Below are 72,089 nucleotides of genomic sequence, written 5' to 3' on the forward strand. Positions count from 1 at the left end.
AATGACAATACTCTAAATTATAGGGTACTTCTTAAACTATTCCAAATTTTATTTTAACTACGAATATAACTAATTTTCACATCTATACCCTTTAATTAAAACAGGTAGAATGGCTACATGTTGAACCAATTTCTTTTTATCCTATCCCTTCTCTTTCTTGGCCTATTTTAATTATTTTATGAAGACGCCATTAATCTTTTTTTTTTTGTCTCCAGAACACACAAACCCCATTAATCTCCACCAATTCATCCCCTTTGCCATCTTTATTCACATGACCATCATCTACCTCAACCTTTGTTCGCTCCTCATCATCATCTGCCTTCATGTTCGGCCCCACTTCCAAATCATAATCTCTAAATTTTACGGTTTCATACCATGCATGGGCATTTAAATTTACATTATCAGGCTCTCAGGCAGGAGTATCAATTTCATGAGCCTGGCATGGAGCTCCATATATATCATACAGTTTTAGTTTCGGTTTTAGAGTTGATATGGGGTTCTCAAACCCCAAGTGTTTTCTGAATTTGAGGTGGTTATTGTTTTACATTTGATGATTGTGAAGAAGTGGTGTTTGTATCGAAGGTGGAATTTGGAAGTGCAACACTCACATCAAGTAGCCGACTCTGCGCGTATCCGTTGCGCACCATTATCAAACAAAGCTCAAAGCACATTCATCATCACCAATCCGATGACACCGTCTTCTACTATCATGAACCATTCAGGCCTTGGACCGCCTTATTCTCTAAACCCTGAGCCTTTAACCTTGAAACGCCATTTCAATTTCAATTTTTGAAATCCTAGATCCCCATTAAAATTTGGAGATAAATTCGAATCTGATATAATAACACTAAAGTTTGCAGAAAGGTTGAAACCCTAGATCCTTGTTTCAATTTGGGGTTTGTACTGTCATATATTCAATTGGGTTAATTAGTGTTTTTTTTGTGTGTGTGTGTGTGTATGTTTTGATTGATTTTTTGGTAATTTAAATCGGTTTTTCTGGGTTTTTTAAGATTTTTTAGAACATGGAAGGGGAAGGTGATGAATATCATATATGATAGGAATTTTTACTTGTTACTACAGATTAATAAGGGGCTAATTAGGAGTGTAATAGTTGGTTATATTGGTAGTTATATTACAGTTTGAAGTATTTTGAGAAGCACCTACATAGTTTGGAGTAGTACCATTAAATAACCCAATTATTAATGGTGAAAGTGGATAATGAAGGTGAGAATGGGGGCTAATTGTGATGGTAGTATAAAAAAGCAAATTGGTCACAAATGTGGCAAAACAAATAATAAAACCCTTTAAAAGATGGTTATTTTTTCTAAAAAAAGATCAGCAATAGTAGTAGTTTTTAAAAAGAAATATATAATACTCTGTAGTTTTTAACGATTGTAGCTTTTAATTTAAATACATCTCATCTCTATTCTCTTCATTAATTATAATGAAAGTTAAATTTAAACCACCTTTCAACACTATGTATTTGTCATAATCGTATTACGGTATTGATTAGATTATTTTAAGACTTAACATTTTAGAAAACAAAAATAAGAGCTAAAATCTAAAATATTCAAACAATATGTATGTCAAATTCTCATTTGGAGTAAGTCACAAACCACTCTTAAGATTAACCAAATGAGTTGGGCGTGGTGGTTGCTCACCTTATCCCTTAATCACGAGGTCAGAGGTTCGATCTTTATCCATGGTGATGGGGCATATTCTGCACCCGCTGACCGAGTCAACATATTGAGCAAGGTCAAGGATCAAAAGACAGCAAGTCAACATGTTAGACCGCCTAACCGACGCAGCCTGTCGGCCGATCACTTGGGTCTCGGCTAGGCAACTAGCCAGCCGGGAGACAAATCCGCGTACTCATATCCAAGACCCCTCGGCACGGAGTCAACAGGGCCCGCCGGCCTGCCATGGGTCCCTCGGCCGAGGGTAGAACAGACTTTCCACCTGCTACGCCACTTGGCCCACTTGGCCACTACGTGACAAAAGGTGAAAGTCTATAAATACTACACTTCTCTCATTGAGAAGGGGATCCACAATCTAACCTAAAACTCACTATTCATCTGGTATAAACTCCCTTATCTCTCTACAATATACTTGGTCAAGTAACACACAACTTAATCCCTTTAAGTTTACTGACTTGAGCGTCGGAGTGAGTACGCTCGGTGCAAAGCCGAGCCCTCAGTTTGTTCATCGTTTCAGGAGAGACCGAAAGGAAGAGTCGAGACAAGGAAAGACATCATTTCACCAAGCTTACGTGGTAAACAAATCTGCTCTGGAATTACACCCGGAACAATTGGCGCCGTCTGTGGGGAAATCAGATACTAGAAGCTAGTCAAATCCCTTACAAAAAAAAAAACACAAAACAAAACCCACCCAACAAGCTAAGAAAATGTCAAAACAGCCAGAGCTAATAAGCGTAGAAACTGAATTCTACCAGGATGACACAGTCCCTAATTCTGGGATCAGGCAGTCCCCAACCAACCGAGTAATCCAACCGGCGTACGGGATGCCGATACAACCAGAAACACCGCTGCCTGCCGGCCACATCACTGTCATGGGACATGTGGTCGATGCAGCAAAATTGAAGCTACTCCTGGACCTGATGGGTAATACGCCAATCACCCCCGCCGCAACGACGGTGACGGCAGCACACCCGCAGGTGACCAGAGCCCATAAAGTGACCCCGAACAACTTGTCCGGGGCAATGCAAGGAGTGGAGCATACTAGGACGCCGGCGGTGCCCGTGGTGTCAGTGGCCGACCAAAGTCCTTCCCCCACGCGAGGGAGGATAGCGTCGCCGCGGCATCAAAGAGGCCACCCCCGAAGAAATGAAGACAGAAGTCCGACTCTCCAAAGTCGGACAACAAGAAGCCCTTCCCGTCACGGGGAGAGAAGTCGGACTAGGGCCACGAGGAGCCGATCGCCACGTGCTACTCGGCACGTGGTCAGACAGCCCCTCAGCACCTATCTCCTCGAGGTCCCGGTGCCGACTAAACTAAAGCTGCCACCCCTATCCTACAAAGGGGATAGCGACCCGACCGACCACGCCGAGGCTTTCGAGTCTTACATGTCGGTGTGGGAGCAACCTGATGAGGTTTGGTGCCGAATCTTCCCAACAACCCTTCATGGGATGGCCCAAAGTTGGTACAAGGGGCTACCCAATGGCTCGGTATATTACTACGCCGACCTAAGAGACAACTTCATAGCCCAGTACTCTTGCAACAAGAGAAGGGCCGTGGAGACATCCGATCTCCTCACTATCCGACAGGGGGAGGACGAGTCCCTCCGGAGCTACGTGAAGAGGTTCGACGCGAAAGCTCAGCAGATCCGTGAGCTGAATGCCGAACTGGCGGCCTTCGCACTGATGAAGGGCCTCCCGAAAGGCGAGCTCAAAGATGAGCTGATCAAGTGCGGGGACCTCAACCTGGACTCCGCCAGAAGGATGGCCGACCAAGCCATAAAGGTGGAGGACTACCACAAGACCTGGGTAAGCCACAGTGAATCTGGGCACTCAGGAAGGAGGAGCCGCCGAGACAACGAGGATGAAGGACGCCGTGACAGCAATAGGCCACGGCCGGAAAGATCCAACAGGAAGCAAAACTCGGCGGGCGCCGGGGGGAGTTCGGGACCATACACCCATAAGCGGTACAGCGGTCCCACCCCTCTGGTCAAATCACCGGCAGAGGTCTTCGCCCTGGGCAAGAGCGAAGGGCAGAAGTGGACAAGACCCCCCCAAGATGAAGAGGGAAGGCGACGCAAGCCAATTTTGCGATTACCACGGCCCGGCCACCGCCATGCCATAAGACCGACGATCGTTCAAATCGAAGAATGCCATTGAGGAGCTGATCCAAAAGGGGGCCCTCAGCAAGTACGTAGCTGGGAACCCAGAATCCAGCTCCGGCGGGGAGAAGAGAAAATCAGTATTCCACAGGATGGGAGTGATCCAAGTTGTCATCGGAGGGAACGAGAACGGTGGGTCGGCTAATGGGCACAAACGGCACCTAAATGAGCTTTACCAAGCCATCAACTTTGTGCCCACCACAGCGAACCCCGCTCACACCGTCCCCGATATAACCATCGAAGGAAAGACTACGAAGGAGTCGCAGCCCCCACACAAATGACCCGCCGGTGGTCCACCCGGACATCGCCAACCACTTGGTCAAGAGGTGCCTAATTGATACAGCGCCTATACAAACATCATGTTCGGGAATGCTTTCTCAATCTCGGTCAAGATTGAGGACCCGAGCCCCCGCACCAACCCACCGTCATGCTTCTCCGGCCGCCTGGTACCCCAGGGGCTATCGGGATCGCCGGTGATGTTTGGCCAAGCCGATGCGGCCAAGAATGTTTTATCGAGTTCGTGGTCATTGATGGTTCGTCGCCTACAACGTCCTCATAGGCCGAGTCACCTTGAGCGGCCGATCTTTGTGATGTCCATCCGGCCCCGACATTGATGTATGTCTCGGACCGGGGGAGGCGCAAAAGCTCGTCTCAAAGGACGAAAGGGACGAGATTGTCAATGTCCAAGTATCTGCCAGAGGGTGCAACATGCAGTCCCTCAAAGTGGCGAAAAAGTCAGAGAAGGGGAAGAGCCCATCCTTACGACAGGAGGGTGATCCGATGAGCACCAACCACGTCGGCATGGTCGAAGGTGCTGAGACCGAGCAGATAGAGATTGACCCGGGGCGCACCGTAACTATCGGTGTCGGCCTGGAGCCAAAGTTCAGAGCCAATCTCCTAGACCTGCTGAGGAAGAACAAAGACGTCTTCGCGTACTCAGCCGCCGAGATGCCAGGCGTGAGCCGAGAGGTTATCGTTCACAAGCTGAACGTACTCCCAGCCGCCGCCCGTGAAGCGAAGATGAGGAACTCCTCGGCCGATAAAGATGATGCCATCAAGGCCGAGGTAGATAAATTATTAGAGGCGGGCTTTATCATGCTTTGTACTTACCCTGAGTGGCTAGCAAATGTTGTAATGGTGAAGAAGTCATCAGGGGGGTGGAGGATGTGTGTTGATTTTACAAATCTTAATAAAGCATGCCGCAAAGATTGCTATCCCTTGCCTCGAATATATAGCTTAATAGACGCAACGGCAGGCTACACTATGCTGAGCCTGCTCGACGCCTTTTCAGGGTACCATCAGGTATTCGTGGCCGAAGAAGACATGCCTAAGTGCACATTCATCACCATACACGGCACGTACATGTACAAAATGATGCCGTTCGGTTTGAAAAACGCTGGCGCAACTTACACTAGGCTGGTGGACAAAGTGTTTCAAGACTAAAAAGGGCGAAATATCGAGGCTTACGTCGACGATGCTATTGTAAAAAGCAAGTCTGACGGCGAGCACTTGGCCGACTTGAGTGAAACATTTTGTTCGCTAAGGAAATACAAGATGAAGCTTAACCCAATGAAGTGCAACTTCGGTGTCCGGGCCGGCAAGTTCCTCGGCGTACTTGTCAGCGCCAGGGGAATTGATGCCAATCCGGAGAAAATCAAAGCAATTCTAGACCTGCCGGAGCCGAGGAATCGGAAAGAGGTTATGATGCTGACCGGGAGGATGGCGGCTCTCGCCCGCTTTATTTCTCGGTCAGCCGACAATAGCACCCCATTCTTCAAAGTGTTGAAGGGGAATAAAGACTTTTGCTAGGGGGAGGAACAGAGCACAGCTTTCAGGCAAATGAAAGCTCATCTACAAACTCTCCCGACCCTGTCCAGACCAACGTTGGGGGAAACTCTGTATCTATACTTAGCAGTTACCTCGGCCACGGTCAGTGCCGTAATCGTCAGAGAAGAAAACAAGCAGCAACACCCAATCTACTTTGTCAGCCATACACTGTTGCCCGCCAAAAGAAACTACCCACTGATTGAAAAATCAGCCTTTGCTGTCGTCGTTGCCGCAAGGAAACTAAAACCTTACTTCGACGCGCATCCCGTAACGGTCTTAACCGACCAGCCATTGGAGAAAGCATTGGAAAAATTTGAACAATCCGACAGGCTCATCAAATGGGCAGTAGAGCTATCCGGCTTCGGCATTCAATACAAGCCGAGGCCCTCGATAAAGGGGCAGGCACTTGCAGACTTCCTTGCCGAGTGCACTTACCAAGAAGAATCACACCCCGGTGTATGAGAAGTATACACCGACGGGTCCTCCACGACGAACAGCTCAGGAGCCGGCATCCTTATCATCAGCCCAAGCGGGGACGAATTTGAGTACGCCTTGAAGTTTACCTTCTCGACCTCAAACAACGAATCCGAATACGAGGCGGTGATAACCGGAGTCGAGTTAGCTAGAGCCGCCGGGGCAGAATACATTGTGTTGAAGACAGACTCACTATTGGTTACTAACCAAATCAGAGGAGAGTTTGAGGCTCGAGACGACGGGATGGTAAGATACCTGGAAAAGGTAAAAGCTGACACAGCAAAATTGAAATCTTTCCAAATCCAATGCATCCCCAGGTCCGAGAACAACCGAGCCGACGCTCTCTCAAAACTTGCCAGTTCAACCATCAAGAATGTCAGTCGAACCGTGCTGGTGGATATCAGGAATGCTAAAAGCATCACTGAGACCGTTGGCATGGTGGGCGACATAGAAGCCGAGACGACGTGGATGACTCCGATAAAGAAATATAAACTTACAAAAGAGCTGCAGGAGAACCGCAGTCTCTCCCAGAAGATAAAAAGGATCGTCGCAAGGTACCTGGTGTTCGAAGGAGAACTATACAGAAGGTCTGTGATGAGACCACTTTTGAAATGTGTCGGCCCAGCCGACGCGGAGCTCATTCTGACAGAGATCCACGAAGGCATCTGCGGACACCACATGGGGGCAAGAACGCTAGCCCACAAAGCTCTCCGAGCCGGCTACTTCTGGCCCACCATGCTGGAAGATTCTAGAACTAAGACCAAAAAGTGCAAGAACTGTCAGATGCATGCTCCGGTGATACATGCACCTTCCCGAGACCTGCAACCAGTACTCAGTCCGTTACCATTTGCATAATGGGGGATGGATTTACTGGGGCCATTTCCGACGGCCTCCGGAGGAAGAAAGTACCTAATTGTCGCCGTTGACTACTTCACCAAATGGGTCGAAGCTGTCGCAGTACCTGCCAAGACCACGGCGGCCGTAAGAAAAGTAATCTGGGAGAACATCATAACTCGTTTTGGGTTACCCCAAGTCATGGTATTTGACCACGGTTGAGAGTTTTGGAGTGACTTGGTAATGAACTGGCTAGAAGAGCTCGGTATCAAGTTCGCATACTCCTCCGTCTGCCACCCTCAGAGTAACGGGCAGGCGGAGGCAGCTAACAAGACAATTTTGAACGGTTTGAAAAAGAAGGTGGAAGATCTAAAGGGAAGATGGGCTGATGAACTACCCGACGTCCTATGATCACTACGAACCACGGAGAAAGAAGCAACGGGGTACAGTCCATTCCACCTTGTCTATGGGTCTGAGGCCGTCCTGCCAATTGAAGCAATGGTGCCGACATTCAGAACTCAAACCTTTAACCCAGTCCAAAATGAGGAAGGCCTGAAAGCCTCCCTAGACCTGGTTGAAGAAAGTCGAGATACGACACGGCTCAACTTGGCCGTTTACCAAAACAGAATGAGAAGAGCATACAACCGAAGGGTCCACAAAAGGGACTTAAAAGTAGGATATCTAGTCCTAAGAAAGTCGGCCGCCACCAACAAAGGAAACATCCATGGCAAAATGACGGCCAACTGGGAAGGACCCTACAAGGTGGTTGAAGAAATGAGGCCGGGTACATACCGGCTAACCGACATGGAGGGAGTGCCTCTAATGAGCCACTGGAACACAGACAACCTCAGAAAGTATTTCATATAGCGGTGGAGGTGTCCGAGACCGATGTGGGCACCCCAACGTATGATTATATCTAATGAAGAGTGTTCCAAGTTTTCCATATAATGCAGAGTGGTCCAAAATAAAATATTTACGACAGCAGACAGAGCCAAAACCTCGATCACCTCGACTAATTAAGACCGAGAGTGACGGGGGAACGAGCCGATATGCCCCGATATTTGCAACAGCGGTCAGAACGTGAACTCAATTGCCTCGGCAAACGCCGGCAGTGATGAGGGAACCACGACTTGCCCTCGGCTAATTAAGACCGAGCTTAAGAACGTATAAGTACAATTGAGATGCAAATCTGACACCTCGTCTAATTAAGACCAAGCGTGAACGACGAAGCGATCAATATAGTCTATAGATACGAACGCTGTCGCGCCGTAACCCCGATTCCCTCGGCCAAGGCCGGGAAGCAGCGGGGACACAACGACCGATACGCTAACATGTTCACAGCGGCGGTTGGGAAACGCAAATCTGACCGCCTCGGACGGTGGAGGAAGCAACCGACAAGCCAACATGTTTAAAAACGTTAAGTACAGTTGAGATACGCATTCTAACTGCCCCGGCAAAGCCGAAGGTAGAAACAGAAAAGAAGCGCTCAATTAATAACGTAAGAAGACAACTCAAACAAAAATGAGAAAAAGACCTCGGCCAAGCCAGAGGCAAAGTAAACAAACTATTATTAAAAATGTTTACAGATTGCAAGGAAGAAATCGAAGGCCGTCCCCGTAGGGATAGCCTAAACACTACCTACCAAAGTTTACAAAAAAGAAGGAACAGCAAAAGGGTACAGACATAAGACATGAAGTGCCAAAAGATGGCAGGGAGGAAAAGCTTAATAATTGGCCCCCGAACAGCTGAAGCTATCCGAGATGCCGGGTGAACCTGGTGACGACCGCCCGTCTCCCTATGCTCGTTCTTTGCTCACCATCGGCGACGTCGCAAGAGATCATCTTTGGTGGGCGACCCGTGTCGTCTAGGCGGCTTGACCTCACCGCCCTTGCCCTCTCGCTTCCTCCTCCCCGCCGCCGCCTTTTCAAAGATGGGCCGCCTTCTCCGCGGCCTCCTCTTCCCCCTTCTTCACCCTTGCCTCCTCCGCAGCCTTCTCCTCCGCGGCCTTCGCCTTAGCATCAAGCTTGTCATCAAACAGCTCGTCAAATCTCTGCCACGGGAAGGAGCCTTCAGGAAAGAGCTCTCCGATCACTTCCCTGGCGGCTTCTTCGGCCAGGTCCCGGTATTGGGCGCACATGTTAGGGAGGAGGACGCTTTGGAGCGTCTCAATGTCCAACTCCCTCTGGGTGATGATAGCCCTCGTGTTCCGAAGCACCTTCGCCTGGGCCCTAAACAGGGACTTCCATTCGTCCCTCTTCTTAGCAGTGAAGTCAAATGCTTTCTGAAGCTGGTCACGCTCCTCCAGCATCTTAGCGGCATCAGCCTCCGCAGCCTCAACCTTGGCTCTCTCAGCAAGGACTGCCTTTTCAGCGTCCTCCCTAAGTTTTCGCTCGCAAGGGACCGCCTTTTCGGCCTCAACCTTGGCCCTCTCGGCTTCCTTCTTCGCAGCGCCTAGCTCAAGCTCGAGCCGCTCAAGCCGTGGGGCGCTTGCCATGACCTTTTCCCGCTCCATAATATGAGCACCGCCCATATCGACCACTTCGCCAAAGATCTTCTTAATCTGGGGCGGGGAAGGCTTCGGGGAGGAGGAGACGACGGCGGCATCTTTAGCACCCGTCTGCGCAGGTCGCTTCTCAATACGCTGTTCAGTAGGACCGGTAAACGGCGGCGGTTTATCTACAAAAAATTCGGACAAAGCATCCATGTCAACGTTCATTGACATGCCAGAGAGCCTGTCATCAGGAACGCCTAATGAACCAGCTAAATCTGAACCACAGGTTAGATCTGTACCAGGCTTGGCCTTCTTGGCCGGAGGACCCATTTCTTTGCCGGCCTCGGTAGCAGTAGCAGCGACAGCAGCAGTCTCTTTTCTCTTGCGTAAGAGAGGAGATTCCTCTGCCAAGGTGACCTCCTCATCGGTAATATCGACGATCACCACCGTCTCCTTTTGGATTGAAGGGATTGAAGGTTGAACTGAAGTTGATGCCGTCGCCGCTGAAGACGTTGCTTTTCGCTTTCGGCGCGGCACGTTACCGGCAACCTTCGCCTGGGCCGCCGTCACATCTAGGACCTTCAACTGCTGGTTCATGAGGTCGTTTGGCGCCGGTCTGCGATCACGTGTATCGGCCTTCGGATGCATCTCAACAACGTTCTTGTCCTTGTCAAGTCCCATCTTCTTGAGGATTTCCTCAGACAGATCCGGGCCAAAACGGTCTGTAAAAGAAACGAAGCAAGAGTTAAATAAAAGAAATAAATCAAGGTTCAAAAACAGAAACATTAAAAGCGAGAGATGGGCCTCACACCGACCCCACTCACCCCGTGCTAGGGCCGGTATGAGGCCGACGTGGCAGAGCGGCTCATCTTGAAGAATGATCTCGCGTCTGGGGCATCCATCCCTTCGGCGACCCATCCTTCTCAGTCTCAAACAGCTTCATTGCCCGCCGTTCGTCCGCATTAAGATGGACCTTCAAGGCATCCATCTTAAGCTTATGCCGGGAGACATATTTCTCACGCTCCCCTTTGCTCTCGCACCGCAAATTGACGCGGTGCTGGAAGGACCGAGGCAGTGGATAATCCCCTGGGACCTCAACATATACCCACCGTGCCTTCCAGTCCTTGCAGGAAGTAAGCTTGGGGACGGTGATATAACCTGGCTCGGTCTGTATGCTATACCACCCCTTGCCACCTTGAACATTCAGTCGAAGGTGATGAAGCCGGCGGAATAAGTTCACCGTTGGGGCCTCCCCCCTAAACTGGCATAGCCACACAAAGCCAACAATCGTCCTGATGGCCAACGGATGCAGCTGTGCCACAGCGACGTTCATTGCTTTAATTTTGGCAGCAACGTATGCATTGAGAGAAAACCGGAGCCCATACTCCAGGTGTCTCATGTATACGCCGATACAACCCGGGGGAGGGCAACAGACGGCCTGCCCCTCTTTAGGAATAACAATCCTATACTCCCTGCCGAAGGAGAAATGATGTTCGAAAAAGTCAGGACCAGAGCAACTGGCGAACTTGTTGGTCCAAGCACGATCAGGGCCGATCTTACAGGCGTCGCCAAGATCCAAGAGATGCGGCCTCTCCTCATCAGTATGAGTCTTTTCCTCATCATCACCGTCATCATCACCATCACCATCATCCGAGAAATCCTCCAAATACTGATCATCAACCTCAGGAGAAGGAGACCTAGGGCCCCCAGACCTTATCGGGATGGCGGCCAGTGCCTCCTCCTCATCAAGGCGCGACGGGGAACCCCCGCGCAGATTACTAGGTCCGGCATCAGCAGAAGACATGTTCACAACAAAAACTTAACAATTAAAAGTTGGAAAATTTGTTTGTTTACCTTGGGAAGAGTGTTACGCCGAGTAACGCTTCAAAGACTAGAGAGAAGTTTCGACAAAGAAAACTAAGCGAAAAGAAGAAAATTTTTTGAGAGAATGAATTTGGAAGGCCAAATTCAGGGGCTAACTGCCCTATTAATAGGGCAAAGCCCACTCAATCCGACCAATCAGGGCAAAGCCCATGAAGCGTCAACCAACCAACACCGAGACACGTGTCAAGCATGCAGCCACGGAATGTCAATCGTCACAACAGTTACCAATCTTCTTTGACACGCTACTTGGCGGAATGCCAATCGACGTATCTTCTTCAACACGCTCCTTGTTATCTACTTGCCAAACGGCCAGCTGATCAACCAAGCTTGGCAAAGACCGGGCGGGGCAATCAAAGCATCCGGCACTCTCAACCTTGGACCCGCCGGCCAGCGACACCTTCTTTTCCACATTTGATGTCCATTACACATCCATGTGGAGGGGGGATATGGTACGGCCTGAACAGAAGCAAGCCGGGGAAGAGGAAGCCGGGGAAGAAAATGCAACTTGCGCAGAATACGCTCAACACTCATCGAAGGTCCATACCACGGCATAGACTACGCTGGGGGCAAATTGATGGGGCATATTCTGCACCCGCTGACCGAGTCAACATATTGAGCAAGGTCAAGGATCAAAAGACAGCAAGTCAACATGTTAGACCGCCTAACCGACGCAGCCTGTCGGCCGATCACTTGGGTCTCGACTAGGCAACTAGCCAACCGAGAGACAAATCCGCGTACTCATATCCAAGACCCCTCGGCACGGAGTCAACAGGGCCCGCCGGCCTGCCATGGGTCCCTCGGCCGAGGGTAGAACAGACTTTCCACCTGCTACGCCACTTGGCCCACTTAGCCACTACGTGACAAAAGGTGAAAGTCTATAAATACTCCACTTCTCTCATTGAGAAGGGGATCCACAATCTAACCTAAAACTCACTATTCATCTGGTATAAACTCCCTTATCTCTCTACAATATACTTGGTCAAGTAACACACAACTTAATCCCTTTAAGTTTACTGACTTGAGCGTCGGAGTGAGTACGCTCGGTGCAAAGCCGAGCCCTCAGTTTGTTCATCGTTTCAGGAGAGACCGAAAGGAAGAGTCGAGACAAGGAAAGACATCATTTCACCAAGCTTACGTGGTAAACAAATCTGCTCTGGAATTACACCCGGAACACATGGGAATGGAAAAAACTCTTTGATCAGCTGTTTATCTCTTCGTGAGAGCACCCGGGGCGAGAGAATTATACACTATTGTCGACGGTGGACACCCCAGTTTACACCCAAAAAAAACCACTCTCAAAATTAAACAAAATAAATATAAAATAACACGAAAAATACCTTAATGTTATCATTATCAAGCTTCCCCGCCAAAGCGAGCAGTAATGTTGTTTTTCCCGAATTTGGAGGTCCAAGAAGTAATGTCATCCTGAAATTAAAGCATGAAAAGACGACATCAATAACATAAAAAATTACAGTTTTCGTCATACACTAATATAACAAAAAAAAAACTGTCTATTTTTTTGGTCCAATACATTAACATGTAGGCAAGTTTGTTTACCACTACACAACTCATTTTCCATAAAAGAAAAATCAATTTCACTTTGACATGGAATAAGTCTCTTATAAAACAAAATTACATAAAACATTGTAAAATCATTAACAAAGTACTTAGATGTCCTTATCATTAAGTAATGTAACTGACGGTTTTAAAATAACCTTTTGTGTAGAACAAATGTATACAAGAATTATTGTAAGATGTGTATGAGTGAGCATGTTTTATGTCCAATAAATGAGAATACAACTCCTATATATATAATCCCTACAAACTAAGAGAATAAACAATCTCAAATACTGTTTGCCCTTTAAAATGATCTACCTTAAATAAGAAAACAAATGAGATTAAGATTTTTTTTAACTAAACTATCATTTTTTCATTAAAATATAATCTTTTTGACAAACTATAATCTTTCATTAAACTCTAAACTATAACATTTTAATTAAAATAAAATAAAATTAGTATAAACCTATAAACTACAAATTGCCAAATCCTTCATTTGATGCTGTTATTAACGATTTGACGCACACTTACTCAGTTACCCGTACTATTATAAAATAAAACTATAAACTGTTATTATTAGTTTCGTGAAAAAAAAAAATCATGAAAAAAAATTAAGAAAATTTATAAGATGAAATCGTTATCTTTAAGTTTATTAAAAAAATAATTATTTAAAATACACCTTCATAATATTATGGGTGCTGATTTTCGCAGTACGCATTTTACTCTTCGCAGTACGCTTTTGACCATTCTACCCTTCTCATTTTCAATCTCATTTTTCTCTCCTCCCTCTCTCCTTTACTTTCACTGTCTTCGACAACTCGGTCTCCGACGTCAAAATTTCCGTTAACCCATCTTCTATGATTCCGTGTTCGTTGTTTATGACATCAATACTTCAAGTTTATTACGTGAGTACTCTCGTATGGCAAGTTTCTTGACGTTAATTGTAGAAGAGTATTGATTTTACTGCAAGTTTGTTGCGTTTTGTTCATGCTCTTTTACTTGGGTATGAAAAATGCAATTGATTCGTGATTTCAATGCTTACTCCAAGTTTGTCGCTTCCTTGATTAATTGTTATGGTGAAACAATTGGATATGTAGCATTTCATTCAATTATTTTAAGGATGTTGTAATGTTGATTCATGATTTCAATGTTACACAAACCCTAAATTAAAAATAAAGTCATAAAGAGTCTGTTTTGCATATTGCCAAAAAGAAAAGATTTTCATCTGATTCATCTGTGGTTAGTATGGTATCCACAGTTCAGTTTCAATTTGTTGCAGTCAAGGAGAAATCAAGGAGGAAGTGTTGTCGCAAGGTGGAGCATTCCATTCATCGGGGTCGAATGGTTAAGTATGCTTCCAATTAAAGGAAGAGATCGTCGGGTTCTGTCAACAAATTACCTTTGTTTTTTTGCAGGTACACAGAAAAAGTCGCGGCTGTTGAATATGCTAAAAGAAAGGAAGTTGACTTGCTCCCGTTCGAGGACTATTATCATCCACCGTTTAAGAAATATTGTGTTTCTTTTCCAGTTAGTTTCACTTGTAATTTTAGCCCCGTTACTTCCGTTTCTACTAATTTAGGGGTATCTAATTCCCCTATGTTTGTATGGTAATTAGTTTTGTTTCTCTTTGTTGTAATCGTATAATATGTAATCTCCTCTTTGCTAGTTTATATATAAAATAGTACACGTTTGTCTAAAAAAAACAAAGTCATAAAATTTGAAAGAAAACATTCATAATAACGCTATTAACAAATTAAATACGTGTTTTATACTTATATTATCATTCGTGATTGAAGACATATGTTCATTTTGAGAGAAGGCAGGGTTGACAATAGAGAGATAATCAGGGGTAGTCAAATGGAAAGAATTAGACAAAAAGTACTAAAATGAGTAAAAACTGTACTGCGAAAATAAATTACGAATATTAATCAATTTTCTTGATTAGTTTGCATATCGATTCTTTTCTCAAATTAAAATGCATTGAGGTGAAATATGAAAAATAATGAGGTGTCGAGTCAACATGCAAGGAATAGAGTAAAAGATAAATACTCTGTTTGCATGAGACCTATACTAGTTCTATTTAAACAAAAAGAAGTATGTAATCTTTGATATCCAACATACCGCGAGGATTTTATTATTCCGCTGATATTTTGGAGTATTTTGAGCGTCTTCTTTTTTGAAGATATAAGGTTTAGTAACTCTGTAGCTTTCTGTAATTGAAAATATTTCAAAATTAGAATAAAACATAATTATTTAAAGTATATTATAATTTAATTGAAGGCTTCATTTGGTCTTCATTGAGACGGTAATATGCGTCTTTAGTCTAAAACCGTCAAATACTAACTTATATTGTTAGATAAGACAAGCATTTTGTCATTCCCAAAACATTTTATCTAACTATTTAACCCGTTTTATGTTTAAGGTGGATATACCCGTCTTAAACAAAAAATTGTGAAGATTATTTAGGCTTTTTTTTTCAAAATTTCTTTGAAAAATAGGTAATGTGTCTGATAAGTGTTGAGTAAAAGAAAGTTTAATTGAAATATTTTGTTGGAAAAGTGGTTGTATTAGTCCATCCGTCCCAGTAAATAGTTTACATTTATTTTATTTCCCGTTCACAAAATAAAACAAATGTAAACTATTAACCGAAAATGAACAGAGAGAGTAAAAGTTAATGGATATAAGCTATATGCAGGCAGTTTTACAAGTTTCTCCTTAGCCAATGTTTTTTATGTCGTCAACCACACAAAAATGTAATTTTAACGAAAAATGATACGGAGTAATAATATGAATTCAAAGAAAAATGATTAAAGTATCACTTAAGAAAACGCGAAAAGTCAAAAGGGAACATCTTACAATTACGGAGGAAGTAGCTTTGTATGTAAAAATCATGTACCTCTATTACGTTCATGGTAGCGTTGAGCAAGGTTGGACGTGCCCTTCCTCCGATATGCACGTCTCCTTCAACTGATAAGTCCTCATATCTAACTTCAATTTTTGGTGTCTCAATTCCTACCCTATATGCATGATTAAAAGCACGTACTCTTATTAAGTTTAAATCCTAACTCACCGTAAGGTTTATGTAAAATTGTCTTATATTATAATACTATTGTTGCTCTTATGACGAAGAAACATATAAATAAGCAACTCACCGATCAAAACGATCCCTAAGTTTGGTGAGGAACTTCTCATGATCATCACCTATGAGCATTGCCTCAATTAATGCTTTCCTTTCTTCCCTTCCCAATTTTTGAACTTAACTATGATGAAATTAAAGATGATGGAATTTTCATATATATAAATGGACATTTGCTTAAATGGGTATATAATAATTGTGATATTACACGTATGAGAACGTTGTTACCTATGCATTACATCCAACTCGAATTCAGTCTAAACAGATGGTATAATCGAAACAACTTTTTTTTTTTGCCCATTGCATAAATAATCTCATAACCTTATATGCATAAAATTTGAGTAAGGATCCTCTTCATTTCTCAAAAAGAAATGAAGGTCTATTACTTCTCAACTGTCCGGATTAAAACTGGGCTTGATCGAATGATTGTAGATTTATTTGGAAATAAAAAGGTAAATGAATGAGATTGGAATATATAATATAGTAATGTTTTGTGAGAGGAAATGGAGAGAAAAGTAATGGAGATGATCCATTTTGATAAAATTTATGATGTATAGTCGTATAGACATTCTAATAATACAATTACCGTTAATGTTGAAAATGATACGAGTAATATTATTACTCTCTCCGTCCCAGTCAATAATTATCTGTTCTCATTTTGGGCCGTATCATTGAATAATTATCTATTTTTATTTTCAGTATCCTTTTGTAGGTCACTTCTCTGTGCATGTGAAGTGATTTGTGTTGTTCAAAATCCTCCATATTTATTTCTTAATATTTGTGATACAAGCAATAGATAACTATTGATCGAGATGGATAGGTACTATTGTAGTTGAAACAAAGTGTCTTTCAAATTGACTTAATTGCTTGTAGTTATGGTGTAAGATAATCTTTTCCCTTTAATACACATGTATATCTATCGAGAAAAAGGAACATACATCGGATGTAGTACCTCCAACTTTTTTGTTTTTTGAGCATATATGTATTTTTCTTGAGCTTATTATCTCAAAATTTATCTGTTTTTGAGCATATGTGTATTTTTTTGAGCATATTAAAGTTAATAAGTTAGATTTTAATATTTTCCCGTCAAAACTCAAATTTAACTAAACTTATAATAATATTTTTGAGTTTTATTGTAATTTTTTAGAGTTTAATGTTTAAGTGAATAAACCCAAAAACTTCATAGAAAAACTCAGAAACTTTAAAATAAAACTCAAAAAATTTACTAGAATGCTCATAAACTATAAATTTGGAGGTAATACATCAGATGTATAATCCTCTTACTGATATCTATCAATGCTAAGTTAAAGTTTAGCTTAGTTTGCTACGTATTACTTTCTTAGTACAATAGTTATTGTGTTCGTGGCATAGTGTAAGTGTAACAGACAAAAATGACAACTTTATTCTAATAAATAATTATTTTATAATAAAAATTGGTCATTTTATTATATAATAAAAGGTGATGAATATTTTAATATAAAAACGTCATTTGTTTTATCATAAAATAGTAATTTTTAATTGATCGTATCATATAAGGATCTTATAATATAATTGACGTTGCTTCTATTACTATGATATTTCTTGGCTCGTCAAGCAATAAAGTTTTGTTTAATAAGTATGTTTACTTTTACGTGCAACATAGAATCATAGATATGTAATTTAGAGTACTAATTTGGTAATCGATTATCTGGGAAATTATTGCTAAGACTAATCAACCTAAGATTTCGATGTTTCAACACCCACATCAACTCCTAGAAGCTAAGTACTTACTGTCCCAATAGTTCATGCTACCACTATTATGACATCTAACGGAGTAAAATTTCGGGTTGTAATTTCTAATTAGAAGTGTTATTATGACTGTAAATTTCAAAAACAAATTATAAGGTTATAATTTTCAAAAAGTGATTTTTATAAGGCTGTAATTAACAATTTTCTCTAAATTTTATACCATTTTATGTGTTGATATTGTTCAATAAATTGTACTCCCTCCATCTAGGTCAATTGTTGTCATTTGGTTTTGGTACAATGACCAACGAAAGAGGAGAGGGTCAATTACTAAATGACATATGGACCAAATTTAGTGTGAATGATTAAATTGTGTTTGGTAAATTATGCATTTCGATGTCATATTGAAGCTAATCTATTGTTTCCAATATGCTACTAAGAGAAGTATATTGTAATCTAGGCACCACAGACACTCCTCTTAACCAGTTATCTGAATCCGACACCATGCTGGACACCGACACTCGTGGGACACACGCCAAAATGTGTTGGACACTTATAAAGCCGTATCTAAGTTTTTTTATTTATTGGGGCACATATCCGACACATGTTCATGGTATTTGGACACTTCTCAGACATGTGTGATGTGTCCGTCGTATTTGGACACACCTTCAAACATAATCAAAATGATTTTAAGGGGAATAGTTTGTTTTACACGATTTCGCATTTAAGACGGCAATATGCCTCTTAAGCTTATGACGGATCAAATATAAACCAAATCACATGGCAAGTTGCTTAGAAAATGCCAAATATTTTGTCTTTATTAGCAACATTTGGTAGTATTTGACCCGTTTTAAGATTTAAGACGGATATTATAAAAGAGGTACCAATAAAAATGTTTACAATATATGGTATAATAGATACGATTTTTATGAAAACATGTATCAAATAAAAAAGAGACAATCAATAATAAAAGAGCTAAGAAAAAATACTTAAAGAGGTACAATAAAGTGGTCTCTCAATAATTTAGTGAGAGACCGCGTCTTCAAAGTTTTTGTGATTAAAATTAAGGTCTAAGAAAACAAGACCTAACCCTTTTCATTAGTAACTAGTTTTGTGATCCGTGAAATTCATGGTTCTCCTCGAGGTTTTGTTTTTATTCATTTAGCCTTTTATATATTTTCCCTCATTCAATTGCGATCCGAATTAACCTATCGTGAGAAGGTGTGGAGAAGGCGGCCGGAAAGGAAAAGATAAATAACAATCCCCATTATGGTATGATTCGTTCGTGATTTTATATACAGTAAGTGGATTATCCATCTGATGTAGTATACTTTTTGAGCATTAAGATAAGTTTTTTGAGTTTTAATTTAAATTTTTTGAGTTTTATTATAAATTTTGAGTTTATTTACTTAAAACATTAATCTCAAAAAGTTACATTATAACTCAAAAAAATTACTTATAAGCTCAGAAAAATTATTGAGACACTTAAATTCTTTTCATGTGACACATACTACAATATTTTTTTTTTTTTTGGTACTACACATACTACAATATTCATAGATGGGGCACATGCTACATGATACTCCCTCCATTTAACTCCACTTTACATGTTTGCTTTATCACATTTGTCAACACGACTTTTACGCGGTAAATATCTTTAGCTACGTATTTGTAAAAATTATAAAAGTTAGATATTTTTAAAGTACTCTTAAAGACGAATCAAATAAGATCTCACATGAATATATTTTAACTTATGTATCGAGAGAGAAAACTGAAGTTGAATGTCCGCTTGTGAATAGTGTGCAAAAGAGAAACCTGCAAAGTGGAGTTGAATGGAGGGAGTACATGCAGAGACAATTAATAAATAGACAATTAATAAAAAAAAGACAAACACACATAGTCATTAGAATGTACCTTAGAAATTTTAAAAATCTACTCTCTCAATTCCGGTCAATATCAATTCTATTTTGGAGTGTCTCATTCAATTGTTTTCATTTTTATTTTAGGAATGTTAGTGATGGACACTTTGATCATATACACATTCAATTTGGTCCGCTTATCAAGTAGTTGTCATCTAATAATTGACCTCATCCCTCTTCTTTTGTATTTGTGTCAATACCAAAGATAAACAAATAATCAGAACGAAAAGAGTAACTTTTTATTTAGTACCTCTATTAAAAGTAGTCGATCATCCATTTCATTCCTCATGATATGATAGTGATTTCATCTCAAAAATACTTATCTTCTCCACTTTAAAGCAGGGTGGATAACAAATCTCACTTTTGAGTATTCTATGAAACCAATATAAATATACATATATTATATTGTATGAATGATGTTTGTTCTTAGACCTGGCAAACAGATCGGGTCGTGTCGGGTTCGTGTTTGTGTCACATGTAAACGGGTCAGAAACCCTTCAACCCAAACCCGACCCGTTTAAATCTCGGGTCGTGTTCGTGTCGACCCACTTACATAAATGGGTCATCAAGCCTCAACCCTAACCCGCTAATATCGTGTCGGGTTTGGGTCATGTTTTCGTGTCACGTCAATATTTGGAAAGTTTAAGTATATTTATGTGATGAAAGATAAAAAAAATAGGCTTAATTTATTAAACAAGTCATTCGTGTCGGGTTCGTGTTTAGAGAGCTCAACCCAAATCCAACCCAATTAAATATCGTGTCGTGTTCGTGTCGACCCACTTACATAAATGGGTCATTGAGCCTCAACCCAAACCCATTAATTTCGTGTCGGGTTCGTGTCGTGTTTTCGTGTCGTGTCATTATTTGCCAACTCTATTTGTTCTATTGAGGGTAGGGTATTCAACCGTTGTTCGTACATAAGTCGGATTCTCGCTAAGAAGGCTTTTAATCAAAATGCCCCACTTGATAGGGAACCAATGTGTGCCACTGTATTTGGAGTCCCTTTATATAGCCTCGTAACTCCTACAACTGTAAGTGAACATCAGAGACATGTACGTATTATATACAAGGTGGGAATTTGATAGATAAGTAGCATCAAGATTACCCCACTTTTATGTCCTAATACACAAATTCTTGTTTCAGACGGACATTTTTGGTCTTATTTGTCAGACGGATAAAATGTTGTCATTTTTTAAGAAAATGTAACCAATTAATTCACAAAATGTTATGACTAGAGGTGCCATTTTTTACCCTGAAAATGATGTTAACAATAAAGGTAACATGTTATCAAAAAATAACAACATTTTATTGTAAAATGATGACATATTACCCGTTTTATTTCAGACCAAAAGCAATGGTCTTAAGAAAAACGGACCGGTCCTAATAAGCTTATACCTTCTCTATATTTAAATATCAATACAAGTGAAAGTTAAACAAAATTTAATGTACATCAAACAAATAAAAGAATAATGCTTCCATCTCAGGACTCCCATCTTAGTCATTGATTTACGTTTATATTCTTGCTATATTCTTGATAGGGGTATTTTAATTAAAAGTAAACAAATTATTGGGATGTAAAAGTACTCCATAGTGGATTAACTCGTGAGAACAAATAGTGAAGATTGGTTAAGTAGATATTGATACCTACCTCGCATTTAAGTAAGGTAAATTGTAAATTGTAAATAGTGTATACCTTGTCTAGTTGTCTTATAATTTCAATCTGCAGACACGAAATAACAACATTAACTTCATAAAAATTAGGTATGAAGGAGAAAAAATAAAACATGGAAAGAATACATACAAGCAAACAATTGATTTCGAAACAAAATAAACAAAACAAATGAAGATTGAGAATATGAGTCCAAATATAGAGTGGAACACTTTTTATTTGCAAACATGAGCTATAACATCCACGAGAGAAAATCAAAAGACAACTACATTTTAAAAGACATGTTAACATAGGTAGTATGACTGTATGAGTCAATTAACAAAAGAAAATAAATAAATTAAGGAGTATAATTTTTAAGATTACTTTTTCAAATTAAAAAAAAAAATAGATTAGTCGATATAAAATAGAATTTACCTTCACCAAAATTTTATGCCAATATATGAATTGATGTTGCTTCACGTGGTCTTTACTCTATGAGTTATCACATTCAAAATCCAGGGTCTAAAGGTAACACCGTAATAGCAATAGATACACATGGAGTAAAACAATTAAAATAATTGTTGAACACAAAGTTAGAGTAATTATCAAATATGTAGACAAAATTCTCAAAATAACAAAGTAGAATTCACTGCAAAAAAAGAAGTATAATAACTGGATGACAGATGCATATAAAAGGAAACGTTTTACATGATTTCTTATCTTGGTTTTGATGCGGCACTCCTAACATCCTAATATATACTGTACATACTCGGTATGTTTAGATAATAATTAAGCAAAAGCAATAACGCCTACCATTTCTAATGTAAAACGTTTATATCAATTAATTAGAAAATATATGAAGAGGTGGAGAAGGTATAATATGTACTACAATTAAAAGAGATAAAAGAGGGAAGTGAAAAAGTCTAGTAAACTGAAAAGCTATGTTGAAGGGGCAGAAGAGGTGAAGGATTATGGTCTTTAATCTTTATGGATGTTCTCATCAACAACAATGGTAGTTAATGAATTTAATACTGAATTTAATTTTTGGATTTTCTTTGCTCAAGCAAAAACTATCCTTAGTGAAGTTACGTACGAGTAGTAGACAATTGGTTAGGTACTTCCCCCTTTTAATGCCACATCCCAATTAACTATTGTCATGTCACATTTACTATCCATGTTACATTAAATGGATAGTTTAGAAACCCTTTTAATTATATTATATAGATCACTATCTCATGTGTCCATTTTTGTCCCTTTTGTACTATTTTATTTTAATTATAAAATGGTCTTACAATAAATTAATTACAATTCGTTTTGCTTGTGACGGTCTTCAGCTTGTGACCTCTCACGGCCCCTCTCCCACTTGTCCTCTCACTTGCTATTTATGAGAGATCTCTTTGAACGGATTTTGTCTGTCTTTAATGAGAATTTGTGAATTAATTATGTGCCGATTTTTTGAACTTTTACATTTTCCTATTATTAACTAACTATATAAATGTACTTATTAATTTTATGTGTTATTTGGTTAAATAAATGACAATTTTAAGAATGCAATAAAAGAGAATTTGTACAAGTTGTGCAAATTCAAACAGAATGTAAAGTAAGATTATTGGTAGTTTTGAGTAAGCTCCTTTTCAAAACTGTCAATAAACAACTAAAAAATTGACAAAGTCTTAAATTGAGTTTTTAATACCAAATAGTCAACATAAGACTCTACAATCTACATGAATCTTTGCACACCTTTCTAGGGTGTTATTCAAATAAATGACTTTCTTGTGTTAAATTAATTTTCCCCCTTTTTAAAACAAAAAATCCCACATTTTTTCTTAAGTAAAAAAGTAAAGTATGAGGTGAATTTGTGCTGAGGTGAGTCTAAACTCTAAATAATACTTTAAAAAGGTAATAAAAATTAGGAAAAACTAATGTGACAGAGTCCGACTAATTATCTTAGCCTAGCTCATTTTCATTGACATTTTCGTAGGTTTGACAAAAAGTCTAGTGTACATAAATTCAAAATGCATCATTGACAATAATTAGTCTCACTATAGACAGTTATATTCGTCTAAAGTGAAAAGCGGGTCAAATATGCTTAAATTAGTGATATTTTTGGGATCCACCATGCAACTTGTTGCTTGTCTTATGTTTAAAACAGGTGATATTTAGGCCGTTTATTACTATAGACGGATATCTCCCATCTATAATGAGAATTTGTGCATTGACAAATGAAGTACTCTGTACTATTTATTGTTGCAAACCAAGCCCAATATTTTCATGTGGGCATTTTATTCCATAGTCAAGTGAACATTTTGATTTCAATAAACAATTTAACACTGGACACGCAATAGATTAAGAACTTTTAAAATAAATAATAAATGAAAAATTAAGGTGTTGTTTGGTCTTGTTTGTGCAAAAAAAGTTTTTTGTTTTTAAAAAGAGTTTATCAGAAGCTACTTCTTGGAAAAGTTTTGATTGTTTGGCTAAACTTTTTGTAAAAACGGTTTTCTTATAAAATTCTATGTTTAGCCCCCTTATTTGTAGAATCATCATTTGAATAGTAGAAGTAGAACTGGAAGTAACATTTTGCTACTTTTACTTTTGGGGGGTCAATTATCAACTTACGACTTTGTATAAACAATTTTAAACCTCCTTAATTTGCTTGATGATGTCAAGTCCCTTTGTTATTTGATTGTTTGCTTTTAGTTGAAAATCATTAGTAATTGAAGCAATCAAATGGACTCTCAAATGACGGTTCAACATGATCAAGATGGAGCAATCAAGAAGTCAAGACAATGATGTTATCCTAGCCTTAGTCGAAATTTGTAAGAGTAAGTGCAACACTCTCATTTATGTCAAGTAGCCGCAAAACCATGCAACAGTGCACTGCACTGTGGTTTATGGTACTACCGTATGGAGGATCTTTTTACTCGAAATGTTGAAGTGTTAAAACTTTACAAATTTCAAACCTTAGCATTTGAATCTTCAAAGTTTGAAAACAAATCTGAAATTTTAAGTCACAAATCCACATTGATTAAACCTCTAAATTTGTGCATTTACCTTTTACAAAAATGGTAAGTTGGACTTATCAAAGTTCTAAAGTTAGAAACGTTTTTTGCCATTTCGGTAAAATGTCACATGTTGAGTGTTTTGGGAAGAGTTTTCTGATTTTGATTCAAACCTAACACTTACCATCACTCAAAGGCTATCTATTTAATATTTGATTTAATTATCTAAGTTGTACTACTTGGATGATCAAATCCACTATAAATAGAGTGTCTTAGTCTCATTTGGTTCTTAAGACTTTCCAAAACATTTATTGTAAAACTTTGCAAATCATTTGTGCATTTAAAGATTTGTTCTTTAAGTATTTACAAAACGTTTTTCAGATTTTAAAATCTTCATTTGTTTTCAAAAAGCTGTAAACCTCCAAGTATCAGTTCGCTGTACTGTGACATAATGAGTTTGTTCCATGATTCTCGTGTTAAGTCTCAATTGTAATCTCCATGTTCATCAAGTGAACTCTTGAGATTCAAAGTTTCTGTACACCTTGAGATAGAACACATAAACTCTTGAAGCGGAGTAGCTTTAAGTTTGAGTGCAATCGGAGTAGGTTGACGAGTTATTTTCATTGTAAGGGGTTTAGTAAGTTTGAGTAAATTTCTAAACAAGCAATAAAATAACGGTTGGACGTAGGCCTCGGAGTAGAGGCTGAACCAATTTTTAAATGTCGTTTGTTTGTTCATTTACTTTTACGTTCTTTCACTTTGCTATTTCTCGTTTATATCTAATCAAGTTCTGTGTCACAGTCAGCTATACTGTGACATAAAAAGGCTGTACCATATTGTGAACTTACATTCTATTAAGTTTCTCAAGGTTTGTGCTTTAAAGTTCTTTACTCAAGTTATCAATTAACTAAGTTAAGAATAAAATTTTAAAAAGGTACACCTAATTCACCCTCTCCCCCTCTTAGGTGTTTATCGTTCCTAACTCTTTAACCTAAATTAAAAAGTTACCCACAATAGAGAATAAAAGAATTAGAATAGAATAACTAGATTAAAGATGACTTGAATCTCCTGTACAAATTGCAACCCAAAATCTTCAACTTCTCACTGAACCATAGAAAACTTCCTAAAATAAATCATAAGGGAGTTAAACTAAAACTAAATATAAATGGCTAAATCATTCAAAACACAAATTAAGAGAGGTAATGAGTTCAAAACAGTGTTAAATAGGGTAAAATATGTTATTATTAATTATTAATAGGGTTTTTCTTGTTAAACACAACCTTTAAAAAAAATCCAAACACCACATTTTTAAAAAAAATTATCAAACACAACCTTTAATATAATTTTTTTACTAAACACGACATTTTTGCCGGATTCCGTCAACTTAAAGCATTTATAGTCACTTAGTATTTCACACGTGAGAACCTACTTTGACTTTTCTGTTTCGTTTTCCCCTCCAATTCACTCCTCTCGAACCACCAATCCACCACTGCAACCAAAAACCACCACAAACAACACAACTAAAACCTATCTTGCACTCTCCTCTACCTACCTACGTAACAAATTTCAGATCAAACAAAATATCATAAAAGACCTACGAAAAACCCCCTGACCACCCGCTGTAAACCCGGACATACAACAACCATCTCTAACCAGTCTTATTTTACACACCAATCGACCCCACATAAAGCCACCTTTAACCACTATGTTGACAACCCCTGAAAAGCATGTGTGGACGCGGGCCCACGGGAGAAAAGCGAGCAAGTTTTTGCATTTGTAGAGTCGCCACCAATTTATTGTGGAAAATTGGAACCGTTCGAATACCTCGTGTCGTGTCAAGATACAAAGTAGTGACATAGACACCAAGAACTCATTATCCTTAACATTCTATGTCTAGAATGACTCTCGTGGATGCCAATGAACACGGATGTTCACAGAGATCTGGAGTAAGGGGTGAGGGTACGTATTAGGAAGCTCTTTTGATCGAACACCTAATCCCGCCCGCCTCGATAGCGACCTCTACTAATGATTAGGGAAGTCATCTATACTTGATATGTTGAAAGTTATATGCATGCAATGAAACATCCATAGATTAATCCTAACATGTGAGAATTAACTAAGTCGGTAAACGCGTAATTTAATCATACAATTGGGTCGAAATAAGGTTTTAGATGTTGATTACATGTGAAAGCATACAAGTAATATGATAAAGAAAATAAAAATACAATAAAGAAAATTACAATAATTACAACGGGTTAATTGATTTACGTCGAAAATACACTTAAAACGGATGATTTGAGAAAAGAAAGAATAAAATAAACTAATGAACAGATTAATGGGTGATAATACAAGTAATAGTTAATTAAATACGTAAACTAATGACTAGGTCAAAACAGGAACGGGAGTTCAGAGACAGAACTCAACCCGGAACAGGCGCAGCAGAGCTGCGTCCTTTGGAAGAGGCGCAGCAAACGCTACGTCTGTTCCTGAGTTGAGTTCTGGTTGTGAAGCCGGAACTGCATATTGTTAATGTTCGTGGATAATTTTATTGCTTGATTATTGGTATTTGACTCGGGTAGAAGTAGTTTAACGGATTATTTACATATGATTGGGTCATAAAAACAGTAAAACAGGAAATAAAATCAATTATAACAAATTAATTAGTAGATTAATTATAGGATTAATGATACAAATTAAACAAACTAAAACAAATTAATTAGGTTATTAATGACGAACTAATGATGATGACGAATAACAGATGCAAATATATCAACGATTAATTCCAGAGACTTAATATCGATGAATCGAACCTCAAAAAACCCGAATTGATTTTAATGACGAAAACCCGCAAATATGAATTATAAGGGATTTAAGTCGGGAATTTTAAGACGAATTAATTAATAATGATTTACATGTTAAAATTATTATGCTAAAATTATCGTGTTAATGAAACATGAACAAACAAAGACAAAGGAAAACAAACAGACGAACAAAAAACGAAGGAAGAAGAAAGAAAGCAGGAATTGCGGCAGCCTCAGGAAGAGGCGCACCAGATGTTGCGCTCTTTCTCGACGTTTGTCTCCTGTTATTCCGTAAAAAGGGTTTGAAATAAGGTTTTATAAATCGGTTTTGAATGTGTTTTCGACGTAAACCTTACAATAATGATTACAAAAATAAAGTACAATAATAAAAGAAGGGATTTACACCCTCAGACTTACATGTTTGACGAAACGAGATTAACTAAATTAACGTTTAGTGATGCTCGACTCGAATGTACGACGAAAGTGCTCTCTAAGAGGAAATTAGACAAGATTGATTAAGTTGATTGATGTTGAGTTGGTCAAATTGGTCGGTCATGCAAAACGAGGCTGGTACTCAGAAGGATCCGAGCTTACGTGGTCGAAAGTTCAAGCACGTAGACGCCAAAAAACAAGAGCGTGGTCTAGAATGCAAAGAGTGAAGAGAAGGGCGGACACTCGTGTGAGAAATATGTGAGACCGAAGGTCTCTATTTATACTAATCACGGAATTAGGATTTAGGAAAGGAGAGAAAGATCCGTGAAACAACCGACTTAGGTTAAATACGGAAACTTGAACAAAAAGAAAGCCTGGAGAAAGGGCGCAGGAGGTGCTGTGTTCCTTGGAAGAGGCGCAACACTTATTGCGTCCTTTCCCCGGCGGTTTTCTCCCGCGTAAGAAAGCGCGTTTGACAACATGTCGTATTTTAGGCATAACTTTCTCTACAAGACTCGGAACAAGGTGAAATAGGCATGACCCAAAAAAGTCGTTATGACCTCGTAAAATGGGCCTAAAGGTCGGGTTGTCATTTTAGCTAAATGAAATGCACATTTTATAATGTAAACTTTAAGTTTAGCCCAAAGAAGTGACATGAGACTGAAAAAGAGATATACCCACAACATTTTATGACATCCTAACCTTAGGTAGACAAGCATATTGTTTTGACTCGGGATTTGACGGTTTTTAGGAAATGAAGACGGTTTTTGACCCGGACTCCAAATGTACTCTAATTACTGTCAAAACGACCGTAATGGCGCGTAGATGACGACTATGAGGTAAACACAAGTATTTGAGCTATCACTTGACGATAAACTTACGAACTGTCACAAATCATTCCGTGTACCAAACATGCGGCCCAATCATCACCGGGTGGCTTGAGAGAGGTGCAGAAATGAGGTATCTACAACATGTACTCGCGGGTAAGAATCACACGGTTAGAGGAGTAAAAGAGCTCTTACCACTTAATTTTTGTTGTTAAACTAACATCAATTGGTGGATCGTGACAAATAAAGCATGGTACAGTCCGGTTCGGATCAAATTGCGTTGTCCATTCTAGTCTTCCGTATGGACGACTAAATGAACACCCTAAATGTTGACAAATTCTTGTGTAAAACGATTTAACACAATTGTTACTGTAAAACAATGTACAGTACTGACTACCATATCTAGATAAGAAGCACATCAAAACATTTTTTATTGATCTCATTGTAGAATGGTTTTATAATAGAGACTCACCCATAAATGTTTAGCTTGGTGTAATTATTTTTTCTACCAAAAACACCCATGCCCAGAATTACAGAATTATACAGTTACACATATCTCCTAATATGATAGTCAGTCACTAGTGTTAAGCATCAAGAATCATATTCATTGTATAATAGAGAAAAGGATTGGAGAATGAATTGTGTTTCTTATTCATTAACTGTGTGATATATATAAAAAACATATTCCTAAGTAAGACTAAACATACAAGGAAAGAAATATTCACATATCGCATAATATATGCGACTTGGTAAGAAGATCTTCGAATGGTGTGCGTCCAAGCGCCTTTGTGAGAATGTCAGCCAATTGGCTTTTGGTGCGGACATAACGTGGTAGGATGGTACCGTTGAGTATTTCATCATGAACGAAATGGCAATCAACTTCGATGTGTTTGGTTCGTTCGTGGAACACTGAGTTGCAAGCGATGTGTAATGCGGACTGGCTATCACTAAGAAGCGGAACCGGGTTAGTTCGAGGGACCCCAAGAAAGATCAAAAGTCCACGTAACCATTTCATTCTACATGTGGTGTAGGCCATAGAGCGATATTCGGACTTGGCGGATGATTTCGATACGGTATGTTGTTTCTTAGTTTTCCAAGAAATGGGTGAGTTGCCGAGAAATACAAGATAGGCCGATAGCGAGCGATGGCTTCGGGGGCAGCTAACATAATCTGCATCATAATAGGCTTTTAAACGAAGATCACAATCGCTTTTGAGTAGTATTCCTTCGCCCAGATTTTGCTTGAGATATCGAACGACTTGTAGTGCTGCTTTCCAGTGATCAAGATTTGGTTTGGTCATGAATTAAGCAAGGATATGGACCGAATATGTGAGCTCGGGTCGGGTAATGGTGAGATATCCAAGCGCCCCACCAATCGTCGATAAGGCTATGGATCCTTGAGGTCTTCTTCGGAGGAGAGGGCAAGATGATGAGTCGGTTCCATAGGAATAGACGCCAATTTTGCTCCAATTAAACCGGATTCGGATAGGATGTCAAGAGCATACTTTCGTTGGGAGATAAAGATCCCTATTTTGCTTCGAGCCACTTCTAATCCGAGAAAGTATTTAGTGTGCCCAAGTCCTTCATGTAAAAGCATGAGCTTAAATAATTTTTGAATTGAATAATAGCATCATGATTATTACCGCAAATTAGCAAGTCGTCAACATAGACGAGCACATGAATTTCGATCGTCTTTCGTTTGGGGGAGAACAAGGAGTGATCGTATGGGCATTGAGCGAAGCCATACTTGGTAAGAGCAACGGCTAACTTTGCATACCAACACCGTGGAACTTGGCGAAGACCGTATAAGGATTTGTTGAGGCGGTATACTTTGCAGTTTGTATTTTGACCAAAGCCAGGTGACAGCTTCATATAGACCTCCTCGGTGAGATCTCCGTGAAGAAAGGCGTTGTGAACGTCCATTTGATGAAGTTCCCAATGTCGGGCAGCGACGATGGCTAATAAAGTGCGAACTGTGACGAGTTTCACGGTGGGAGCAAATGTTTCATTGTAGTCGACGCCCTACACTTGACGGTTGCCACGAACAAGTAGTCTTGCTTTGTAGCTCTCGAGGGATCCATTGGCATTGTATTTTATTTTATAGACCCAGCTACAACCAATTGCTTTCTTGCCGGGTGGTAAGGAGACGAGATTCCACGTTTTGTACTTTGATTATTGTCCAAAGCCGCGATCTCCTTTGCCATTGCATCTCGCCATTAAGGGTCCTGCATTGCCATGCGAAAGGTACTTGGCTCGTGATGTTTAGTCACAGACGTTAAAAAAATTCTATGTTTAATGGAAAATTTATTGCAATTAATGTAATTGGAAATTGGGAAACGCGTACCTGAGGAGGACGATTGTGCGGTGTTTTAGACGAAGCACGGGGTAGATTAGTAACGTACTCTCGAAGTTGGGAGTTTGGAAACTTAGTGCGGGCACCCTTACCCATATGGGAAGTGGTATCAGTGGCAGAATTAGTTGTGGTATTGTCGATGGGAGTGGTGGAGAGACATCGGATATACTACCTCAGACTTTATTTGTTTTTGAGCATGTGCGTATTTTTTCTGAAATTATTACCTCAAACTTTATTTTTTTTTGAGCATATGTGTATTTTTTCCGAGCTTATTAAAGTTTATAAGTTGGATTTTTTTTCCCGTCAAAACTCAAATTTAACTAAGTTTATATGTAATATTTTTGAGTTTTATTGTAGTTTTTTGAGCGTAATGTTTGAGTAAATGAACAGAAACTTTATAGTAAAACTCATAATTTTTAAAACAAAACTCAAACATTTAAATTTTTAATGCTCAGAAACTATATAATTGGTGGTAGTACATCGGATATATAATTACCAGGTACAAATGAATAGGTAAATAAGATGAGATTAAAAGTAAAAATGAATGAAGAGACCCAAGTAAAATAACACAAATTAGATTATACATCCAGTTGTACCATAAACATGGTACAATCAAGGTATAAGAATCCGAGCTTATATGTATTTTTTCTGAGCTAATTTAAAGTTCATGTTTTTAATGTGTAAATGGATGAGTTCGATACATTCTAATAAAACTCATCTTCTTTAACATAAAGCTCGGATACTTTATTATAAAGCTCGGATTCTACGCTCGGATACTTTATCATAAAGCTCGGATTCTACATCGTACAACATACAATTGGTTGTATAATTCATGAATTGGTAAAATAACTCCCCCCTTTTTTTTTACATCTTCATTCATTCAATAAAAAACTCTCTTTAATTAATAAAGCTTAAAACTCTATTTTAATGGCGGAATTCCTTCTCTCACATCACTCCCTCACTCTCTACTAACACTCTCATACAGTGTCTCATGCTCACTCACTCTCCATTCTCCATCCTCTTTTCCACGAATGCTCCTCCCACAAATCAATCAATTTAATCAATCATATTGTTCTTCGCTTTGTTGTTTCATATGATTTTAAGAAATTTAATTGAATTAATTTAACAGACGAATTCGATAATTGAAAGGAATGAAAGGCGGTGTATCGTCGTACCAGATTTCGACGAAACGACGATGGAAAGGCTTCGTCATTGCCGTTTTAGGACTCGTTATTCTTTCTATGCTTGTTCCTCTTGTCTTTCTCCTTGGTTTTCACAATGGCTTCCATTCTTCCGGTAATTATTCGCTTTTTTTAATTAAGATCTGCATTATTTTTTACTGATCTCAGATTTACTGTGTATAAAATTCGATTTATCTGTATTTACCGCGGAATTTGGTGATTTGTGTAAGTTTTGGATCCAATTGCTTCGCCATTGCTTCGCCATTGCTCGTACTTTTTCGCAATGCTGAATGATTTGGCGGTTTTGGTGTGTTTGTTTTCTGAATCTGTAATTATGATTGTAGGTTTTCCTTCGGAGCAAAGTTCGATGTCGGTAAGTGCTTTATTCTGGTAGTACTTGAGATTTTCTTAATGCTAGGCGTGAAAAATTAGTTGAATGTAGAAATTAGGGTTGTTATGTTATTAGTATTCGGAGTTAGTTAGTCTTGGATGAGACGGTTTAAGCAATTCAATTGTTATAAAACCGATGTTAATTGATAGCGAGGGAGTAAATGAACACGACTCCGTCTCTCAAGATATATTTTGTTAGACTGTGTCTTTTGAGAGTTTGCGTTGTATTTGAGCTGATGTTACAGATTTCCTTGTCAAATAGAATAACGCTCTTGGAGATCACACTTCCCACAATAATAGCCTCATCAATGTTCAGGTGATTCTTTCGTAATGTATGTTGTGCTCTATGGGTGTTCCTTTTGTTTAATGTAGTTCCGGTCTAATGGATTATAGTTCAACGTTACCCCATTGTCTAAAAAGCTCTGGTCATGGTAGGGTATGCGTAAGAGGGGATACAAACGGTTTTATTGCAGAGATGTTTCTAGGATGACTCGTGATTCAAATAAATAGTTCATGAGCCAGTTGACGTAATTCCATTATATTTTAATGTGAAAATATAATGAGGTTTTCCCTCCAATGAAAATTGATTATGACTTCTGTAATTGTCACATTTTGCTTATGCTTCGCTAATGTTTAGCTTGATCTGGAGAAAGCCGTACTTGGTGGGATTGCTACATTAAATGGAACTTTAGTTTCTAAAGGGTGATCTGGGTATTTGAGTGATATATAATTTTCAGTATTTTACTATTCCGGCATTCCTTATATAAGAGTATCTGAGGGATTAATCTTTTCAGTTCTTTGTACCTCTTTTTGCAAATGCTACCTGAAATAGTTGGTACTCTTCTCCTGCCTTGTTAGTTGTTACTTGCTTTGTTTGTGGACTTGAGCTCTGTAAATTAATGGCACGCCACTGTAGTATTGAAGCTTATCTAAATATAAAAAGTACATATTCCTGGTGATTAGTTTCTGCTTGAAGAGGGATGAGTTAGGAAACATCTTCTCCTGAATTGGAGACGGCTTGGTGGTTATGAAGTAGGGTATTGCAGTAGGATGCTTGTTTTATGTAGGACTGTAGTGTGTCTGAAGTTCGAAGACTTCGAACATGAAAAAGTGCAATTTTTCTGGTGCATTATGTTTGAAGAGGAGGATGAGCTAGGAAACATGTTCTCTTGCATTGGAGATGGCTTGGTCTTTCTGAAGTAGAGTATTGCAGTTTGCTTTATGAGTTATTCCAGACGTTTGCATTTGCAACTTTGATATGTTACATTGGTTCATTGCTGAAAAAGCTAGAAATTGTCTCTGATGATCAATGTGTGTAATGACTATTTGGTTGTGGGGGTTGGAGAGAAATGGGAGGTATTAATGCTAAAGACATCTCAAAACGGAGCAAGAGTTTTGTATTGGTACGACACTTTGTTTGGAGATCTCCCTTGAAAAATACACTTGCCTAAACTTTTTAGAATTGCTTGTCTAAAGGAAGCGTCTCTGAGGTAAGTTATTTTGTGGGAAGGCATTAACACCACCGAGTGTCTTGGTTCTCGCAAAATTTTAGATAACTTTGCAAATTTCTAGAAAAGCCCTTACCTCATTACATCCTAACCCATGAAATTTGGAAATGCAATGCTCATCTTAGAGCTTGTTATTTTACTACGGGAAAAGTTCTATAGAGAAACTCCGTAGAGATCTGCTCAACAAGAGAAGTTTCAATGTGCCTATTCAGTGATTTCGGTGTCGTATTTATCATCGTCTCTTTTTGGCATGTTGAGTTAAATTTATTTTTATATGCATATCAGTGCTCTATCAACTTGGAAATGAAGGATGAAGATGGGCTGAAACGCTCAAATTTGCAAGAAAATTCTATTTTTGATTTGTGGTGCACTAAGATAGAATGGAATCACCGTATATTTGGTGATATCGCTTCTACATGTCGAGAAGTCAAAATTTACTTTCTAAAGAAGTTGTATAGTTGGAGTCAGGTTCTCCACCTGTATAAGAGTTTGAGTTTTTTTCCCCCCTTAATGTAGATAAGATTGTTCATGATTATTTGGAAGGGGTGATGGGGGGAGGGGATTTGATAAACAAATACGTTAATATGTTTGTTGGGGCTTGCGAACGTTTTCACCTTTTTGAGGGATCTTGATATTTTGTCTACTATAGTTTGTTGTATTCTCTTTCACAGTTCTAATTGTTTATTACTTGTTGCATTGCTAATGTTTTAAATATGCCTACTTCTCTGAAATTAATGTGTTGTTTAATTGTCTGGTGCAGCATAATCAGTCAGGACATATTGAAGAAATTATAGACAGATTAGTTCCTTCAAAGGTTTATTACCTTATACTCTGATGGTTTATTTCATCTTCTGCCACTGACAACTTAGGATAGTATTATTTTCTTGGTATTGGTGTCAATTTCAACTCGTCTGGTCATTTATGTAACTCACCTATACCGTATTAGCAAATAGAATGGACGGTCCTATTTTCCAAAGCATGGTATTCTGGATCACAACACACTTATAAAGGTTTCGAAGGTTACTATGACCACATTTGAGGCGGTATCGGCTACATCTGTGGCGCTATGACCAAAATTAAACCGCAACAACCAATTTTGTTATTAAACTTTGAATTGAGATTTAATACCATGCTCCTTGGCACTCTATCGTATATAGAAGTTCTCTTTATTCCTCATCCTTCTTAAGTTATGCACTCCTTTTGTGTGAAGTTTTTCAATTTTTTCCGCATCTAAAATGAAGTCTTGAAGTGTCGTGTCCGAGTGTCGAACACGCAACACGCAACCAAAGTGAAGCGTCGAAGTAACGTAGCTTTCTTAAGGGATCGTTTGAGGAATGACTAGTGAGTAGTTAGACTAGGGATTACTTGCACAAAACAGTGAAAACACAGCTCGTTTTTCCATTTTGATTCACCATATTCCTTTCGTTGCCAATTTCTAGAATCTTCACCTTTTGCATTATTGTTGCGAATATGTATTGCGCCTTCATGGAGTTGAGAATTTTAGGAATCTTCACATAGTAACATAGCTCTTAATGTGTTTTGTGTCAAATTCAAGAATCTTCACATGTAGGTTTGAGGATAATTTGCAATTTATTGCAGATGCAATAGCTACGTATCGGTACTAATTTTCCGTTAGTTTTACTGAACCTGTTTCGTTCATCTGAGTGAATTCTTTCAATATCTGCTGTGTGGTTGTCGCCCTAATATGCACATAATTGAAAGTTTTTTTTTTCCTTTTTTTTGAAAGAGACGTAAAATTGAAACTTGGGTATCCTGAAAATGAGTGTTTCTAGCTCCTAACGTGAATATACGAGAGGGAACATATCCATCAATGATGAACTTTCCATAAATGATGCTTTCTTTGTGTGGTGAATACTTTATTGTCCCTTTTGCCAAATTACGTTGATTCTGTGCAGTTTTAGAACGTGTGAGATTTCCAATTTCAGGTGCAACAGGATGTGGTGAATACTTTATTGGTTTGAGTGGAGCATGTGTTGTAATTGGTTTCCGAATATTGTCCCGTTAAAACTCTAAAATGACATTTCATTTTGTGATGTTACCTTTTAATCATTGCAGCACTGAAATGATTGATTGACCAGTCGATAATGATGGGCAAGGCTTAGAGGTGGAAAGCCACGGAGTTGCTAAGGATTATGTCTTGTATGTCTTATAGGGATGTGTTTGTAGAGACAATAATACCATATTGCCTTTGTGGCTTCATTCATTGATGATTTTGCTGTCAAGAGGCGCGCTTAAGGAGGTAGACAAGCCTTGGTGGCTAGTGAGATGGTGAATATAGGAAGACATGTTTAAGAGAGTGGTTTTCAAGATGTTTTGTACAATGCGTATGACCATGATGGGTGATTTTGGGTTTTTTCGGTAGTTTGATGGAAAATTGGAAATATATTGAATTTAGTTTAAGGCAGAGTAAGCAGTTAAGCACATTGAAAAATCTTGCTGTTTTATTCTATCAAAACCCCTAGACTGAGCAGGCTAGAAGACGATTTCTATCTACAAGGAGTTAGGACACTGTGATTTTATCTTTCTTTCCATTTCACTTTGTTTGTTAACACGTTCAATGGTCTCTTTGGTAAGCAGGAGTATATGTAGCTTCTATATAATGTTAGGGGCAGTAATTCCTATTTTGAAATTCCATGCTCAGTTGAGAGTTTGAGACAGACTCGCTATTCTTTAATTTTGGAATACGATGGCATAAAGCAAAATGGTTCACTGAACTTCCTCTGCAATATTGTGATGTATGAAAATCTTTACGCAATTTTCATGATGGGTCATTTAGAAACAACTGTTTTATGTTGAATCAACACACATGTAAGGCTGTAAGGTTGTGTACATCCAATTCGTTTCCCTGCCATAGTTGGAAGTTTGTAAGGCACAATGGTTTGAGGAATGGGTATGAAAATCATAATTTTTGTAAACAACCACAAGGTAGGGGTTTAGCTCATTTCACCATATTCCTTTCATTTCAAACTGATACTCATACCTGAAATGCCAAGTTTTTTAGTGTCGTGTTGAATTGTGACTTGTGAGAGAAAGCTAGACGAACAGGCATTGTTGTTGAACCATGTTTTTTTTTATACTATCACCTTTGTCACATTGCCAAGCAATATCCTTGGAGCCTTTGCCTGATAGAGTGATACTTGCAGTTGCTCAGTTGCAGTTGCAGTTGCAGTAGACATCTGAGCTAACATTTTCTACATTTGATAGATAAGGAGTGAGATATTTGCGTTGAATCAAACTGACCTGAATCTTATCTTGATTAACACGTGGTTTTGGATTTCTGGTGCATACAGCTGTTGGTATTAGGGCTAGGTCTGACAAGAAAAATTCTCTTTGCTTGATTCAGCCACCTTCTAGGTGTTTGAGATGCTGTCATTTTTTGACAAATAATAAAAGTTGCCCTGACCTATTGTTCATGTTTTCTTAGTCTGTGGCATTTACTTTGAAAGTGCTTTATTAAAATGTTTGTTATAAAGTTCTCTACTTTGCGTATCAAACATAATCTCTTTACCTAATTTTTGAGTCAGGAACGTGTTAATATTCCTATTGAAGAAGTGCCTGTTCGGGATGGACTCAATGAAAGTAGCAGTACAAGTCATTTGCTAATTGATCAACGACAAGGGAGTCTTGGTATATGAACTTATTACGCTAGTAACTCTTTGTCTTTTACATAGGGATTATATGCTTAAATTTGATTTGTGTACAGCTAAACCTGCTGAGGATCATGTCCATAAACCATCTCCACCAAGTCACGTAAGGATAAGTTTCCTTATAAATTCTGGAAAGTTTCAGTGTTTGTTATAATATCTGTTTAAATTTAGTCTGAATTTTGAATGGTGCAGAAAGTGAATGTTAGCATTCCTGTTGAAGTTATTCATCCGCCCAAAACTGCTGATGAAAGTGAAACATTATGTGAAGTGAGATTTGGAAGCTATTGCCTTTGGCGCCGTGAAAACAAGGAAGTTATGATAGATTCAATGGTGAAAAAGATGAAGGACCGGTTGTTTGTGGCTCGAGCATACTTTCCTAGTATTGCAAAACTTCCTGCGCATGAGAAACTTTCTAGGGAAATGAAGCAAAATATACAAGATTTTGAACGTATTTTAAGTGAAACAACTACAGATGCTGATCTTCCATCTCAGTGAGTCACCCAATTTCATAACTATCCCTTCCCCCATATTATTTGATATCAGAAAAAGGTTCATTAAAGTGTGAGGAAGTTTGAGGATAAAATGTTTGCCTAGTACTAATTTACAATTGCTCCAGTTCAGTTACAAGTAGGTAAATACTAAATAGATCCTTTCCAATCACCTGTCATTTATCACAAGAGAAGCTAAAGAGCAACTGGTCCGTAAACTCTGGCCACAGAACGGAAGCCTCCTGGAATATATGGGAATCATGTCTATAGTGATACCACTAAAATGAAGCCAGCACTTCACAATTCCAAACCAAGTTTTGCTTAATGCTTATTGCTATAATCAAAACCCAAAATGTTGGTTTTGGTGGAAATCAAATCTAAGAGCTCAAACTACCCAACATATGCCAAAACTCAAGCATGGAAATTGAGAGTGAAAGAAAGTGGAGTCATCCTAATTTGTAGACTTCACTTTAGAATTTTTAATTTCCAGACATCATTCTTAAGTCAGAACTACCCATCTAGAAAAGAAACACATCCAAATTTATTTACTCTTTCTCATCAAATATTGTCTCACTCGCATGTTTTGTTACTCAGATCCAGTTTCTAGTGACAGACGCGGTGTGTCTGCGTTTTGGTTTCATATATTCTGTGAAACATTCATGTTTTAGACTGTAAAAGACGTCCAAGGGTTGTGTCTGGCGGGACTAGTGCTGTGTCCAGCACATGACACAGGGTATGTGGTAAGTCTAACAAAGATGACGTTGAATAGGGATGTAGATTCAACACTTGGAGTTCCAAGAAATCAGTTGGTCTCCCTTGTGACAGTCGGAAGTTAAGACGGAGGAAAAATGACCATTTTATGATAAAATGTGACCATTTTCTAATAAAAAGTGAGCAACTGTTTGCCATTAGTTTATTATTGCAAATTGTGCATTTTAGTAGTCACTTTTTTTATCATAAAATGGTCACTTTTTATCATAAAATAGTCACATTTATCTCGTCGTAACTTACGACCGTCGCAAATTGAGAATTTGAGCCAAGCAATATTTTTTTTTTCATCTTCGCTAATCAACATAACCAAGGATTCCAATAAATAGGGATGTGAGATTCAACGCTTGGAGTTCTAATAAACCCCGAACTATGCAGCCTTACCGGAGCCTATCGGGTCTGACGTAAGGATTCTTTGGGGGATAGTTGTGTTGGAGTAAAAAAGATCCTAGACAATGTTGTCAATAATAACTAGCAAAAAGAAAGATAAAGCATGAAAGAGAGTAGAAAAGAATACTGACTTAGAAGAAAGAAATAGGAGAAAATGAGATGAAATAGAAAGTTTGTAAGACTGTGAGCAGATAGGTATGTTTATCTAACTAGTTACACTCCCTTTGTTTCCTTATGTTTGTCAGAGTTTTAACTTTCTTCTTGAATTGTAAACTTGGGCTTTTAGAAAACTCTTCAGCTACCATCCTTAAGGGTAGAGTTGTTGACACGCAACTTGTAGCTCTTGATTTTTGAGCCTGAAAAAGGTGGTTTGGTAGACTTGGTAGAACTAAACCGGCCCAACTTACCCGACTCTTGTTGTCACAAATCGACCCATAACTGAACAAGCAAACCTATAATTAATCTGATGCCGAGTTGGTCCCACCCGACATGAGTTTTCCTGACCCAAATTAACCTTTACCCCCAAATGACTCTGTAATACCAAACACATCTGAACCTGAAATGACTCGACCTGACCTTCATGCAAATTGTAAACATACCCATATCGATCTGGGTCCGAGCCGACCTTCCTGTACGCGACGCAAAAGACCCATATGCCACGTATACGATTTGCTTTTTATTTACCTTATAATTGTTCCATTCAATTATTTTGGGACGAGGGCACCAGCAGAGAGTGAATAATTGCGGTGTTTTCGTGAAATTACTTAGCATGTTGCCACATTTTTTCAACTATGAAATACTGAAATATATCTGTAGGGGTCAGTTTAGTAGAACTGATCTGAAACTTGCTGGATTTATGATAATGTTACACACAAGTTGATCAGTTTCTCTTTTGCCTTTAAAGCACTTAAATAGCATGTTCGCTCATATATCTTTACTATATCACTGATATAATCAATCCATTTTATGTTATCATTATCAGCACTGGAGATAGGCTGCAGAAAATGGAAGCTGTAATAGCTAGAGCCAAGTCAATTCATTTGGATTACAACAATGTGGAGAAGAAATTTAGGCAACTTGTTGATCTTACTGAGGATGAGGCTAATTTTCACACCAAACAAAGTGCCTTTCTTTATCAGCTTGCAGTTCAGACGATGCCGAAATCTCTACATTGTTTATCTATGAGATTAACTGTTGAATATTTTAATAAAGCCTCTTTGGATTATGAGGCATCTACGATAGAGAAATTCACCGATCCCGAATTGTACCATTTTGTTGTCTTCTCCAGCAAGATACTTGCTTCATCTGTTCTTATTAACTCCACTGTTGCAAATGCTAAAGTATGTTTCCAATTCTGTACCATATTGTTTTTGTTGTAGATAAATTTCTTTATTTCTTTGGGCTTCAGATATCTAAAATGAAATTTTCTCTGTTTTTCCTCAGGAAAGTAGGAAACTGGTTTTTCACATACTGACAGACAGAGAGAATTATTATTCAATGAAGCTGTGGTTCTTTCAAAACACGTTCAAGGAATCTGCTGTTCAGGTGCTGAATGTTGAAGATTATATTCCCGCATCCTATAATAAGATGGCAGGCTTATCACTACCGGAAGAATTTCGTGTTACCTTTCAAATTCCTCAGAAACTTAAAATGCAGTATAAAACAGAATATGTTTCTGTATTTTCGCATTCACACTATCTTCTGCCAGAAATCTTTAAGGAGTTGGACAAAGTTGTTGTCCTAGACGATGATATGCTTGTTCAGCAAGACTTATCATCTTTATGGAATATCAGAATGGAAAGGAAGGTCAATGGTGCTGTTGAGATGTGTGCGGTACGACTGGGTCAATTGAGTAATTACCTCGGTAAAAATAATTTCAACAGCAAATCTTGTGCCTGGATGTCTGGATTGAATGTGATTGATTTAGCAAGATGGAGGGAGCTTCATCTTACTGAAACATTTCGAAAGTTGGTTCATGAGGTGAGTAGCATTGTATTCTATTTATTTTCCTGTGGTCTTTGAGAATTGGCATTCTCTTGTTTTCAGATAGATGTTAGCTCAGAGTTGGACTCACTGCGGTGTCAAACATGAGTACATGTCTAAGTGTCAGACTCGACTGAATTGTTTAACCTATCTTAAATTGAGGATATTGGACCTGTGTATCAGTCTTCAGAACAAAAAATAGTTACTGTAATAAATTCGAAATAGAAATTTTTTCAATTTCCACTTTGATGCCCTAAAGTTTGAGCTGATTCCCCTTTAGTTTTGATGGTGGCCTGAGATTTTGGTGACGTGTATAACGTCCTTAAATTTGATACAAATCAGTGATGTTTTTCAACATTATAAAGTGTGGAAGCAAAAATATTTAAGTGAAATTTCACGTAATTTTGAATAAGAAATTTTGTTCTGCTTAAAAATATTGTTATTAGGACAATTTTTGTTGATTTTATCCTTTAGATCATCGAAGTAGAACATAATTTAAATGTGAGGATCACCAAAGTGATGTTGGTGAAACCTCGAGACACCAATGCAAAATTAGTCAAAACCTCAGAGAAACGAAGTTTTAATCCCTTGAACTATTTAGAGCTTTTATGAAGTAGAGAGAGATGTTTGAGGAATAAGACTTGATATCACACTAAATCCTTCATATATAGTCTCTGCCTCTACTTTCATCACGAGAGCCACCCTTTTTAACTCTTCTAGAAGAAATGTTAGAGCGGTAAGTCGGGAATGGTTTCTACACACATGTTGGGTGTCTGTTGGGAGTCTTGGGACATGGATACAGCCAAATAAAGAGTTGGAAGTAACATAATTAAGCACAAAGCTTATTCAAGTGGATTCTGTTTTCCTTTTTACCCTCTCTTCAACAAGTTGTCTTCTCATCTGGCCATTTTTGTTTTTGTACAGCTTGAAGCGGAAGGCACACAATATGAAGCTGCTGCATCTAGGGCTAGCTTGCTGACATTTCAGGACCACGTGCATGCTCTTGATGATTCTTGGGTTCTGTCAGGTTTGGGTCATGATTATGAGCTTAGCGTTCAAGCAATTAAGAAGGCTAAAACTTTGCATTACAATGGGAACATGAAACCTTGGCTTGAGCTAGGAATCCCTAAATACAAAAGCTTATGGCTCAGATATTTGAACCGAGAAGACCTGTATTTAAGTGCGTGCAATGTCAATCCGTAGAGAGGGAGGTAATTCAGCTTGCTGGGCATTAGTCACAACCTTGGCTGCTGGATTTTGAGAAAATCGTCATTTCTAAGATTTTGCCGGTACAGCCTGAAATGCTTGGGTGGGGTAAAATATGGTATTTCTAGATTCATAGTTGAAACACATCAACACTCGACCTATTCTTTGAAGATTAGAAGAGCTTGTCAACAACAATTGCTGTGGCATATTATAACAGGGATACTGAAAACGACAGAGAAATAAGTAAAGACATGTTCATCGGCACAAGCTGAGAAGGCAGATCCCGTTTGCTGGTCTTCACCGATATGTTCTGTTGTGTGTTATAGAGTGTTGTGTAAATGATAGAGGATTAAATATGAAACCTGTATTCATTTCAACTTGCATTTCCCTTTTGGTAGTCGTCTGAATATTATTAGTTATCAATTTTTTGGCGAGAGAAATAAAAGAAATCTCTCTATCCAGTGTTGTAACAGCCTTGAGTCGACTCTACTATAATGAGTAATATTGTTAATCGTGTTGGTGACATCATGGCAGCTGCTTAACTACTGGCTCTCTACGAGACAGGCTTGGATAAAAACCGTTGCCCACATCGGTTGTATCACCTAAGAAGATCCAAATACCCTGGTACATCATCAATTACAAGTCCTAAATGCTGGCCACGGAGAACCAATTCTATTCCATTCATTATAGATTTATTGTTTTGTTCTATTAGTATCTATACCCAAGCATAGATAGGCCATGTCAGTGCCGAGCCTAAGCACATACTTTTTATTGGAACATTGGCATTGGCACGACACGTGGCCCATGGCATCTCATATAGGGTCGTGCCAATTCCGCCTGTCAAAATGAGCTATGGACCTAGGTGTAGCCGTTCGCTCAGCCATTCCCATCTATACTTTTTATGAGGGAAATAGGGCAAAACTACTCTACTATTTTACCCAAAAAAAAAAAAAAAAGATAAATCAATGTTGGAAACTTGACTTTGCTCTTCGAATAATAATTTTGTTAGTTATTTATAAAATAAGTTAAATAGAAGGTACTATTTGACCAAAAAATAGAACATTAGGTAGTTTGACAAAATGTTCTGAAGTAAATTGTGAATTACAGATCAACACCAAATTCCGTATTCCCTTTGCTTTCCATGTTACTAGTAAAACTGTAGAACCATTCTCCATTCTAGGTTCGTACTTCCTTATTAAGTGACTTTGAAATTGTTCACAGCCAATAATATTGGTTTCCCTCATGGTAATTACATAAACAATGTCGTCCTTGCCGGATGAAACTCTTAAAAAAAAAAAAAAAAAAAAAAAAAAAAAAAAAAAAAATAGCGAAATAGTACATGGTTAAATTCCTCCCAAGAGCGAGCGCACAGAATGATTGGGCTTATGTTGCGAGTGAAAAAACGATCAGCATCTTGTACATTCTTGAAGATAGGAGGGAGGGATTGTGTTTCCTATTCTGTATTAATATACAACACAGCACTAAAGAACTACCATTTCCGATATACAGCAGACGAAATGAGATTTTAAGATCAGTCCCGAGGCTGAGAAACCCATTTCACCCAAATGCTCAGTGAATTCTCAATCACTGTTGTGGTGATGGTTCTACTACGGGTGGTATACAATCCACCTTGTAATTCAAAACCTACACATGAGCAACGAACAAGCTTGTAATTCACCAATCAATCAGAGAGACTAATAAACTACCATCATCTATGTTGCTCAGACTTGTTCTAAGAGTGGAAGTATGGCGAATGTCCACGCTATTATAGAAAGTGTTTTTGGCTTACACTTGAGCATGCAAAAACGAGTCGGAATAACATGAACCAATATGACTTGTAAACATATCCACAGACCACACCACAAAAGATTAGAAAGACACATAAACCAGTCACTCATAGAGTCAGTCGTACCTTTTTAAAAAAAGTTGAATATGAATTGTCCCAAATTAACTTGTAACTTCCGGCCATGACTGTACAGAAATTACCCTGAATTCAACAATTGTTAGAAACAGAAACCAGTCACTAGGATAAGGTAAACCCACAGAAATTAAGCAGAAAGTCACACACTTGATCAGACTCGCAGCGGCGATAAGGCAAGATGAGCTGCAACAATGAAGAGAGAACACTTTAGTCTGAGGTTAAAGACGTTGATTTTTACGAGGGAGTTTTCAACAAATTCATGTTAAAGAAAAACTTGTTTAACCACTTACTATATTTTGGCCAGAAGGGTTTGTATATTCCACACTAAATCCTACATCCTGTATAAATCAAGATGAAGCCCACAAATAAGCACGAGTATCAAATATAATTCTTAAGAAGCAAAGAATTAGATGATTATCACCCCTAATGTCTCAAAGCAGGCTCCTGCGTAGGCAAAATTCAGGAGGAAGGTAGGCAGCCTTATCCTTGAATTCCTGACCGACAGGGTCGGAGGGGCTTAAACAAAAGAAAAATCTCGGGATTAAAGGCTAGTTCCAATTGAACCCTAACCCAGATGTCATTTACCAACTGCTACCCCGTGATAAAAATAGTGAATCTATCCTAAAGGAAGTGATATAGAAACCTCAACAACCTTTTCAAACGTTCATAGTCTAACAAAATGATGAATAAAGTCATATACCTACGTCAAAAACACATTCGAAAGTGTCCAAAGGAACAATTTAAGTCATCTATTTTATTAACATTAACGAGCACTAGGTAAAATTTTTAATTGTTTTAAGCGGGGAGTGTTCATATTTGAGGCAAGTTTTTGTCTGGTTTAGGCCGTATTGCGGTATACTTATTATACATTACATTCTAAAGGCTAAATCGGGTATGGGTATCACATTTGGCTCAGTTACCTCCGAATCACCAAGTAGTACGTTTGTTTAAAAAAAAATTTGCGGAATTTCATGATTTATTGTTACCATGTCAAATTTTTCTTTATGACACAATCAGCTTCACAGATTAACCAACATAAGACAAAAACAAATGAAAATTGCATATGAAAGAAACAAAAAAATTGGTGCGGAATCCTGGCTAATCCCATGGTCAAGGTGGGTTCATGTAAAGAGCCCCACTCGGCCCTGATGGTGCTGTTCCTACTTTCTAAGTACATGGTGCTTATCTGTCTTTATAAGTCAATGGTGCTTGACCAGTCTAGATACAGAAAACCAGTTGCAAAAAGAGAACATCAGAACGCAGTGCTTCTATGCTGACTCCTGTCTATGCATTATTTTGAAGAGGGTCAAATGAATAAGCAAAAAGGAGATGGAAAGACAGATTTCATCGTCATTATAATGGAAGCCTTGGAAGGAAGTCAGCACATGAGCTCAGGTATACATAATACATTATCACTTCTTTAAAATGTCCACTCAAATGAGAGAAACGCAGAGACAGCATTTTTTGGGGAAAAAAATGTTATCCTCACTACATTACTTTATGTACCAACCATCAATTTTCAATAAAGTGAAGCTTAGTTCAAAGGAGAATCCAAAAACACATTGACATACGCTTGAACAAACAAGTTCGGTGTTTTTTACCATCTAACATGCTAACTGGGCCCTGGGGTGGGGAATTGGATAGAGTACCCCATCATAAACAAAACATTGAGCTCTATATAGAAACAATCAATATGACACTTAAGCAGCATATTCATAGTCCATTGTGAAAAGACTACCCATTAACATATCTTGTTCTTGTGTGTTAGATTGACGACTTTGTAAGTTTAAAATGCTAATTTACCAAAGAACCCTAAATAACAGAAGTAATTTGCCACTGGTTCCAATCCAGAATGCCATAAGCTACTAATTTGACATGCTTATACTCGTTGCTAACTCTTATTTGCCAACGTATACAGAAATAGTCCTAGGCTTTTGATTTTTTTGACCTTCTACCAATGGTCGAACACGAAATTCCAGCATGTGGGGTCATTCTTAGACTCATTATCATGAGTATCTTTTAATGATCGGGTCTTTAAACTAAACTAATATTGAATCAGCAACAATTAGCAACATAAAAATGTCATTTCTCAAAAGACATGTAGGATCTCAAGACCCCAGTAATCCAAAGATGGCTATGCCACTGCCTTCAATGTATACAATGGGTTTTAGATTAAAAAAATGGAAGTATTGTGTTTATACAAACAAAAGCGCAATAAAACAGGGAATCACAAAAGAGTACTATAGTAAATAAAACAAGCTCATGAGCCGATCATACCATTTTCATTTTACTTTGTTCCAAAGCAAAATCCCAGGCTATATAAGAATTTACAGAGTCCACAGACAAAACCACCTAGGGGAACAAAAAACAGTAAGATTAGACATGCATATACCGCATGACAACAATTATAGGTGGTTTGTTACTTTGTTGTAGCAGGCAATATAGGGTTAAATACGCATACATCACCGATAACCAACATAGTCCATACTACATGCAGTTACACTTCACACTCGAGAGAATATTACAAGGAAATACTGCAACATACCTCGTGAGTTTTCCCAGCAGGAATTGTTATCTCTTTGTACTCATCATTTCTGTCACCGAAACAGACAAGCAAGACTCAGTGTTAAAAAAATAGGTAAGATTCAATGTGGAGTCTGAATTATCTGCATATAGTGAGCTATCCCAAAATAAGCAAACGGAGGAGAAACAAACCTTGATCCTGAGGCACCTGCTTCATCTGCTGATATGAAGAAAGGGGAATTTGCGAACACCTCACTAAGACCAGAAGAGGCGTTTAATTAGTTGATAAATCAAAGAAATCATCAATATACTGAAAACACGAATTAAAAGAAAAGTTTAGAGAAGATTTACCCAATAAAAACAATGAACCTCTCAAATTCACGGGTATAAAGGTAGGCAGCTTGCTTCAAGATATTTAATTGATCTGCAGTCCTGTTACCAGAACAACCACCACATGGTAAGTAAGAGAAATAAATTCTCCCTGCACTCCATTTATATTGTCCCATTTTGACTTTAATGTAAACACAGGCCAAACTTCAACCATTCATCGAAATATATGTAGAGATAAAAAAGATTATGTCAGGTATGATATGTCAAACCAAATATTTTCATACTATCGTTCTTAAACGTTGTTATCATTATAGAGAGAAAATGTCAGTCAAAGTTACACAAGTTGATGACTAAGGTCAAATGGAGACAATATAAATGGGATGAATGTAGTACATTATAACAGTCATGTGGAGGAGGCACAGGAAGATCTGAAGCAATATGCAAGACCTACCAAATAAAGGGTTTGGGGAAACAAATGGAAGAAAGGAACGAATATCTCACAATTTTTGTTCACCGACACAGGCCCAAAGTAAAAAGAGGAAAACCCGCATGGTATGAATCATCTTCGTAAGGCTATATAATGGTGGCCCATAACGCTGCCTTTGCTCTTCCATGGGCCTGTTGAGACAGAACTTTACAACTGAATTCAGGTTGCTTTATGGGACCTTCATATCCAATACTGCCAGAAGCCAAAGGCAGTCATAACTCATAAGAAGTTCAAGAAATGGCATAGAAAACTACCACACCAGCCCACTGAGCAAGGCAATTACAACGAAGGGTTACAGTCTTACCTCTCAATTTCAAAAATTTCTTGATGAAAAAATAGAATATATCACCAGATAAATACAACTAAAATAAATGCAGTGCCAACGGCCAATCATGAAAACCGGGTAAAGACACTGGAGATGCCTCAAACACGGTAGATAATGAAGCCAAGGTAATAACTTTATCCGACATAACATCTAGCTTAAAAAGACGTTTCTTTCACATCCAATCACATGTTTCATAAACAACAAATGCAACACGAAGGCAGCCGGACTAACTCAGCCACCGCAGCCTCAAACAGCGTACAAAAAGGAATTTAGCAAGCTCACTACAAAGAAAATGGTTTCTTTTCACGATCTCCAATAGAACATGTAACATTTTTCAGGAGAATTGCTTCAACTACTTTCTAATTCACAGCTTGTATTATGTCAATTCAAATTATGTTTGAATAAATAATTCATCCTTCCTGAACCTTTGACCTTACCCTACCATAAGTACCACGTCAATTCAAACTATGTTTGGAATAAATTATTCATTCTTCCTTGAACCTTTGACCTTACGTCCTTACCCTACCATAAGTACCACGCAAGCTGAATGCCAGCTAGTCTCATTCCCCAATCTAAGTTGAAAAGTGAAACCCAAAACCGACGGGTTACAGAGACACACACAACCCCATTTAAGTTGATCGTCGAAACTGGGAAGAAGGGTTATGAGGAGACACTAATCCAGTAATCCCCGATTTAAGTTGAAAGTAGAAACTAGAAAAAGCGAGGTTATGAAGAGAAATTCAGCCCAATTGGGAAAGAACTCACTACAGATTGCAGGCTTAGAGCATCAGACTAATTGTCACCTTGTCCAACATATTTCAACGATCACCACCAAACATAAAACCATTTAAACAGAGTCCATGACTGTCCTGACATAGTCATGCCATATTTAGTCTTACACTAAAGTTACTTGCTAAATAAACTGGGAGGAAAAATATTTACAGCATGGAAGGGTAAGAAAGTAGAAGAGAATAAAAGAGCATACCCTTCATCATCATTTATCTGTCGAATAAAATCCAGCAGGACCTACAGAAGACAATAAATTATATGAAATGATCCAGTCAAAGTGAAATTTCTGTGAAGCAAAACAAAAGACTTGGTCGACTTAGGCACGACAGCGTTAACTAAAGCAAGACAAGTGAACCTCATCACCTTTCTTTATGTCCATTTTCGTTGTGGCTTACTGGATTTAGCTATAACGCCCTTGAAAACCCTATCGTTTCCCTGAGAACGGCAATCAATCGACCCAAACCTAATATATTTCCTCGATAATTTTTCTATATTTTCATCCACTAGTAGAGCACTTGTGCATGACATTGGCAGTTACATAAGCATTTCTTATAGCTAATTTTTTTCTCATCTTAACAAAAATCATAGAAGCCACTGGAAGTTTCACATCTTATACAAAATCCTCATGCTTTCAGATCTCATATCTTCAGTTATTAACTTTCCCCTGACTCAAGTCAGTCAGACAACACACAGGCAGCCTCAGTATGCACATTCCTCTCTTATCGCTTATCAGTTATACAGTTATACATCATTCAGTAAACACAGTCGCACAATAATGGAGACATGAGCGAACAGCTGAGTCACGCTTCCTCTAGGAAGCACGCCTTATTCAACCATTCAGAACCCTTGCCTAATTTTCTCTAAAATTGACCCACTTGTAAAAGTCAAAATGGGGCTTATCAAACAACCATCCCTATTCTCTCTCCTCCCTCTAGGTCCAAATCTTTGTGGCCAAAGTTAATGGTGCTTATTGAGCGAAAAGAAGAGAGTATAATGTAATGACACGGAAGTGTAATCCACATAAAAGAGGGCATCACTTGTAGCACTTGGTACCACCTATACATCCTCTCAAAACACAAAAGCTTAATACCATGTCAGAAATATGCTTTTCCTCCAAAATACCCCGCAAAACCAACCACACAAATCTACAACCAAAGCCTATTTCATTCTCATTCTCTAAGCTTATAATGAACATTATGATTGGTCCGTCTTGAAGCAATTGAGGATAGAACACATTGAATTAGATATGAAAAATAAGGACTTGAGTTTAAGATACAAAATTTAACATGCTAAAAACTAATTTTCAAGGAGAATGAAGAGAGAGATTACATAATCATACCCACCTGTGGTACTCCTACTAGGTGCTTAACAAGAGTCTTATAAACACCTGTTGCAGATCCAAGCTGGGCCAACTGTCTCCGCCTGAAAGAGAAACATTCATGAACCTGTATATTTAAAGCATAAACGCAGAGGCGGCCGGGGGGGTGGGGGCAAAGGTTACCTTTCCATTTGCTGCCTCCACAGCAAAGCGTATCGATCACGAATGCTACAACCAGATTTCACCAACGCATCAACTTCAGCCTGCTTACTCCTCTCAGAGCGTTCTTTTTGTTGCCGAATCAAGGTACCCCGGAAGTCTTGAGGCATATAGCTCATGACTACAGCATAAACCAACGAGAGATGCGTGAAAAGGGGAAAACAAACAAGAAAAGTAAGGAATCTCAGAACAAATTTGAGCAGACAAGAAAAAAACTTGTGGTCAGCAACTCTGCATGGACACACAAAAACAAGATCTTCGTCCGCACGGAAATAAATGTCAGCAAGTAATTTCTTTTTGGGCCCAACTAACATTCCTCATATTTCAAGTACATCTCCGTGCTAGCTATCCAATGGGATAATTAACTACGGTTCCAAACTTTTCAATAGTTCTTAAAATGATCTTCATGCCTTATGCAAGTAAGGTAAATAACTTCCATCAATTGACAAAAACACATGTTTCCCACTCTATCAAGTATTGAACTTACTATGCAGTCATGAATTTGAGAGAAACATGTATCACACTCTGTTAACTCACTCAAGTGTCGAAAGGAAAAGAAAAGACCTAACCTGTACTGAACACAAAATCAGCATTTTTAGCTTGGAAATACTGCAGTGTCTTTAAGCTCTTTTCAAATTTATCTTTCAGCTGGTCAAGAGCAGGAGCAAGTTCTGGATCTTCTACTGCTTGTTGCTGAAGCTGTATGAACAGAGCACATAACACGCAAAAAAATAAATAAAAATTGTTGATATTTGAATCAACCACGTGAATTACAGAATTAACATCCAAATACTACATAAAAGTTATAGAACAACATTCAAACTAGTGCAATTATAATACGGAGTATATAGAATATTCACCATGCAAACTGAGTTCGTACCCTGACATACGAATGTTATCAATCAGCTCAAGTATTACGACATCCAGTAGATAAAACCATTCCAATATGTATACAAAAGCCACAAAGTTGAGTGCAGCAACAAAATTATTGCCAAAATACAAGGAATGAGGATAAGACATCCTTCAAGGGGTGAAACGTGAGGCCTTCCGGAGTGATCCATCAAACATTACACAATACTACATTTCGTAAACATGCTTTTGCAAACAGAAACCACGAAAATCGAGTGTCGCGTTAACATGAATGGATCAACAACATTGTGGCAGACCGCCTCTACCAGATATACATGTGCATAAAAGTAAAAACGATGAAAATTGGGTGCGGAATTAAGTTAATACCGTAGCTGGCCACTGTGACCTATCCAGCAAGTAAATGATCTCCTCGAGATTCTCTCGATTCTTCCACATATTCTCATCAATCTTATGCGGAGGTTCGCGATCTACTTCGTCTGCCACAACCTTTTCATCTGCGCAACCACAATTCACCGTTACCGCCTAACCGCCAATGCACTAACAATTACACAAACTAATTCATCACTGCCGCCAATGCATTAATCTCCAACACAAACTACAATAGATTTTTAAAAAAATCTTGCAAAAATAAAACTCCGATTTAGTAACAACATAATTCATCACTACTGATAAATGATAATGCACTAAGAATTGGACAAATTATTTCATCATTACCGCTAATTCTCGAACAATTAGACAAATTAATTCATCGCTAGGCCAATGCACAGAAGAACATCAATTAAAAAAACAAAAAAAAATCAATAACTCTTAAAATCTTGAAAAATATACGTAGTACTTCAAATTAGTAGGAACAAATTCATCAGCTCATCACCACTGTTAATGCGCTAACAATTGGACAAATTAATTCATCACTAACGTTAATGCACACGGAAAACGCCAATTAAAAAACAAATTCTTACTCCGAATTAGTAAAAATACTACCACGATTCCTTCCTCTCATACGATAACAATTAGACAAATGAATTCATCACTAACGCCAATGCACACGAAGAACATGAGTTGAAAACAAAAATAGAACATATTAATACTCCGAATCACTAGTAATTCATCACTAACGCCAATCCAAACGAAAAAGATTAATTAAAAACAAATTAATACTCCGAATTAGTAAGCACTTGAGTTCATCACTGCCGCGAATGCAATAACAATTAGGCAAATGAATAATTCATCACTAACGCCAATTACACACAAACAACTTAATCAAATTCAAGCAAAAATAATACTCAAAATTAGCAAAAAAAGAAAAAAGAAAAGCAAGAAACGAAACCTTGAGTGAGGGAAGATTGAGAGCAGAAATCAGAGATTAAAGAACGAAGTTGAGAAGAAATGGCGGCAACATCATCGGAGAGTGGAACGACAGGATATCTATCATAGTAAGAAGATAGATAAGCTCTGGTAATTGGAACTAAACCTTCAGTAGACGCCATTAAAATGAGTAGAGTAAGGTCGATAACGGCAATGCGGTGGTTGAGACGGCGGAGAGAGAAGAATGACGGTGGAGTGTAAATGTGGAAAAGTAACAGAAATGATGGGGACCTGGAGATAGAGGGACTGGGTTTTTTTGGGTTTGATTATTTTACAAGGATGTTTAGGTTTGGGAGTATATCGTATATGCTTCTTTGTTGTACCTAATGTCCAAAAAGCATCTCTCTTTACTACCTTTGTTGTTGGTTGTTGTTACTCGTATGCGTCAAGATCTCACGTGTCTCATTCCATACTAATTCTATTCTCACAAATTCTCATTATAGACGGACACTATCCGTCTATACGTATAGACGGATACCATTTCCCCTCACAAAATACCCATTTGCCATAAAGTGGGAAGCACATGGGAGGTGCCCTACCTTGTCCCCCCTACCCATTTTATTAGAGGTCTTTACCCGTTTGTTCGCCCCACCCGTCTATACCAAGACCTATTGTTCTATTCTTCTTTGTTATGTGTTGAATTTTAATTTTACTTGTTAGAATTGGTCTATGTAGGTTTGGGTTTGGAGGCGTCTTCGGTGAACAGGTTTAAGCGAGTGAGGGAATATGTGGAACAGTGGAAGAGGTTATGAGGGAAATTAGGGAAAGGAATGTGCGAAATTTATGACAGGTTGTTGGGCGATATGAAAAAGAAACAAGGCAATTTTTGAGGGTTAGGAATATAAGTCAAACATTGTGGTTAGGGGAACGAGGGAGCTGCGGTGGGAGATGAGAGGGACGAGGGGGTAGAAGTTAGAGGAGAGGACATTATGAGAGTTGACAATGATATGGATAAAACCGGTGAGAGAGGTGAACAAGATCAATGTCGATGTGGGAATTGGTGAGGTTGTTGGATTGGGGTAGGGGCAATGTGTGTAGGAATGAAGGGGAGTGTCGAGTGCGCTAAGGTGAGACAAGCGAAGGGAGTGATGGACACAACTATATATCGCGGAAGCATTGACAATTTTTTACGAGCTACAAGAAGCGTGGGAAGGCGGGATAAAAAGGTTTTCATAGAGGTGATCAAATGCAGGCTTGAGCTGGACAAGGGTTGGGCTCACGTTATACGTTTGGCCCATGGACAAGAGGGTGTGAGATAAGTTAGTGGGTTAGGCCTTTGTAATATTTTTTTTTTGCAGGCGGAATGGAATGAGTTCAATGGACTGATTGACATATGAACTCCTCTAGTGATACTAGAAAGCGATTGTGCTACTATGATCGATGATGCGAAGTAACACAAGCTTGGCCGCGGTGACATGACACTGACATCATTCTAGTTTACGACAATATTGTGGGTTATGTAAATGGTTTGAGTTAATTTCCTTTTCTTTTGTGCGTAGGAATTATAATAAAGTGGCTCATGAGTTCGCCCATACTAGTCCCTGGTTTAGTTGGTATTTGGTAAGTGTAAATGGTGTGAGTCACCACCACAAAACAATATTTTGCTAGCTAAGGCGTATTTGGTTATATAAAATAACCCTCTATGAAAATAAATAAATACATAAATAAGTGTATGAAAGACTTTGGGAAAAAAAAAACTTACTAATTCATCGATCTCAATCCCCTCCCCCTTCTCCCTGGAGGTAGCCAACCGGTCGGGCTAGCCTGAGTCCCAGCCTGCCCATAACAAGTAGGAGGGTTAGGTTTCTTATCTATGGCCCAAGCTTGACCCAGATTAATTTTTTTTATTTGTTTTTTATTCTTTAATGGGCCCGGGACTCCAGGTGGGCTGGGCTTGAATACTTTAGCACGGGCCCAACCATAGTTGAAGGGGGTCATGCGGCCAGGTGAAAATTGGGCCAATGTAACGTGATGGTCGATTTGGCCTACATGGGCGAGCTCTACTTCTCCCTCTTTCTCGTCCCCTATCCCCCTCGCTTCAATTTCCCTTATTTTGTATCTAAAAAGGTGAAAAAAGCCTAAATCTTAAGGGAGTGTAAAATTTATTAAGGCAATTCAAATTTTCCAGTGTCAATTCTGAAAAGTTCATTGTTCAAATGTACAAGTTTCTTAAACCGAAACCTCATTTCTCATCTTATAAAAATCGAATACATACATAAACAGTAAAAGAAAAAGAAACTAGGTCGATCCAAACATTTGATCAATTAGAATGACCAAAGCCATGGCCAAGGAACAATCAATATCCCCAGGACGTACAATAACAAGCTTAAACACATCTCCACCTAAAGCCACACCATTTGGTCCCTCTTTTCTCTTGATCTCAGCCACACATTGTCTCTTGTTATTATACATCATTACATTTCGTTGAGCATATGATCCTTCGATATGGTACGCTATCGAGTCGGCGCGGTTGTTCTTCGTCTTTGGAGCTTTGCTTGAAGCTGGTACTAATTGCACTTGAGCCAAGCTCATGGTTTTGGCATTAACCAAAAAATTACCTTGCTTTTGCGCCAAGTATTTTGGATTAATGGTTGTTTCGCCTTCGTAAATTAGCCAGTTATCTCCCCAACTTAACCTCTGAAAAAACAACATGGCAATTGTATTAGCCTTCATTTCAGTTTCGATTTTATATAATTAAGCTAGTTTAGAAGATAAAGTCGTGACGTTATATTCTTGTACTTGTCATTCATAACACGGGTTCAAAGTATCAGAACATCAAAAATCGTCCTCGTGACTTTTCTAATACCATAAAAAATCTAATTAACTTTCATAATAAGAAAATTCTTACAAGGTTAAGATTATTTTTATCCCAATAAATTTTATGACTACCTATCTGAAATCTCTTTAAGATCCGCCACTACTCGGAAATATAATAAGGTTGTCTACAAAAAATGAATACGGAGTACTAAAAAATATACGTACCTTACGACGAATAGTTAGAAGAGCCTTGCCATGACCATCCATAAGAACGATCTCTCCTCTATTTGCAGCAACATAACAATCGACTCGAAACACAATATTTCCATTTCCATCAAATACTGTAAAACCCTTACAATTAAGTAGCAACGATTTCCTCCACACCGTTAACGCAACACCACCACCCTTGCCGGTAGAACTTGTACATTCGATAGGTACTCGTGGGGCGGCCGAGGCATTTAAATCTGAAACGATACTTGTTTTGAAACTCGCATTTGGATGTACCTTGTTAGTCATTCTGGTTGGATATTTACAAAACTAAGGTAATTAACTTCTCTATGCTACCGTAAATGACAGAGTCAGAAAATACAATTTTAAAACCTGTTCCTGTGGTGATCGAAGAATTTTTTTGATGTTTTACAATGAAAATTTATCGAAATTTCAAGTTTGTGACCGAGATCACGACCTTTATTTGCCCTTCTCCGTTTGATAAACAAAAAAAAAGGTTGGCAAATGAGGTGATTTCTGAACCAAAATGTGGTAGCTATATGTACGCAATTTAATTAGCAAGGTGTGCAAAAATGCGCGTGTATTGACTGTTATGTTTTTGTGTCTAGAAAGCAATGTGTGTAGTTGACATATATATGGAGTACTACTTTATTCATGTGCTAGGAATTGGGTGGAATTTATGGTCCCATGAAAGAGAGGTAGATAGTACAATATGATGGAAATGTGAAGTAATATGGAAGACAAATTCTCGTTTGAGATGGATATTGGCTTAAACTTAAGACAGATTAAGTATGTCAATGTGAGACAAAATTAAAATATATTGACAAAATAAAGATTTATCTTAATTCTTATATACCATGGTTATATAAAATGATATTTAACCTATTTTATTATTAAAATTGATACCTCTATTTTAAAGACTAGCTGAATGCCTAATACATTAAATAGGTAAGAATATTAGCTATGTTTATAGAACTCAAAAGAGTTGATAAAGTCTAAGAAAGTATACTTTTTAGAATTCTATTTGTAGTTGTTCACTACTTAATTACTTATCACTTGTCATTTTTTTTACATTAACAAGGTAACTAGTATAGTTCTCGTGTTAAAGTATGATATTTTTAGATTTATTTTATAAAAAGACATTTTCAATTAAATTATTTGTATAAATGAACTGTACTTTTAATTTAATGTTATTTAAGGTTATCTTAGTTATTTGTTTAACCTTTTACTTACAGAATATTTATAATGTAATCGATCATTAGTTTGTATATTTAGTCGATTTTCATTTGATATAATAATTATATATAATTTATTTGTAGAAAAATAAATATAAATAAATATTTTTTTTTTGAAGGGAAATATAAATAAATATTGGAATGGAGTAATTTTTTTATAGAAAGTCAAAAAAAAAAAGAGAGAATATGCTAGTTGGACGGTGGAGTGCCCTCATCCAATAGCCATTGTCTTTGAGCATTAGTCCTTACGGAGTATATTAATTATTAATTAAGATTAAGGGTTGATTTTTTACAACTAAAGAAAGGACAATTTATAGTTTTACATAATTTAGCGAAAATTATAGGAGCATACAAGGCGAATTTAACAAAAATAACCCAACCTTTGGTACGTCTTCTAAAAATAACCCGACCTTTTAACTTAAACAATAATAATCCAACCTTTGTATTTTTGTCACATAAATATCCCGAAATCTCAACTAAACAAATTTCTACCAAATATTGATAAATAATATTTGTAAAATAGTTTCATAAATCTTTAAAGTATATTTTGTGATATCATATATAAAAAAAACTCATAACCAAAAAACTGGAAAAATTATAATTTCCTTAGTTTGTCAATGGAAAATTAATTATAAAACAAATATATAATGTTTTGAAAAGAAATAAGATAGATTTTAAATTAGTGGAAATAGTTATGAGAGAAATACTTTTGATTTTTTAAACCGAGGATTTGAGGAAACAAACAACTTTTTAAACATATCATTTATGCCTTTTGGGATTTTGAACCGTAGTATAAAAAAATTGCAATTTTTTTTCCATGCTTTAAATTGTTCTTAAATATTTTTTTCGTAATTTTATATAATTACTTATGCAAATATATGGTCAATAAGTTAATGGATTGATTAATATATGATTAAATTATTATTTTTTGAAATATAAGTAAAATGTTGGGACATTTCTGTAATACAAAAGCAAACGTTGGATTATTCTTGTTAAAATCAAAAGGTTGGGTTATTTTCGGAATACTTAACAAACGTTGGGTTATTTTTGTTAAATTTGCCATACAATTTTGTTTTAATATGTTTCACTTCCCACAGATAAACAAAAACAAAAATTAACTTGTTTAATTAACCATTTAATTATTTGTAATGTTCTAAATTAACCTTATTGAACCGCGACAATCTTGGAGAAATACAAATTTGTAACACGTAAGTTTGAGTAATCAAATACTCCAATGATATCGCTAAATGAAATTAAAATCTTAGATATCGCCAATTTTTACTACGGATATAACTTATTTTGTTTCCTATTTGCAACGAAATATATTTGTTAGTTTTTGATAGGGATGGCAATGGTTCGGGTTGGATCGGGTTTTGCAAGATCCAAACCCGATCCACTTACTTATTAGATCACAGATCCATATCCATACCCGATCCATATCCAAAATTTTAAAATTCATACCCGATCCATTATACTTTTTTCAAATCCATACCCGCTCCAAATCCATACCCAATCCACTACATAATCCAAAACCCGATATGAAACTTGATTTGACTACATAAAAATTTAATCTTATATAAGAAAATTTAAATTTCAAGGTTAATAAAGCCTAAATTTTCAATAATATCCACCTGGATCGGGTTCGAGTATGAATGGATCGGGTTTGAATTTGGTTCGGGTTTTCCAATAGTGGATATGGGTTTTTAAATAGTGGATTGGGAATGGGTTTTTAAAAAGTGGGTTTGGATCGAATTTTTTCCTACGGTTCGATTCGGGTTCGGTTCGGTTTAGGTCATAATTGTCATCCCTAGTTTTTGATAACAATAGTTTCAAAATTCGAATAAAAGGTACTAATCGATTTTCCCAAAAATAATAATTTAATGTTTTAAAAAAGGTAAACATTCAACCACTATATCAACAATGAATCGATGTATACTCATATATAGTTGTATACTAGTGAATATCAATTGGTCTCCCTTGTGACGGGTTACCATTTGTGACGGATATTTTGTGAGATAAAATGGTAACAAAATGGGTTAGTGGAGAAAGGGGACCACATGAATAGTGTTGCAGAGAGAGAAAAAGTGGGTACATTGTGAGGTAAAATGGTATCCGTCTTCAGCTTGTGACGGATATGTCATGTCTTCAATGAGAATTTGTGAGTGAATATATGCTAGTGCTTTTGCTTTGCATCTTCTTAAACATTGCTAGCTAAGCTACGTCCATGGTGGAGTATATAAAAAATCCAATTAGTCCTAGGCAAATTCTAATTCTCATTTCAACGAATTCTTAAATAACCACGAAGGGGTGTCTTAAAACAAATAGAGATCCGGTATATCGAGAAAAAATGAGGCCTTAAATATGAATGCACAAGGGTACTATACTTCGATTTTTGTATTGAATTTAATCAATAAGACTTATAAATTCGGTGTTCAAAATCGTAGGCCTGGTTTCTCCGCCCGTGAATGCACGGGATGTTAGACGCTCCTTCACGAATAAAATGTGAATATTTTCTGATGAAAAGTTATCATCAACTCATTATTAGAAACAATTTCAATTATAATAATTTATCATTAATTAATCATTTTTTATCATAAAATAGTGATATTTTTATCGTCTTAAGTTAAAATCGTCTCAAAAAGGGGGGAGGGGGCTCGCTCCCGCTGGATAATTAAAAATTTGGAAGTTTTGATTAAAATTTTCAAAAAAAAATCGAGGTTTTCTTGCGGCATTACTTGTTCGTCCTCGCTGAAAATTTCTGCCACCCTAACCGTAAATTCTGGCTACGCAACTAGTTCAAGACACATTGTTAATCCTAAGACAATGACATAATACGTCATCTAGATGGCTAGATAGACAATAGTCACAATATAGTATAGATTCCCAAAGTTTGGTAGGTGGATTTATGATATTATAAAATGAAAAATGTTGTGGCTCTAATTTAATTAGCGGTTCAAGTGGGGCTAACCACATAGTGGAAGGATGATTAGTGGACTAACCTCTCGAATGAGATATTTCTGTGGTCTAATTTTAATGATTACTATTATATCTTATCTCATTGGTCAGGCCGGTTAATGTTTAGTTGTATCTTAGCCAAACTTTTTAGTGCTTGTTTGGTTACCCTCTCAATTTATGGGAATTCTAAACTCCCATGAATTGAGTTTTTGGTAACTTGTTTGGTTACCCCTCATATTGAAAAATGGGGGAATTTACAATTCCAAGGGAGTTTTCAACTCCTACATGATGTAGGAGTTTGATTACCAACCGTCCAACCCCTCCCTAGGTAATTGGAAACTCCCCCATCTTATTTCTTTTAAAGTTACCCATTTACTCCTACAAATTAAGTGTTAGTAATATTGCGGAAGGGTATATTGGTAATTAGAAATTAAAATCACGTGAATTGACACGGTTCAACCAAACACTACACGGGAGATTAATTCATGGGAAAAACAAACTCCCCCAAGGCAACCAAACATGTTTATAGCATTTCATGGGAATTGAATATTGGAGTTGGATTCCAGTGAATTGCAAATTAACACGGGAGTTCTATTCCCGTATGAACCAAACGAGGCCTTACATTTTCTTAGAGGTATGTCAACTACTTGATTTACTAATTGCTTCTTTGACCACTTCCAGCATAATCATACATAAAAAAAACAATGATAGCTCAAGAAAATAAAATATTATTGCAAGTCTAGTATTTTGTGAGATTAATATAAGGATTGGATTGAAGTAGAGGTGGCCATTAGACCGGGTAAGTATGGGTAAGGGTGTAGGTAGAGGTGGACATTGGGTTTAAAATTTGGGCCGGGTGCGGTGCGGGCCAAGGGCGGGCTGGGTCAGTAGAGCAGCCTGCACCACTAGATAAAGGAGGACCGGCCATCTTAGGCCGGCCGGGTCGGTTTTGGTCCTGCCCGGCACGCACTATAGGGACGGGTCGGGGGCATTTACAAAAAAAAAAATTTTTTTTTTTTTTTTTTTTTTTTAAAAAAACGGGCCGAAAACCGGTCAATTTGAAAAAAACTCAACATCGCACGGCCCGTAGGGTCGACCGGCCGGGCGGGCCGGGCACGATCTTTGGCCGGCTGGCTAAAAGTCCGCCCGTGTGATGACGATCTTTGGCCGTCTTGGCCGGCCGGCCGGCCCGCTATGTTGTCCACCTCTAGGTGTAGGGCCGTATTAAAGGGCGATTTAAATTGGGTTACTCGGCCTTGGATCGATTACTAGGGAGGAAGCAGGCTGAGCAGGACTCACTTAAATGTGACCTTAGCCTGACTTATGACTACAAATATTGATTTTTTTTTTTAAAAAAATTATAATCTTGATCGGGTTGCCCTGGAAGATTTTGGCCTAAGTTTGACCTCGTGTATACTGTATGCATGGGTTGGGTTGTGCGGGACACGTGGGGTATTCCGGTTCACTGGGTCATACTGGCCCGCACTTTTGCCCGCCTCTAAATTGAGGTAAGATGTGGGTTAGTTCATTTCATTAACTAAAAGTTGTATCTTATATATGTATGACTCCAATGATATGCTACATTACTTTGTAGTTTAAGTGCTACGACCCCGTTCTTTTGAACTTAAAGTCACTTAATTTAAGTTCAGTTCAGATCCTATAAGTTCAGTTCAGTTCCAATAAGTTCAGTTCAGTTCAGATCCTATAAGTTCAGTTCAGTTCAGATCCTATAAGTTTAGTTCAGATCATATAAGTTCAGATCCTATAAATTTACTTCATAAAAGTTACATACGGAGTATTATTTTTAAAACCGATGCAAAAAACATTTGATATTAATTATTCGATACATATATACATTATTATTTTTAAAACAAAATTATCACTCCTCTCATTTTTTTTTATCGTAATGAATCGTAGTGTAATATATGAACAAACCAATATATATAAAGCGGAAAAATGTTATTATCTTACCTTGTGCTTTAAACTATATTTTCTTATCAATGTTCTCTCTTGGCTGCCGACTAATTTCATGTAAAATTTTTATTTGATTTCAATAAAAAATTGCGTTTTTATAACAACAACAACAACAACAACAACAACAACAACAACAATAATAATAATAATAACTAAGTTAAATTAAATTAAGTTAATTTAAATTCGGATCCTATAAATTCGATTCGATTCGATTCTATAAGTTCGATTCGAGATCCTATAAGTTCGATTCGATTCGATTCAATAAGTTCGATTCGAGATCCAATAAGTTCGATTCGATTCGAGATCCTATAAGTTCGATTCGAGATCCTATAAGTTCGATTCGATCGATTCGATCCTATAAGTTCGATTCGATTCGATCGATCCGTTTCAGTCCAAAAGAACAGGGCCTATGTCAAATTTTAAGTTTAATAACTTCATATCTATTCTATGGTGGATAACATGCATACTGTAGCTTGTAATTACCTCTTTCATCTAATAAAAAGCAAACAACCCAATTTTAAGCTATTTAATTTTTCATCTCTAATATATAGTAAGTGTAATACCCGGTATTTTAATATGATATTATATTAGGCCGAGTTACCAGCTGGGTCGTGTAGTGTATTTGTGACTCGGGTAATTATGGGACTCGGGTTTTAATTAATCTAACTAAGGCTAGGCCCATATCGTCTTAATAGCACCTATCCTATATGTATAACTCATCTAACCAAACCCTAATCTCCCTATCACCATATTCACTTTAACCATGAGAAAAGAGAGAAAAGAGAGAAGAGGGAGCCGTGTGTGAAGGGAGCCGCGTGAGGCATTGCGAGGCGATTTCTCAACCTATTCTCATCCTATTTCGTAAGTAGACTATCCTATTACCTCTTTATTCAATTATTAGCATAATTATAGTAGTAGTGGAATAATTTTTGTAACCCTAGAAATTGGTTTGGGGGTTTTGATTATAAATTGTGTGAGATAAATGAATAAAATAGTTACAGCAATTTACAGATTCGTTGGTCTGTGTTGTTTGAGTGTTTTACCTGTCTTAAAGTCGTGGGATGCAAAAAGTTAAAGAAGAGACTCATGTTTATTCCAAGCCTAGTTTATGCCTGTGAAAATTGGTAGCATTTCACCGTGTAGGTTTTCCTGAAGAAATTATTTGTGAACGTCTATCTAAAAAGTCCGCGAATCAGTAGAGGCTGAAAGATTACTTCTAAAACATAATTTAGATTTTGAATTGGTGCTGGGTCTTTTTCATATATTTAATTTAAAGAGTTTAGATGAGTTAGGCGTTGGTTTTACTTAAAAATCATTTGTCAAACTCGTTTTATGAATCAATACTTTTTATGCGATGGTTTCTGTCAGTTTTTGGAAATCAGTCTGAAAACCCTTGATAAGTTTGGAATTTGAGAAAAACACGTTAGATATAATTTGTAGCTAAGACTCATGGGGTTCCAATTCAATTGTCCTTGCATCAATTCGAATTTTCTGGAATTAGTTATTGATTTTATACCGAGTCTGCCATGTGCAGGAAAATCAGGGAAAGTCGTGTTTGTGTTCCTTAAGTTGATATTCCTATTAAATTACGATGAGTCTAGGTTATGTGAATGATTAATTGACTGAGTAGGTGGTAATTATACATAATTATGTTATGTAGGTGATGGATATGTGAAGGATCATAATTGATTGCTTGTGCGTGCTTGGATTGCGAAAAGGTAGGGAAATACACTTGGCTTATTATCGTTGTTGTTGAATTGTGTTGACTTGTTTGTGTTTCATATGACCAAACTGTGAACGTTGACTTGATTCGTGGTTGTTGATTCATGTTATGATTCATATCCTCGAATGTGCTTGACTCGAATTGATCGTATTGAGTATATTATCACAACATTCGAACCTAAGGCATGATTCTATGATTTACCAGTTCAATGATATACATATTGTGTTGCATTAATTTCTTGAGCATTCATATGCATTGGAGATGGAGGATGTTGTGGTGATGTGGTGTGGTGATGATGATGTTGTGATAAGGCCCAAAGGCGGGTTCTGCAGACTTGCCCTGGTGTCCTCAACAAGGAAATTGGTGGCAGATCGGCTACGGTCGATATATAGTCTACCGGGGATCGGTATGGCTGGGTTGTACGGGTTATGAGATATGAGTTGAGATGGAGGTGGAGGTGACGGAGGAGCATGCATATCATATTTTGTTGTTTCATTGTATTCCCTACTCAACCTCGTGGTTGACCCTGTGTATTCGTGAACACCTTTGACGATCCAAATATTGGGGAGCAGACTTGACAGGTTTATGAGATAGGATGAGAGCTTGATGGGCATGAGACACTGGATCAGAAGACTTAGTAGCTAGATCATCATTTAGAAGACTTTCACTTTTATTTATGTTAGTTCTTTGTAATTTGATGTAAATGAGGTTTTGTAAAAAGTTAAGTTAAAGAAATTATGTAATTTGCCTTGGAGTTTAATTTGTTATTCACTACCTCGGGAAACCGAGATGGTAACAGTCCGGTTTATTAGGGAATGTCTTGCTAGAGGCTCCTTTATAAATCGGGGTGTTACAGTAAGTGCAGTGTAAACCCAATGGACAGACAACAATGCAGCTGGATCTTGCAGGATACCTTAAAAATACCAAATGACTTTGAAAAATTCTGAAACTTTGTAGTAATTTAATTTGGATGTTAAAGTGAGACTGAGCCAAATTTCACGAATTTTGAAGATCTCTAAGTATTTTAATGCTAACTGAAACAGCCTGAAATCCTGAGATTACAGACAGACTGACTCAACTGATTATGTGACTTGTTTGAGTGACTCAGGGATATAGCTATGACCCTAAATTCCCACAGATAATTCACAGGAAATTTAAGATTATAACTTAACAAATTTCAGACTTAAATCTACAGATTAACATAGGATTAAAGTTGAATTTTGCTCAACACAATTAAACTGAACCACAGATAAACACAGGTTCAACTTAATGATGTCAAACTGACTTTGATGAATTAACCACAGACTTCACAGGTTAATTATCAGGCCAGGTTTCCAAACTACAGTTTAACACAAGTTTGAAAGAAATGAGAGAAGTCTCAAGGCTATTTTTCATTCAAAAACAATCTGCCTGAGACATATGAGACACAGGTCCTTATATAGGCCTTGTCTTTACATTACAATTCAAAACCCTAGCATCCAATGGTCCAGAATTAATCTAAGATGAATACAAATAACATAAATTATTTTACAAGCTGGTAAATAAAGTGAACAAGTGAAAACAAAAGCAATTGGGTAAAACAGACTAAAATAAAGCATGGTTGCAGGCTGTCACTGTCAGTTGTCCTCTTGTGCACAGTTTGCTGTTTATTTGGTGGCTAACTGAAGTCAAGGCTTCTTGTTGTTGTCTAGGGCAAGCTTTATAGAAAAGTTGCAGCAACTCTTCTCAAGGAGCCTCACAAATGCCTCACCAAATAAGGAAATGTTGCTTTATGCTTTATCTCCAACATGTGACTGTCTTGATTTCTTGTTGCTGAAATTTCTGCTGAATTACATTGCCTTTTAGGATGACTGGTAGGATGCTTAAGGACCTTGCTTGGACTTTCAGTTGAGGCCTGCTCCAGCTGGCCATATAGGCAGCTGATAACTGGACCTGGTGAATCTCTTGACTGGTTGAGTTGGGGGTGGTTTAATGGGTGTTGCTGGGACTTGGACTGTGGCCTGGTCAGGATTGGGAGCCCCTGATTCAGCTCCTGCTGCAGCCTCCCCTTCTTGAAAAGGGCTTGACCTCAAGCCTAGTCCCTCTTCAACATCAGACTCACCATAGTAAGGACTCGGGTCTCCTATATTGAATGTGCCATGTACCCCATACTCACCAGGAAGATCTATCTTGTAAGCATTTAGACCAATTTTCTCAATGAGCTCAAAGGGACCCTCTGCCCTAGGCATCAGCTTGTTCTTTCTCTTAGCAGGGAACCTCTCCTTCCTTAAATGGATCCATACAAGATCACCTGGCATGAATTCTTTCTTCTGCTTAGGACTCTTGGCCTGCTTCTTATACCTGTCATTGGCTTTCTCAATTTGTTTCTTGACAGTTTCATGGAGCTTCAGCATCTGTTCCACCCTCTTCTTAGCATCATAGTTCATTTCTTCCTTAGGTACACTTGAAATATCTAAGGGCATCAGAAGATTGACCCCATAAATGTAATACCCGCCCTTTTAGAGACCATTGACCAGCGTTGACTGACCTTGGGAGCGGTAATAGCCCTTAGAAGTGCGTGCCAAAGTTACCTTGGGTTGTGAGTTATGTGTGGTACTCGATTGAGTAGAGGCTACTCGATCGAGTAGCTTGGATACTCAATCCAGTAGGGGACACTCAATCGAGTATGTTGGCCACTCGATCGAGTAACGGGTTTTCAGCGAGGGTTTATAATCGCGTTTTGTTAAAACCGCAAACCATTTCCGCCTCATTTCTTCAGATCCTTAGGTCGCCTCCTTCCCTTCCCTTCACCATATAACCTCCATGGAAGCATTTGAAGGTTCTTGTGCCTTAGGAGAGCATAGCTTGAGTTGGGTAGCGGTCTTTTGCCAGGTTCCTTCTTGTAGGTATGTCGTCATCATCATCCGTATCCTTGTCTTTGCAGTTAGGGTTTGCTTGGTAGTGATAGATGATTGTGTTGTGGATATAGGTGTTGCTTGATTGCTGGGTATTTCGTATGATTGGCATGGAGTGGTTGCAGTTGCTTAAAGGTAGGTTCACCTACTCAGTTTCTGTGGATAGTCTAGTGTGTCGGTTGTCTCGTTATTGTTGTTGTATTGTGGTTGTGTTTGTGTGGCAGCGTATATGCGGTGGTCGGTTGGTACATACAGTTTGTTGGTTGTGGTTGTATTGTAGCTGTCTGTGATTGTTTGTCTCTGGTTCTCGAGGTGCGTCCTCGGCTGAGTGGAGTCACTTGCGGGAGTGGCTTCACGCCCTAGTTTTGCCCTCCGTGGAACCCGCCACGGGAGGGTATGTGCACATTAATTGTAACACCCCGTAAATTTGAAGACCTTTATTATATTTTAAAAGTAATATTTTAATCTATTTTAATTTTATATTAATTTATTTGAAATAAAATTTATTTGATAAAATATAATCTTATTTTATTTTGAAGAAATGTAATTATTTTCGATGCTTATGTGATTAATAACATGTTAACTTTAATTTTCACATGAATTGTTGTTGTTAAAGTTTGTTAAATATGTTGTTTTTCACATGTTTAAGTATTGAAACGAAATGGGTATTGTTGATTGTTGCTTGAGACGATATTAAATTGAGCTTGAAACGGATTTTGGTAGGAAAAAGGGAAAAGGGGCGGAAAAACCGCCAAAACAGCCCGTGATGGCTCACGGCAGGCCCGACAGGCCCGGTGGGTCCGGCCCGTACTTTGACCCGTCACTTTGGGTCGGGTCTTGGGTCTATTGTTTGATGTTTTGGGTCTTTTGTTTGCGTATTTATGTATTTTGGTATTTTTATCATGCGGGTAATCATTATTATGCGAGAATTTAATTGAATTGGACACTTTGTAAGTTGGAATATATTTCCTTATGTTGATAGTTTTTCACATGATAGAAATTGGAAATGGCATGAGAATGATATTGTGAGGAATTTTGTGATTTGGGCCAAAGTAGGCCAAGACTCGAGTGGGCAGTTGACCGAACGAGTTTGGTCAAACTAGGTTTAAACCGGTCAGCCTCGATTTGACCGATGACCCGTCGCGGGACTCGGGTCGAGGGTTTGTCTTTGAGGTGAGATTGGTTGTTATTGGATGTTTTATGTTGATGCCTTGATAATTGTGATTATCATTTCACATGTTGGTTGTTGGATGCTTTGGATGCCTTATGCTTGAGTCTTGTTGCCTCTTTGCCATTTTAGCTTGTTCTCATGGATTATGGTACTGTTGGTTAGCTGAAATTTGGATTATTATCGATATTGGAGATATTGTTGGATTGTCAGCTGAATATGCTCTTGCGTAGCCTTTCATATGCTAGTGTGTGTATGATCATTTGTGTGTGCAAGTTTGGACTCTTTGCCCCTCTTATGGTTAATTGGGTGTCCTACTTGTCTTGTGTGGCGTGGGCTAAAGTATTCAAGCTGGGACTAGGTCTTAGGTGAGTATTTCGGCCTTCGTCATAGATAGGCCATTATAGTCTTTGACGAGTGTATGTTTGCGGCTTAATAGCCTTTGTGTCTTAGCTTGGTGGGTTTATATTCAAGTTAGGGCATGACCTCCTGACGTACTCTTAGAAGTATGTGGTCAGCTTAAGTACTAGCCAACCCTTTGGTGGACTCCTTAGGGTTACTCATGTGTTGATATCATGGGTCTTGGATGCGGTAGTTTTCCGCATGTCGCTAGGTCTGCGCAGGTTTAGGACTAGGGTGTTTACGTTAACTCGTGGTATAGACTCGAGTTACAGAGTGACTATTAACCGTCCTAAGAACTTATGCCTGTCTCTAGATATATTGTCCTTTCTTGTTTGATGATTCTATGAATCATAAAAGGTGAGATGCAAGCCAGCTATGGTTGATAGAGTTTGGATTCCTGGATGTTATGTGATTCACATGATAGTGTAGTATGAGTCGGTCTAGTATTCACATGCTAGGACTATGTGTTGATATATTGTTGTTCACATGATAAGCACGATTGTCTAGCATCTATATGCTAAGGCTATGTGTTATTCATATTCATATTCTTATGTTTACATGTTATATTAATTATGACATTTCGTGGCTGGGAGAACTCGGAGTTACTCCCCACTGACTGTGGCTTTCGTATTTGTATAAAATGTGATTGACAGGTAGGTGATGCATATATGGGGTACATGGACGACCTAGCGAGCAAAGTAACCTTGGGACCTAGATTGGCTTTATTTTATTGTGACCCTTAAACACTTTTTATGTCATATACTTTTTAGGGACATATGTCTCCCTTTTTCATATTTGGGTTGTATAACTTTGTTTCGCGATTTTAGCGATGTTTTATTTATGAGATTTATTTTAGACCTTGCATGTTTGACACCTTCCCATTTGGATACTTTTATAACAGTTCAGTTTTAAAATTACAGTTTTTTACCCAAACGAACCTATTACAAACATATCCATGCAGTTTTATTCTAGAATTACGTGTTTATTTTTCCGCAATGAATGAGGGTGTCACAGTTGGTATCAGAGCATATTTGCTCCCGACGCACGTTTGTGCACCCCAATATAAATAACTTGACCTTAAAATAATAAACTTGAGAGATGGGTAGGATGGGTAGACTTAGGACTTTATGTTGTAGTCTCTTTGTGATTGTTATTTATTAGGTGCTAATCAATGTTCTCTTTTACAAGATGGCTCCTACAAGAAACGTTGATAATGAAATCTTGCAAGCTCTTACTCAGATTCTTCAAAATCGGCAAAACCAACCAGCTCCTCCTCCCCCTCCTCAGTTCCCAGAAGGTGATAGACCCGGTTCTTACACTTGGGTGGCAAGTCAATTGACTCGAAACAAGACTCAAACTTATGGTGGTGAAGTAGACCCGGTGGCACTCACCGAATGGTTTCGTGAATTGGAGAAAAGCTTTGCCTTGTAAGATGTTCGTGAAGAAGACAAAGTGAAATTGGCTTCTCATTTCCTTGTGAAAGAAGCTGATAGATGGTGGTCCATGACTGGTCCTACTTCCACTCTTGAGCCTGGCTTTGGTTGGGATCGCTTTAAGGATCTATTTGAGGCTAGGTTCTATCCAAAAGAGCTGAAACAATAAAGGCTTAAAGAGTTTATGAATTTGAAGCAAGGAAGTCTTTCTGTTCAAGCCTTTACCGATAAATTCAATGAACTTTCTCACTTTGCTTCTAGACTTGTCAAAAATGAAGATGAAAAAGCTTTCTTTTACCTTGACATGCTTACTCCAAAGCTTAAGAGCATGATTCGTAGAGATTCTACATCCTTTGTCTCAATCTATGATGATGCACTATGGGCCGAGAGCTCTATTCGGGCTATTGATGAAGAGGCTCGTGCTTCTCGTACTTCCCTTGGCAAGAGGCCACTCTACTCCACTTCTAGGCCTTATGTTGCTCCTTCTAGACCCTTTGTGCCTACTTCTTCCCCCTCTTATCCTAACAAGAAGAGGTTTGTTCCGAGTGGACAAGCAAATCAAGGTGCTCGTATTCTATCTCCTAGCAATGACAAAAATCCTAAGGGTCGTATATGCTATCATTGTAAGAAGCCTTTGCATCCTGGAATTGGTTGCTTTGGTAAGCAAATTGTGTGTTTCTCCTGCAACAAGCCTGGACACAAGGCTAATGAGTGTCCTGAGAAGAAGACTACTACTACTCCTGCTGTTCCTGAGAGGCCAAGAGGTCGCATCTTTGTGATGAGCCGTGCTGAGGCTGAGGCACACCCAGACATAGTCACTGGTACGTTCTTAATATTTGATGTCCCTTGTTTGGTTTTATTTGATACCGGTGGTTCTTTGTCATTTATATCGATGAAATTCTCCGACAAGTTACCTCTTGAACCTTCACTTGGAGATAGTACTTCAATATCTTTACCCTCCGGCGACATCTTCTCTTGTTCTTATTCTTATTCGGATGTCCCTATATCGATAGCGGGATCTATTTTCCCGGCTAACCTCCTTCGATTTCCACTTGAGGAGTTTGATGTTATTTTGGGCATGGATTGGTTATCTACCTATCATGCTCGATTTGAATGTCGAGATCAAAAGATTCTCCTTAAAAGCCCTTTGGGTACTCGCGTATCTTATCAAGGGGTTAGAAAGCAAACAGGTGTGAAGTTGATCTCAGCTATGAAGATGGTGAATGCTTTGAAGAAGGGTCATCAAGCATTCCTATGTTTAGTGACTACTTCTAATTCTCCTTCTCTTCCTCTCTTGAAGGATGTTCCCATTGTTTGTGAATTTCCGGATGTATTTCCCGATGAATTACCCGGGATTCCTCCTGAAAGGGATGTTGAATTTTCTATTGACCTAGTTCCCGGAACCGGTCCTATTGCTAAAGCTCCTTATCGTATGGCACCTTCCGAATTGAAGGAGTTGAGAGTTCAACTTGATGACTTGATTGAGAAAGGCTTTATTAGGCCTAGTGCTTCTCCTTGGGGTTCCCCCGTCCTCTTTGTGAAGAAAAAGGATGGATCTATGCGACTTTGCGTTGATTATCGTGAACTCAATCATGTGACAATCAAGAACAAGTATCCCCTTCCACGAATTGATGATATCTTTGACCAATTACGTGGTGCTTCTACTTTTTCCAAGATTGACCTCCGATCGGGTTATTATCAAATTCCGATGCGTGAGTCCGATATTCCTAAGACTGCTTTCAGCACGAGATATGGTCATTTCGAATTTAAAGTGATGCCTTTCGGATTGACTAATGCTCCGGCTATCTTCATGGATCAAATGAATCGTACCTTTAGTGAGTACCTCGATAAGTGTGTGGTGGTGTTCATTGATGATATCTTGATCTTCTCAAAGAATGATGAAGAACATGCCCTACACCTCCGTATCATCTTAGACATTCTACGTCGTCAAAAGTGGTATGCTAAGTTCTCGAAATGTGAATTTTGGTTGCATCAAGTAACTTTTCTTGGACATGTCATATCCAAAGATGGTGTTATGGTAGATCCTTCTAAGATTGAGGCCGTTGTTGATTGGAAGAGTTCGAAAAATGTGACTGAGATTCGAAGCTTTCTCGGTTTGGCGGGTTATTACCGTCGATTCGTGAAAGATTTCTCTAAGTTAGCTAGACCGATGACTCAATTGTTGAAGAAGGAGTCTAAGTTTGTGTGGACCGATGAGTGTGAGAATGCCTTCTTGGAGTTGAAGACTAGGTTGACTACCGCTCCGGTGTTGACCTTACATGAGGATGGTGTGGACTACGATGTTTATTGTGATGCTTCAAAGCATGGTTTAGGTTGTGTCTTGATGCAAAATCGAAGGGTTATTGCTTATGCTTCTCGGCAGCTGAGAGTTCATGAGGTGAACTATCCGACTCATGATCTTGAGTTAGCTGCCGTAGTGCATGCCTTGAAGACATGGAGACATTACCTTATTGGAGTTCATTGCCACATTTATACCGATCATAAGAGTTTGACGTGTATCTTTACCCAGAAAGAATTGAATATGAGGCAAAGAAGATGGCTAGAGTTGGTGATTGATTATGATGCCGAGTTGATTTATCATGAAGGGAAAGCAAATGTGGTGGCCGATGCTTTGAGTAGGAAGACTAGTCACTCTTTGAGCACTATCCGTGTGTTACCTGATGAACTTACCACGGAATTTCAAAAGTTAGGGATAAGCCTTGTTGGGAAGGACTTTGACTATCTTAGTGCCTTGAGTGCAGAACCCGACTTTTACCGTGAGATCCGTACGTGCCTACCTGAGGATGCTACTTTCAAGTCCATTCAA

The 72,089-nt window shown here is 38.3% G+C and overlaps 3 protein-coding genes across 5 annotated transcripts; 1 reads left to right on the plus strand and 2 right to left on the minus strand.

The window, feature by feature from the left end:
- Positions 1 to 31,630: 31,630 nt before the first annotated feature.
- On the plus strand, positions 31,631 to 42,871 carry LOC141600611 (putative galacturonosyltransferase 7). 3 transcript variants are annotated; one of them, XM_074420858.1, is made up of 10 exons: positions 31,631 to 32,060; positions 32,290 to 32,318; positions 32,598 to 32,651; positions 34,604 to 34,657; positions 37,389 to 37,491; positions 37,568 to 37,614; positions 37,704 to 38,002; positions 40,140 to 40,497; positions 40,601 to 41,137; positions 42,065 to 42,871. In XM_074420858.1, exons 1-10 carry the CDS (start codon positions 31,916 to 31,918, stop codon positions 42,341 to 42,343), a joined length of 1,905 nt encoding a protein of 634 aa, XP_074276959.1. In that variant the 5' UTR covers positions 31,631 to 31,915; the 3' UTR covers positions 42,344 to 42,871. The 3 variants fall into 3 exon arrangements, with proteins under 3 accessions (XP_074276959.1, XP_074276966.1, XP_074276970.1); XM_074420865.1 differs by lacking the exon at positions 32,598 to 32,651; XM_074420869.1 differs by lacking the exons at positions 32,598 to 32,651; positions 34,604 to 34,657 and having other exon boundaries at positions 31,633 to 32,060.
- Positions 42,872 to 43,673: 802 nt separating this feature from the next.
- LOC141600626 (uncharacterized) lies at positions 43,674 to 52,771 on the minus strand. The gene is made up of 15 exons (XM_074420874.1): positions 52,456 to 52,771; positions 51,495 to 51,622; positions 50,828 to 50,957; positions 50,223 to 50,379; positions 50,065 to 50,143; positions 48,918 to 48,958; positions 47,622 to 47,738; positions 47,142 to 47,222; positions 46,983 to 47,045; positions 46,813 to 46,861; positions 46,545 to 46,619; positions 44,558 to 44,605; positions 44,415 to 44,450; positions 44,259 to 44,333; positions 43,674 to 43,990 (listed from the first exon to the last, which is right to left on the minus strand). The coding sequence occupies exons 1-15, from the start codon at positions 52,613 to 52,615 to the stop codon at positions 43,931 to 43,933; spliced, it is 1,299 nt and encodes a 432-aa protein (XP_074276975.1). The 5' UTR covers positions 52,616 to 52,771; the 3' UTR covers positions 43,674 to 43,930.
- A 1,842-nt stretch (positions 52,772 to 54,613) lies between these two features.
- Positions 54,614 to 56,097, minus strand: LOC141600633 (protein LURP-one-related 8). Its single transcript, XM_074420880.1, has 2 exons — positions 55,476 to 56,097; positions 54,614 to 55,130 (listed from the first exon to the last, which is right to left on the minus strand). Exons 1-2 carry the CDS (start codon positions 55,764 to 55,766, stop codon positions 54,732 to 54,734), a joined length of 690 nt encoding a protein of 229 aa, XP_074276981.1. The 5' UTR covers positions 55,767 to 56,097; the 3' UTR covers positions 54,614 to 54,731.
- Between the last annotated feature and the right edge of the window lie 15,992 nt (positions 56,098 to 72,089).

The sequence above is a fragment of the Silene latifolia genome, chromosome 1 (assembly GCF_048544455.1).
Source record: "Silene latifolia isolate original U9 population chromosome 1, ASM4854445v1, whole genome shotgun sequence".
NCBI lineage: Eukaryota > Viridiplantae > Streptophyta > Magnoliopsida > Caryophyllales > Caryophyllaceae > Silene > Silene latifolia.

Excerpts from the sequence above, each read along its gene's own strand:
- LOC141600626 (XM_074420874.1), bottom strand. The coding sequence starts at position 52,615 with ATGGCGTCTACTGAAGGTTTAGTTCCAATTACCAGAGCTTATCTATCT. Across the intron at positions 50,958-51,494 it reads GGTCACAGTGGCCAGCTACG|CTTCAGCAACAAGCAGTAGA; the intron begins GTATTAACTTAA and ends CTGTTCATACAG. Across the intron at positions 47,739-48,917 it reads CAGATAAATGATGATGAAGG|GCCCATGGAAGAGCAAAGGC; the intron begins GTATGCTCTTTT and ends CTGTCTCAACAG.
- LOC141600611 (XM_074420858.1), top strand. The coding sequence starts at position 31,916 with ATGAAAGGCGGTGTATCGTCGTACCAGATTTCGACGAAACGACGATGG. Across the intron at positions 37,615-37,703 it reads AACCATCTCCACCAAGTCAC|AAAGTGAATGTTAGCATTCC; the intron begins GTAAGGATAAGT and ends TGAATGGTGCAG. Across the intron at positions 38,003-40,139 it reads GATGCTGATCTTCCATCTCA|CACTGGAGATAGGCTGCAGA; the intron begins GTGAGTCACCCA and ends TATCATTATCAG.
- LOC141600633 (XM_074420880.1), bottom strand. The coding sequence starts at position 55,766 with ATGACTAACAAGGTACATCCAAATGCGAGTTTCAAAACAAGTATCGTT. Across the intron at positions 55,131-55,475 it reads TTCTAACTATTCGTCGTAAG|AGGTTAAGTTGGGGAGATAA; the intron begins GTACGTATATTT and ends TTGTTTTTTCAG.